At 42.1% G+C, this 72,089-nt stretch overlaps 1 long non-coding RNA gene across 3 annotated transcripts; it reads left to right on the plus strand.

Annotated features, from left to right (window-relative positions):
* The first annotated feature begins 19,115 nt into the window (after nt 1-19,115).
* LOC129049190 (uncharacterized) lies at nt 19,116-37,624 on the plus strand. Of its 3 annotated transcripts, XR_008512046.2 has the most exons (6): nt 19,116-19,261; nt 19,968-20,073; nt 21,068-21,259; nt 24,815-24,936; nt 27,916-27,986; nt 35,903-37,624. It is a non-coding gene; the product is annotated as an uncharacterized LOC129049190 (long non-coding RNA). The 3 variants fall into 3 exon arrangements; XR_008512045.2 differs by lacking the exons at nt 24,815-24,936; nt 27,916-27,986; nt 35,903-37,624 and having other exon boundaries at nt 19,116-19,266; nt 21,068-22,095; XR_008512044.1 differs by lacking the exons at nt 24,815-24,936; nt 27,916-27,986; nt 35,903-37,624 and having other exon boundaries at nt 19,136-19,261; nt 21,068-22,095.
* Nucleotides 37,625-72,089: the final 34,465 nt, after the last annotated feature.

The following is a 72,089-nucleotide window of genomic DNA, read 5'->3' on the forward strand; positions in this document are numbered from 1 at the left end:
GAGTCTTCAGAGTGAAAAGCAAACCAGGGAATTGGGGGGACATGACTGGGTCATGAGAGAATCATAGTCATCACTATTTGGGAGTGGATGAGGAGTCAATCACCAATATGAGACTACATGTCCAGCTGTTGCAGTTCAACGAGAAACATCTCTAACAAGTCATTTTAGCACCAGTAGGCTCCTGCTCATGAGAAAAGCAACCACTATCCAGGAGGTTGCATACAGTGAGGAGGTCTGGGATTGGAAGCCAGGGGGTGAGAGAGGAAGAGTAAAAGCATCTGTGGTGGAGACTGATAGCTGTTCACTGAAATCCATTTCCTCTTCTTCCTGGGCACAGGAAGTTCATTCAGCATTGCCATGTCAATGAAATATGAATAGAAATAGTATGGGCACCTTTCAGAATCAGCCTATAAAATCCTCCTATGTGTGATCCTCCAAGTGTCTTCATCCTCTGCCAGCAAGATGCACATAGCAGTGAGGTCTTATGTTTTGGTGAAGCCACATTTGAACCTGGGTCCTTGAATGACTTCATGGAAGAGAGCCTATTTGCCTAGCTGGACACCTGCCAGGACTGTTAGATGAGCAAGAAATTAATTTCTACTCAATGATAGACACTGTGACTGCCACCCAGATTCCATTTCAATCAATGACTTATTGCCACAGCTAAGGTAGTGCTGTCAGCAAAGAGTCCCTTCAGGGGCTGTCTCCCTGACGAATAAGAGAAAGGTTTTATTTAAGGTTATGCCCTTTTGAGAAAAGCCGACATCTGGGAATCAACCAATGTGAGGCTCCATGTCCAACATTGTGGTTCAATGTAAAGCATCTCTAACACGGCATTTTAGCACCAGGGCTTCTGTGGTCTTGACCAAGGTTTAAAGCATCTGGCCTGATTTACAGATCAACTTCTCTTTTGCCCAGTGCTGCTTCTGTTTCCTGTTTTCTACAGGTTTTTAATGAAAGAACACTCTTTAATCAACATCTGGCACACTAAACCTTCAGAGTCGGCTTCCTGGACCCCCTGTCTCCCCCCGCCATGCCCCGTAAATACACTATGTTGTTGGATGTGTTTCATCTATATGCTGTGTTAGTTCAAATAAGCCATGGCATATTTGATCTACATATAGATGAAACATTTCTTCTGCTGACATGGCTATGCTAGGTTGGCCAGCACACATGTTCCTTGCTATGTAGAAAAGTCTAGGCCATCTGCAATAGGAGAGAATTATGTCAAGACACAAGCAGTAGAGACAGAGGCAGATGGGAGAGAGAAAATCCCAGCTGGAGTGAGTCTCTTCCCAGTTTTTGTAGCAATGATTCCTAAAACTTTTCCTTCAGCAACTCTAGTATCTTCCCCAGTGACAGAAGCCATTGACTCCCTTTTCCTTCCTACTTTTCTTTTCTTAAGATGGCTTAAACTGGGTTTCTGTCATTTGCAACCAAAAATCCCAATACAAGAGGTTTTGTGCTATATAAGTGAATGAGTACCCTACCCTTTCATTGGTACTGTCTCAAAAGAAAATTAGAGACAGATTTACATAAACTTTTAATGAAGCCATCATTTATTGAGAACTTTCTACATGCCAGTTCCATTCTACATACTTTGTTTTTTTTTTTTAGACAAAGTCTCACTCTTGTTGCCCAGGCTGGAGTACAATGGTGTGATCTCGGCTCACTGCAACCTCCGGTTCCCGGGTTCAAGCAATTCTCCTGCCTCAGCCTCCCGAGTAGCTAGGATTACAGGCAGCTGCCACCATGCCCGGATAATTTTTGTATTTTGAGTAGAGACGAAGTTTCACCATGTTGGCCAGACTAGTCTCAAACTCCTGACCTCAGGCAATCTGCCCGCCTCGGCCTCCCAAAGTGCTGGGATTACAGGCATGAGCCACTGTGCCCCGCCTATTCTACATACTTCTAATATATTAACTCAGTCCTCACAACAGCCCCACGAGATGGGTACCATTACTATTATTCCCACTTTCAGACAGGAAAACTGAGACACAGAGAGATTATGAAATACACCTGAGGTTACCCAGTTTATGAGTGATAGATGCCCCCAGCGCCTGTGCTCTTACCCAGTGATGCTCTCTTGCCTGTGTTCACACAGCCTGAGATGGGGACATGAGAGGCTTCTGTCTCACATGGGTTGTATTCATGAATGACTAGGGTTCTTTCCCTTCTTTTTTTTTGAGATGGAGTCTCACTCTGTCACCCAGGCTGGAGTGCAGTGGCACGATCTCGGCTCACTGCAACCTCCGCCTCCCAGGTTGAAGCGATTCTCCTGCCTCAGCCTCCCAAGTAGCTGGGATTACAGGCACGTGCCACGACGCCTGGCTAATTTTTGTATTTTTAGTGGAGACAGGGTTTCGCCATTTTGACCAGGCTTGTCTTGACCTCCTGGCCTCAGGTGATCCACCCGCCTCTGTCTCCCAAAGTGCTGGGATTACAGGCATGACCCACTGCACCTGGCAGGTCCTTCCCCTTCTCTTTGTGCATCCATTATAGCTGGGAAGGTGTGCAGACCTGAAGTTATTTAAATAATAAAGGCACGGGGTGCTGCAAGAGAGACGTTGAAGGGTTAATGTTGGACATATAAACACCAGACCAGTTGGGAAGAGCCCAAGAGACAGAGCAATCAGCTCTGAATGGTACACAGGAGGCTGACCAAAGAACAGTGCTTTCTAAGCCAGGACATGGGCCTAGAACCTGCCAGAAAGAATATGGTTTTCTCAAGAACCAGGAGAATGGGGTCAAGAAAGGTCAAGCTGGTGGGGAAACTGAGAGAGGCTCTGAGTCAAGAAAACCTTGGAGGGTAAAGTGTCAGGTCTCTAACTTCACAGTCCCTATTATCATGTAACTGAACTCTTCACACCCCGAGACTTCCCACACTGGAGTGAAGAATCGGTTTCTTAAACTTCAAGGGCTAGGCGAGTGTGATCTTTCCTTACTGAGCCAAGGAATAACAGAAGAGTATGGGGCAGAGCTACATTCCCAGAGAAAAGTCAAGAGGAGTCCAGTCCTGACCCTGTGTCCACCATCACCCATGGAAGACAATGGTGAAGGCTTCTGCTGCTGAGTGTGGGGGACTCTGGCATTTTGTCACCACTCGTAAACGGAGTTTGCCTCCAAATATGTTAGCCTGCTTTAGAATAAACAGTGATAACGATCCATTTATTTGCAGAGAAGGACTTCCCTCCACTTACCCTGGGTTAAGCTAAAGTAGAATGAAATATTGGTAAAGGTGGGCAGGCACACATTTCATCCATCATTGCTTTTTTTCCGGGATGTTTTTGACTACATCTTATGTGCATGTAATGTCTCTGATGATAAATATTTCAAGATTAGAAGATTCTCCTTATTTACCACTGCCTACAGTCACTTTTTACAGTTTCACACCAATTTAAATATGAATATCAACTATGGTAGGTGATGACATACATTAGCTCACTTAATGTTTGAAACTACCTCAAGAAAAGGGCATTATTATATTTCGATTGTGGTAAAATATGCATAACATAAAATGTACCATTTTAACCGTTTGGAATTTACAGTTCAGTGGCATTCAGTACATCTACTTGTTGTACAACCATCACCACCATCCATCTCTAAAACCCTTCCATCATCCCCCAACCATCACCACCATCCATCTCTAAAACCCTTCCATCATCCCCCACTGAAACCTCACACCCATTAAACAATAAATCCCCATTCCCTCTTTCCTCCCAGCCCCTGGTAACCATGATTTTGCTTTCTTTCTTTATGAATTTGGCTACTCTAAAGTCAAATTCTACCTCAGATAAGGGCAGTCATAATATTTGTCCTTTTGTGTCTGGCCTATTTCACTTAGCATGTTTTTGAGGTTTGCCTATATTGTAGCTTATGTCAGAATTTTTTTCCCTTTTTAAGGTTGAATATATTCCATTGTGTGTGTGTGTGTGTACATATATGTACATATGTATTTTGTTTATCCATTTATTCGTCAATAAATATTTGGGTTATCCTTTTGGATATTGTGAATAATGCTGTTATAACATGGATGTCCAAATTTCTGTTGAAGTCCTTCCTTTCAATTCTTTTGGGTGTATGCCTGGAGACGGAATTACTGGATTATATGCTAATTCTATTTTTAAATTTTTTAGGAACCTCCCTAATGTCTTCCACAGTGGCGGCACCATTTTTCACTCCCACCAGTAATGCAAAAAAGTTCTAATTTCTCCATATCCTTGGAAGCCATTATATTTTATCCCCAACATTACAGACAAGGAAACTGAGGCTCACAGAAATGATGACTTCTCACAGTTACACAGCTACTGAGTATTAGATCCCCTATGGGAAGCCAGGATTCCTGACTCCCTGTCCATCGCACTTCCCCAGTCCTACAGCTGCCTCAGCCACAGAACAGCAAAAGTAGAAGCCCACTGAAACCCAAAACCAGCAGAATTATATCCAGGAAAGAATTTGTATCTGGGAGTTACCACCCCAGTTATTCTTATAATGGTGATAGCTCGAAACATACTGTTGCTAGGAACTCTTGAAGCAGAAATGTATGTGGTTCAATGACAAGATTGATCCTGTTGATTTAGCAAACATTTCATTCCTTCAGTCATCCGGAATTCATTAATTCATTCAACAAGCATTTATTGAGTGCCTATTAGGTGCCAAGCATATTTTTAAGAGCTGTGAATAAGACTGCCAAGCTTTCTCCTCTCATGGAACTCACATTCTCGAGAAGAAAACAGACAATAAATAGAAAAGCAATAAATTGGATCATTTCAATGTTATAAGCACACTGAAGTTCATGAACAGGGTGATGGGACAGAGTAATAAAGGCAGGGAGGAAGAGTGACTTTAGATACCGTGAGGCCTGTCTGGAAAAGGTGGTATTTAAGCTCCATGTGAAATCTGGTAGAAGAACATGTGGGCATACAGAAGAGCAATGTAAAGGTGTTGAGGTAGAAAGAATTGTAATGTTCTAAGAAAATCAGGGTGTCAGGCTGGTGGGACCATGGAAACAAAGAATGGAGAGTAGAGGGAGATGTAGTCAGAGAGAGGACAGGCACCAGATCAAATGGGTCTTTATACGATAACAGCTAATGTTTATTTAGCACTTACTTTGTGTCAGATGCTATTCCAAGTAATTTTTATGGGTTAGTTATTTAATCATTACACAACCCTATAATTAAATACTATTATTATTCCCACTCTTCAGATGAGGGCACTGAGGCCCAGAGAGGCTACATAACTTTTCCAAGGAGATCTAGTTGGTAAGGGGTAGAACTTAGATTTGAACCCAGGCAATTTGGCTTCAGAGCCTCGGTTCATAACCGCTTTGTCATAGGACCATCTTGTGATTAGATGTTATTGCAAGATCAATAAGATATGATTGAAGGGCTTTAAGCAGAGGTGACAGGACTTGTTTTGTATTGTTGAGATGATCACCCTAGCTGCTGCATGGAGCAAAAAGGGAGGCAGAGAAACCAGCTGGAGGCCATTATGGAATTCCAGCTGAGAGAAAGTCATGGTATGGATGAGGGAGGTAGAGGTGAAAGAGACAGAAATAGACACTGTTAGGATACCTTTTTGAAGCAGAGCTGGAGGGGTTTGCTGACACCTTGGATGTGGAGGTGAGGGGAGGTGAGGAACTCAGGCTCACTGCCAGGTTTTTTACTTGCGCAACGTGTCAAATGGAGAAGGCATCTAGTGAGTTGGGGGAAGAACAGGATGTAGAGGGGATATGAGTTGGGTATTTGAATGTCTAGCATCCATTTCCCTAATAGCACCCCCATTTCTTGTTAGGGAACACCACCTCCTGTTTTTTTTTTTCTGAGGCGGAGTTTCGCTCTGTCCCCCAGGCTGGAGTACAATGGTGCAATCTCGGTTCACTGCAACCTGTGCCTCTGGGGTTCAAGCGATTCTCCTGCCTTAGCCTCCTGAGTAGCTGGGATTACAGGCACCCGCCGCCATATCTGGCTAATTTTTTGTATTTTTAGTAGAGACAGGCTTTCACCATGTTGGCCAGGCTGGTCTTGAACTCCTGACCTCAGGTGATCCACCCACCTTGGCCTCCCAAAGTGCTGGGATTACAGGCGTGAGCCATTGTGCCTGGCGGGAACACCTTTCTTATGAGTTATAGTCAAGCCGAGAGGCCATACATGATTGAGATAGTCCAGTCAGGTAATCTTTTCCTGGAATGTGAATCTGAAGAAGGACAAAATTCAGTCCCTCCAGGCTCAGCCTCCTAACAAGCTTTTTCCTTTGCAAGGCAGTTGCTGTGCTTCCTAGTTCCAAGTCCAGGACTCCAGCCTGCCATCAATTCTGTGAGTCCCAAAGCCTTCCAGCACATTCTGCCTGCCTAAGTTAGCCAGTTGCAGCTCTTCTTGCTTGTAAGAAAGAAAGTACAGGTTGGGGATAAGATAGGGTAGGGGTGTGATGCTCATAATCAAGAGATACATTTTGGACATGGTAAGTGTATTAGTCTGTTTTCACGCTGCTGATAAAGACATATCCGAGGCTGGGAGGAAAAAGAGTATAATTGGACTTACAGTTCCACATGGCTGGGGAGGCCTCAGAATCATGGTGGGAGGTGAAATGCACTTCTTACGTGGTGGTGGCAAGAGAAAATGGGGAAGATATAAAAGCGGAAACCCCTGATCAAACCATCAGATCTCGTAAGACTTATTCACTACCATGAGAACAGTATGAGGGAAACCACCCCCATGATTCAATTATCTCCCACTGGGTCCCTCCCACAACATGTGGGAATTATGGGAGTACAATTCAAGATGAGATTTGGGTGGGGACAACAGAGCCAAACCATATCAGTGAGATTAAGATGCCCATAAGACGAGTCAAGGAAGCTGTTTGATATATGAACCTATAGTTCAGGGGTGAGGTCTGGACCAGAAAGAAATCAATTTTGAAATCTTCAGCACGTAGATAGTATAGTTCTATGTGGGAAAATATCCCATATCTTTTGCTAAAAGGATCCTGATTTTCTTTCGGGGAAATATCCCTCCTTCTTGGCTAAGAATCATGACAGGCTGTTAATCAAAGCTCCAGATTCTCCTCTAGCCAAGAAGTAAGGAGAAGTCTCAGGCCTGAACAGTCAGCACAAGCCATTTACCCAGTCATAGTGATTATTCAGGGCTATGCAGATAACCCAGATCATTTCAATAAGAATTAACCAAAGGACTTTTAGTGGAACAATAAGGAAGGAAAAGTTGTTCTTTACAGAAGAATTGCTAAACTGGTACAGTGCAAGCTTGGAGCTACCAGGGCCTTTTTTTTTTTTTTTTTTTAAACCACCTTGGGACTGTAGCCTAATAAGAATGAGACCAACACAACACAACAGAAAAAAAGACCCAAGTAACAGAGGGAGAGAGGCCACGTGCTGATGCAGCATTGAGGCCCATGAGGCTGTCAGTCCTGGTGCTAACATCACAATTACGTGAATCAATGAATTCCCATTTTTGCTTCAGAGTTGAGTTAGTTTCTGTTACTTGTAACAAAGTGGGTTCTGACAAGTACAAATGACATTTAAATGAGTAAGATCACGCACAGGAGGAAAATGTAGCTAGGACTGAGCTGCAAAACACTAATAATTAAAGCTCCGGCAGAGGAGGAGGAGCCAGCATTTTGGTTAGATTGTTTCTTGTGTTTGATGACAAATGGGACCAGAAAGGTAATGCGATTTATTGTATTGCTGAAAGAAAGAGAATCTGTTAGCAGAGTGTTGCAAATTTTGTTTAACTGTCTGATAGGTACAAAAAGGGCCTTATGTTTGCAAATTCCCAATATAAAAAATTTGTTTGTGGCTTAGTGTTGGCACGTTATTCCTGTGTTCAAAAGTCAGTACCTCATTACCGAAGAGCACCATTGCTGCTGACTCATACCATCCAAGACAACTATGGCTACCTGCCTTTTCTTGGCACCCAGCATTCTGAGATGCTGGAATTCAGTGATTTTGGCGAAGACAAGTCAGACATGTGCGGACTGTTGGTAAATATGTACCAGCCCTTTGTGGCTTGACTGCCCAAAGTCAGGGAAGAGCTTGGACTCGATCTCTGCTGGCCTCTGAATTCATTTTGGATGAGGTAGGTTGGTGTGTGCTAACCAAGGTCCCCATTCCTAACAATAGCCAGACTGGCATCATTGGCTTCAAAATGGGTTGTTCTGGCTCCCATGTCAAAAGGGGCTCTGCAGAAAACTAATATTTTGAGCAAATTGTACAGAGTTGTGCACAGTGGAATGATGAGTTTTACCCAATAGGGAGTGCTGAGACAGCCAGATGGTGGCTCTGAAGTGAGCGCCAGGAAGCTGGTCTCGGGGATGGGAGCAGAGTCATCATGGATATGGATGAATGGCAGGGACTGCAGAAACAATCAAGTAAGAGTCTGCAATTAGAGGAAAGAGTTTGCTCTTTTAGCCAGACACAAGAAGACAAAGGGAAACTCTTCTTTTTGCCACACAGGAAAGAAAAAGTGGATTTCAAGTTGTTTTATTCTGGGTCAGTAGGCTCTGAGAAGCAGTCAGAGCCATCCAGCCAGCCCATGCTTTGAATAACTATTATCATTGACTCTGTGAACACAAGGCTTATTGATAAACAGCCCAATGATGCTCTTAAGCACTCAGGCACTGGAGTCAGACTGCCTGGGTTTCTATCCTAGGCTCACCACTTCCTTCCTTAATGTTCCGGTGCCTCAGTTTCCTCACCTATGAAATGAGGATGACCATGAACGTGGGAAGCATTACGTTAATGAAATAAGCCAAACACAAAAGGGCCAATACCGCATGATTCCACTTATATGAGGTGCCTAGAATACGCAAATTCCCACAGACAGAAAGTGGAATAGTGGTTACCAGGGGCTGGGGGAAAGAGGGGGAGAATGGAGTTATTGTTTAATGAGTATAGAGTTTCTGTTTGGGATGTGGAGAAAGTTCTGGCAGTGGATACTGGTGACGGCTACACGACATTGTGAATGCATTTAATGGCACTGAACTGTAGACTTCAAAATGGATAAAATGGTAAATTTTGTGTTGTATGTATTTTACCACAATTTTCGAATTAAGTTTGTTGCTACAAACATAAAGTTGAGCTAAGAAGTCATAGACAAAAGAATTAGTGCTGTGCGACTTCAGTACATAAAGTACAAAAAATGGCAAAAATCCTCATTGGTGTTGGATATTAGGATAGTGTTGTAACTGCCTGAGGGGTTCTTCCTGTGACTGCACAAAGAAAAACCATGGCATTATATTAAAGAAAGAGTTTTATAGACACAAGGCCGGCCATGCCACGTGGGGACCAATTTAGTACTGAAATAATTCTCTTCCAAAGCTCCTAGGTTAAGGATTTTTCAAAGGCAGTTTGGGGGAAGTGATGGCAGTGATTAGGCCTGCTGCTGATTGGTTGGGGCAGAGATGAAATCACAGGGGGTCAAAGCTGTCCTCCTGTGCACTGAATTGCTTCTGGGTGGGGCCACAGGAGTGGGGTTGAGGGTCCAGGTGGAGCCATCAGGTCAACGTGAAGCCATGGGTGTCAGACATGCAAAAAAACCTGAAAAGATGTCTCAAAAAGCCAACCTACAACAGAGATGTTATCTGCAGGAATCACTGGGGAAGCTGCATCTCCTGTAACCTCTGGAATAATGACTAACAATCTTCATGTCTATACCTTAGCAAGAGACTCAGGCTCTTCTCCTTCCCCTAGCCTGGAGGCCTCCCCTTACCTTTAGAAAAGCAATTGAGTTTGAGGGAAGGCCTATTATCATTTAAACTTACCCAAATGTCCCTCAAATTCAGCTCAGCCCCAAAGCCCAGGAATAATTAAGGGAAACGCAAGATGGGGGTGGGGCGAGGGTAGCCCAGCTCACTGTTAAAATTTTTCTTACTGATATAATTTTTGCAAAGGCGGTTTCAGTGTTGGTGTTGGATATCAACACCACTGAGGGTGGTGGAGACTGGAAAGGGAGTCTTAGGTGGCTGGTCATGTTTTCTTTCCTGATCTGCAGGCTGATTGCCTGAGTGTGTTGCCTTTGTGAAAATTATTGAACTGTCATTTATGTGTGCACTTTATGTATATTAAACTTCAATGAAAAGCACCCCCCACCTCTACAAAAGACAGTATTATTCTCCTCAGAGGGCTATTTCAGTATTCAATGAATTAATGCAGATAACAAACTTAGAACAGTATCTGGCATATAGGGGCCTCCTAAGTCATTTCCAGCAGTGTTAAAAAAACAAAGAAAAGCTTTCCTCCAGAAAGCTTTGTGGACTCACCCCTGCGGTTGAGATGCCAATCATTCCCTTCTTATCCACACTTCCTGTGCTTTGAGATACTTTGTATTTGCTCCTCCAAATTCTCCTCCCTGCCACCACCACTCTAGACCCCAGCCCCAGCTCGGCTGTGTCCCTTTGTTAGAGTAGGTAGTTAGGCAGACATAAGCAGGGAAGGAGAGGGGCCTCTTAGCCCAGAAACGTCAGGCAACCATCAGGTGATGGTCGGGCTGTTGTTAAACTGTCTCTCTAAAATAATAATTGGTGTCAGCTGGCACCACGGAAAGCTAGTCTAACAATAGACAGAAAACACCTGAAGCTGGTGATGAGCAGCTTCCAGATAAGATCTCACGAGCTGGATGAGCAGGCTCAAGCATGTGCATTCATTAAGATGCAAAATGGTGGAGTTTAACTGGTATATGACCTTCCTCTAGGAATGCTCAACTTGTAAGGGAAAAATGCCTCAAGTGAACATGCGGACAACTTCAGTAAACACACTGTGCATGCGATCCTTCCCAAGCGCTGGCAGGCCACTGTGCGTGAGGATAGCCCACCCCAAGAGAAGAATCAAGAGAGGAGAAACAGAAACCCAGGAACCATGCCAATGGGTAAAACCCCAAGTCAAGGATCAAATAGGGCACTTGGATCTCTCAAGTTGCCTGCTCGGCCCTCTTCCAAGTGTACTTTGCTTCCTTTCTTTCCTTCCTGCTCTAAAACTTTTTAATAAACTTTTAATTCTGCTCTAAAACTTGTCTCTCACTGCCTTATGCCCTTTGGGTGAATTCTTTCCTTCGAGGAGGCAAGGATCACGTTTACTGCAGGCCTGTCGGATTCACTGCTGGTAACACCTTCATTAAAGGTTGCAGGTCCTGTCCAGCAGGCCCCTCCACTTGGCTCTCTCCCCAGGTTCTGGTAACTGCCTCTTTTGGCCCAGGGGTAATAATGGTCCCCTGCAGTTAATCCCCAAGGATACTGTACTACTATCCCTTGTGGTTTCTTGTGGTTTTCTTATGCCCAGATCTTTATAAATCACTTCTCATTAAAATCTTCTCCAGTTTTCCCAATTTCAGTGTATTATTAACTTCTGGGACCTGACTGATATCTACTCCCTTAGAAAAGCTATGGAAAGCAGGCCGGGTGCGGTGGCTCACGCCTGTAATCCCAGCACTTTGGGAGGCCGAGGCGGGAGGATCACGAGGTCAGGAGATCGAGACCATCCTGCCTAACACGGTGAAACCCCGTCTCTACTAAAAATATTTAAAAAATTAGCCGGACGTAGTGGCGGACGCCTATAGTCCCAGCTTCTCGGGAGGCTGAGGCAGGAGAATGGCGTGAACCCGGGAGGCGGAGCTTGCAGTGAGCCGAGATCACGCCACTGCACTCCTGGGCGACAGAGCGAGACTCCGTCTCAAAAAGAAAAAAAGAAAAGAAAAGCTATGGAAAGCAGCCATGTAGGCTACAGGACCTCGGTCAATCAGATCACTGCTGACTAGGGCGGACACAAGCAGCTGACCACGCTGAACCAATCAGAATCATAGAAACAGAGTGATTGACCCAGAACTATAAGATCATGCACAGGTAGAGCCAAGGTTGGGGCCATGGCAGCCCAAAGGCACCAGCAAGTGGAAGCTACTGTAGGGCAGTTGAAAAAATTGGTGTGTGGGGAAAAAGGAACACATGCAAAGTATCATTTATTCATGTTTTAAATGCATTAATATATTCAAAAATGTGTTCTAACAATATGTAATCAAATGTAAAATCATCTAATGTGGTTTTCCCAATTATTAAACTGCATTTTTTTTTTTTTTTTGATGTGGGCATGGAGGGGATGGAGTTTCACTCTTGTCACCCAGGCTGGAGTGCAGTGGTGCAATCTTGGCTCACTGCAACCTCTGCCTCTCAGGTTCAAGCGATTCTCCTGCCTCAACCTCCAGAGTAGCTGGGATTACAGGTGCACACAACCACACCTGGCTAATTTTTGTATTTTTAATAGAAATGGGGTTTCATCATCTTGGCCAGCCTGGTCTCGAACTCATGCCCTCTGGTGATCCACCCGCCTACGCCTCCCAAAGTGCTGGGATTACAGGCATGAGCCACACTCTATCTTTTTTTAAGAGGCAAGATCTCACTTTGTTGCCCAGGCTGGGGCGCCATCATAGCTCACTGCAGCCTCGAACTCCTGGACTCAAGCCATTCTCCCGCCATAGCCTTCCCAGTTGTTAGGACTACAGGTGCACATCACCATGTCCAGCTAATTTTTTAATTTTTCTTAGAGATGGGAGTCTCACTATGTTGCCCAGGCTGGTCTAGAACTCCTGGCCTCAAGTGATTCTCCTCCCTTGGCATCCACAAATTACTAGGAGTACAGGCATGAACCACCATGCCTGGCCTTGAACTGTATCTTTAAAGCCCCTGAAATATTGTTCTTACCAAAGTAATATAAATGAGATTATGTCCTAAAATGAACTGTATGAAATGCAAGAAAGCTACTCATTATGAAATCCTGTTAATATATGTGTGTGGAGGTGGATAAGGTAAAGAATGATTGATGCTACTTAATAAATTGTGGTTATCCATTAGTACATTTTGAAATCAATTTAAATTACTAATGAAACACAACAAAGTAGAAAATATCAGCATTCATCATGCTTCTAAGAGTAAATATTGATTTGTGAAACTTATTTCAGTGATACATGTACTGGGTCAAGTGTAAAATGTATTTCCACTGGGTCAAAAAAGTTTTTAAAATTCTAGTTAACTGTGGTTAGAATATGCAGTTCAGAAATTACTGTGATATACTACAGTGTGGGAGTAACACAGGAAGAAAACACAGTAGAGTTATTATAAATAAAATCTTGCTAACATCTATGGGAATCATATATTCTGAGCCTTAATATGTTCTTCCATAGATGGTTTTAAGTTGGAGGTGGTCATCGAGCTACCATTTCATCATCATCCTTCTCACTTTTCTCTTTTTACAAACTGGAGAACAGTACTGTCATCATTTAGGTATCTCCCCAGTGCTTGGAACACCATATGCACTAGATAAATGTTGGATACATTTCTAGAAAATGGTCTTTTCACAAAGCCATTGTGTTTACATAGAATCAATGATATGAATAAGATATTTAAAATTTCCATATATGCACTGCTGTAATCAAACATCATATGATCACTGTAATATCCCATAAACAGTGGTTTTATATAAAAAAATTTTGACGCTGGGTGCAGTGGTTCACGCCTGTAATCCCAGCACTTTGGGAGGCTGAGGTGGGTGGATCACGAGGTCAGGAGATCGAGACCATCCTGGCTAACATAGTGAAACCCCATCTCTGCTAAAAATACAACAACAAAAGAAAAATTAGCTGGGCGTGGTGGCAGGCGACTGTGGTCCCAGCTACTCGGGAGGCTGAGGCAGGAGAATAGCAGGAACCCGGGAGGCAGAGCTTGCAGTGAGTGGAGATTGAGCCACTGCACTCCAGCCTGGGCAACAGAGTGAGACTCCATCTCAAAAAAAAAAAAGAAAAAAATTTTGAAAGACTACATTTTTAAAAAATGAGCTATTATTGTTATTCTTTATATTATTTTTCATTGGCATTTTTATTTAGATGTAATAATGTTGATGCTAATACCAGGCCAGCAACAAACTTTACTAGCTGTAGTGAGTTGAATTGTGGCTCCCAAAAGATATGTCCACCTGAAACCTCAGAATGTGATCTTATTTGAATACAAGTCTTTGTAGATGTAATTAAGATAAGGGTCTAAAGATGAGATCATCCTGGATTGAGTTGGGACTTTAATCCAGTGAGAAATGTCCTTCCAAGAAAGAGAAAAGAAGACACAGAGACAAAAAGAGAAAGCCATGTGAAGACCAGGGCAGAGGCTGGAGTTATAAAGTCCCAAACCACAGAATGCCAAGGGTTGCTGGGAGCCACCAGAATCCAGGAGAGAGGCATGGGATGGATTCTCCCTCAGAACCTTCAGAGAGAACGTGGCCCTGGCAAGACCTTGATTTTGAATTTGTGGCCTTCAGAACTTAGAGAGAGTAAATTTCTGTTGTGTTAAGCCATCAACTTTGAGGTAATTTGTTAGCAGCTCTAGGAAATTAATATACCAGCTAAATAATATACTGATAGTTTAAAGGTCACACCAATTATAGATTTGGTTTTCCTGGCCCTTGCCTGACCTACGTCTTTCACTTAGAGAATGTTGGTAAGAGTTTATTCTGAAGCAGTAGTATTGGATTCCCACAGACAATTAAACATACGAGGTCACATGGCAGCTGCTTTACACAGGACTGTCAACTGGGCCATTGCTATGGTTAGAATGTTTGTGTTCCCTACAAAGTTCACGTTGGGATTCAATCCCCAGTGCAGTTGTATTAAGAGGCAGGACTTTTAGGAGGTAATTAGGTTATGAAGGCTCTGCCCTCATGAATGGAATTAATGCTCTTATACAAGGGCTTGAGAGCCTGTGCAATATAGGGGGACCCCATCTCTACAAAAAATTAAAAAATTAGCTAGGCATGGTGGTGCACACCTACAGTCCCAGCTACTCTGGAGGCTGAATTAGGAGGATCACTTGTGCCTAGGAGGTTGAGGCTGCAGTGAGCTGTGATCATGCCACTGCACTCCAGCCTAAGTGACAATACCCTGTTTGAAAATGAAATAAAATAAATAAAAGGGCTTAACAGAGTTCATTTGGCCCTTTTTGCCCTTCCACCATGTGAGGACACCACAAGACGTCCCCCATGAGGAATAGGCCTTCACCAGACTCAGCTGCTGGTTTATTGCTCTTGGACTTCCCAGCCTCTAGAACGGTAAGAAAGAAAGTCTGTTCTTAATATATTATTCAGTCTAAGATGTTTTGTTATAGCAGCAAGAACAGACTAAGACAACTATTGCTTGGATTTTCTTTTACTCCTCAAAAGCCAAATATGTCCATGGTTGAAACCAAAGAAACTGGATTTTCATTCCAACTGAAAGATCACAGTAGCAGAGCGATCAGGAACATGGGATGGGGTCAGATAGTTCTGGATTGGAATCCTGGCTCCAACCCTTAACTAAGGGAGTGAACCTGGACAAATAACTGAAACTCTGGGCCTCTCTTTGCTCATTTGTAAAACAAGAATTGTTAAACTCCCTCAAATGCTGTCAGACAATTTAATAAGGAAAACACCATCTTGACAAAGTCTTAGTGGTACCTCAGAAAAGAGAAGTCAGGGGTGGATATTTATACAGTTTTGAGATCTTGGTTCAAGTAACCTCAAGAGTCTTTAAAGAAGGGAACTGAAGGTCGGGTGTGGTGGCTCATGCCTGTAATCCCAGCACTTTGGGAGGCCAAGGCAGGCAGATCAACTGAGGTCGGAAGTTCAAGACCAGCCTGACCAACATAGAGAAACCCCATCACTACTAAAAATACAAAATTAGCTGGGTGTGGTGGTGCATGCCTGTAATCCCAGCACTTTGGGAGGCCAAGGCAGGCGGATCAACTGAGGTCGGAAGTTCGAGACCAACCTGACCAACATAGAGAAACCACATCACTACTAAAAATACAAAATTAGCTGGGTGTGGTGGTGCATGCCTGTAATCCCAGCTACTCGGGAGGCTGAGGCAGAATTGCTTGAACCTGGGAGGCAGAGGTTTCAGTGAGCTGAGATCGTGCCATTGTACTCCAGCCTGAGCAACAAGAGCGAAACTCTATCTCAAAAAAAAAAGGAAACTGACTGGAATTGGGCTAAGATCATGATGTAACCTTAGCCCAAGGTGAACTAAGGGAGGATCTTAAAGCAAGTGTTGATGAGTAAACTATGGCTTGATGAGAGTGAGCAATTTGCCCAAGGGAGCAGATTGTTATCTCAGATAAGCTGATCAGCAGGAATTTCCTAAGGCAAACAGAGAAGTTATTTGTTGGCTTACAGTCTTATCTATTCTATGAAAAGTTTTCAGAACAAGTAACTTAAGTTATATTGACACAGGTGGTCTTAAGTCCAAATAGCAATGTCATGGTGATGGCAGTTGTCACAGTTCTCAAGAGAATGATATCTACTTTCTGTGGCTGTTGTCAGGAGTAAATGACATCATGGTTCTATAGTATCTGCCACACAGCAGGGACTAAATAAGATATTATTATTATCCATTTTAATTTATTTTGAAAGACCAAACAGATGTAATAGGAAATTTTTGTATCTCTCAAATTTTTATTGCTTTTCATAAATAATACGCAAAGTAAATGGCTTGCAGCTTTCCTGGAGTTTAGGAACTACTAAGTTACTAAGGTTATAGTAGAATTTGCATTTATTGAAAGAAAAACAAGGGGGACAAAAGGAAAAAAAACATTGAGGGCTCTTTTTCTTTGCCATGATGCTAGTTGTCTGCATATTTGCATTCCCCAAGGACTTGGGAGTAATTAGCTCTGCATAAGCTGCACATCTTCAGGAAGAAAACAGCTTTTATAAATGCAGAGAGGTTTCATGAAATGGTGTGTCATATGGAAATGCAATAATTTCTGGAGACTAGGCGTCTTTATTCATTCCCTCTGCATATTCTCAGTTGAATCAGTAAAATTTTCTTATAAGAGAACGCTGCATCTCTTCAGTCTCTGAACATACAAAGCCCAGAGGAACTTCTTGAGTGTTTGTACATTTGAGTGTTTGACCTCAGAATCTCTAGACAGCGGTTGAGTCTTATCCTCAGGAACAGAAAGCAACATGATCAGATGTCTGTTTGACTCCAAGGGCAGTGCTCATTCAATGCCCCCACCCCCAACTTTCTCCACTGAACCCCGCAGCAGCATTCTAAAGACTGCAGGAGGGACTGCCCTGGTTTTGCCCCCTTCACTCCAGGGAATCTGAACCTGCTTTACTCAACTTTCCCATCTCTAAAAGAGAGACAAAAAGTGCATGCACTCTTAATGTTTTGATGTGTCATTAAAATAAATAAAATAATCCAAACTATGTAGAAGAAAATTATTTTATTGACAAATAATAATTATACATATTTATGGGGTACAATGTAACATTTTGATACACCAAGGGATGATAAAATCAAGATAATTAACATATCCAGCACCTCACCTACTTACCTTTTTTTTTCCTAGTGAGAATATTTAAAATCTACTCTTAGCAATTTTGAAATATACAGTAAGTTATTATTAACTATGGTCACCATACTGTGCACTAAAATTTATTCCTCCTGTCTAACTCAAACTTTGTACCCTTTGACCAACATCTCCCCTTTCCCCGTCCCCACCCTGTACCCCCATCCTTGAGTAATCATCATTCTATTCTCTACTTCTGTAAGTTCCACTTTTTTAGATTCCACAGGTAAGTGAAATCATGGAGTATTTGTCTTTCTGTGCTTGGTTTATTTCACTAAACGTAATGTCCTCCAGGTTTACCTAGGATGTTGCAAATGACAGAATTTCTTTCTTTTTAAAGGGTGTCTAGTGTTGTGTAGCCAATTCTTCATAATCCCAAGATATCATTACTATGTGATAATAAAGGCAAGTGTATAAAGTAAAAGAAACTGTAGTAGGTCAAACTAATAAGAAAAATGCTGATCTGAATGTCTATGAAATGCATAGATTGTGTTTTTAAAAATGCAACAGCATATCATTTCCAGACCTCCTACGGTCTTGGGAACTAAGCAGTATAAAACTTGGCTAGTGACTAGATAAAATGATGATGTATAACAGACATTAGTTACTTATATGCTTAATTAATCTGAACATTTACCCTACACTGTTATTGGCGTTATTAATTTGTTCAATTTGTTAAAAGTTTCCTAAGAAAATGTGGCTTTATTTCAGTACCTGTTTTGAATCCCAAATGTTTTTTATATTCTGACTTGATAACTGAGTGACTAAGAGATTTCAAGGCCTTGCTACTTGGGTTTGTATCCAGGCCTACCATTTTCTGACTGTGTTTTCTTAGATTACTTCACCTCTCTGTAACTTAGTTTCCTCAATGATAAAATAAAAATAATAATCATGGTCACCTCATAGGGTAGTTAGGAGGATTGAATGTGTTCATTCTTATAAAGTGATTAAAGAACCAAATGCATAGTATGTTAGTTCTTGTTTTTTTTTCTTGAAGCTAACTGTAGGAATTTTACCATGTATCACTTACAGTGGCATTGCCCTATGGGAATAATACTATGTGGGAGGATTCTACTGTGGTTTTTGATATAGTTTGGATGCTGTCCCCCTCCAAATCTCATGTGGGAATGTAATCTCCAACGTTGAAGGTGGGGCCTGGTGGGAGGCCCCACCAGACTGGATCATGGGGAGTTTTTCCCCCTTGATACTGTCCTCGCCACAGTGAGTGAGTTCTTGTGAGATCTCATTGTTTAAAAGTGTGTGGCACTCCCCCAACTCTTGCTCCTGCTTCCGCCATGTGAAATGCCTCACTCCCCCTTTGCCTTCCGCCATGATTGGAAGATTCCTGAGGCCTCCCCAGAAGCAGAAGCTGCTATGCTTCCTGTACAACCTGCAGAGCCATGAGCCAATTAAACCTCTTTTCTTTATAAATTACCCAGTCTTAGGTATTTTTTTATAGCAGTGAATGGATTAACACATTTTATTTCAAATTTATATCCTGTATAGCCTTGCATTATGAAAAGAGCACAGAACAGGAAGTTAGGACATCCTGCTTTCAGGTCTAGAACAGCCATCAACTATATGATCTTGGGTGAGTCACTTCACCTCTTTGAACCTGTTTCCTCAAGAAAAATAAGCAGAGTAGGCTGCCTGTGTGATCTCAAGACAACACACTGTGCTGGAATGAGTCTTACAGCAAAAGTTCAAAGTTCAAATTCTAATTCTAGAACTCGTTGAGCGTAAAATTCACAGCAAGTCATAGAACCTCTTGGAACCCCAGTTTCCACATCTGGAAGAAGGGGTAGAACAGTATCAAAAATGCTTCACTCCCAGGAATGTGGTGAACATAAAATTAAATAATGAAAAAAGGTCAACTATAAAGCACTAAATAAATGTAAGGTAAAACTATTAATAAAATCTCATTTAGTTTAATATTTCTGCTAAATCTTTTTATTTTCCTATAATCTTTTCCAAGTATTTGTTCTTCTGCAGGTAGAATTCTGTGGGTTGAAACCAGACTATAAAAATCTGTGTTTTTTTTTTTTTCTGGCACTCAGACTATCTGCTATGAAGAATGTTTTCCCTTAGTTAAGGTAACAGCTATAAATGTTCAGTTTGCCCCTGAGTCATTATCTGAGTCATGATTCTGTATGAGTCAAGAAATCTAAGAAATATAGAAATTATCTATTTGTCCCCTTTCTTTTCTTTGTATAAATATCTCTTTAGATATAACCAATAAATAACTTGCCTCTATCTTGGGTTTCTTAATATTTTAAAGAGACTGTTGTAGAGGAATAGGGTAATGGGAGATTATCTTCATCAAGAAAGAGCCTGTGCATATAACCTGTACACACACACACACACACACACACACACACAATCAACAAAACCCTATGCTCCAGCCAGAAAAACACCTTCTTGCCACTAGGCCCCTATTAGTGCTGGTCCCTCCACCTGGAATTCCTGTTCCTCTGATTTCTAACTGTTCAATTATACCTAGAATTCAGGGTTTTGTTATAATCTCAAACTTTCAGTGAGATGGATTGAGTGGTTCTTTGCCCAGTGAATAATCTTTAAGGCCAATATTCCTTTTTTTGCAGATGGTGAATCTGACAGAGGAAGAATTAAATGACTTGTTCAAGGTCACCTTTGAGGAATTTGCAGGAAGTTTAACTTATGTATATTTTTTCCCCTGTAGTACCCCAGGTATATCTTTTCAAATCATCCTAGTCTGAACCAATTTATACCCCCCTTACCCATCAGGTTCTCCTGTAACACGTATATAATACCACATGTTGCCTTGCACTACAGTTGCTTGTGAATAGATACCTCCCTTCCCAGAGAGTAGGTCCCACAGAAGAGTAACTATCTTATTCTCCAAATCCTTTAGAGCTTTTAGCACTGAGTACATACCCAGGTATCACAAATTTTGTATTTGTTGAATTGAAGTGGAACATCTCAAGGATATTTTTCTATTGCCTTTCTATGAATGAGCTCAGTTTTGTATGAGTCCACTTTGATTCTCACCTAAATAAGATCATGTAGAAACACCAAAAGCACCAGTGTAGATGCAAGAGATGGTGAAGACCTGAGGCCTTCACTGCTGCCTTCTGCCAGCCCTGCAGTTCTCAAAGAACAAGGGTCATTGGGCAATCCTTCCAGACAGCTTCTGGGAGTGACCCGTCCTTGACACATTGAGTTAGCTGTGCTCTGAAGGCCCAAAGCAATTCGAAGCATGATTTTAATGACTGTCATTGCTTCTGCCATTACTACCACCCAATAAAAACCATCATCAGCTTGATGTGATTATCCCTGGGTTGTGCAGTGCCTCTGGACTCCAGCAAGCAACAGAGCATATGGTCTTTGCCAATAGCATTATTCATCAATGGAGGATAAAATTCACAGTAGCACCCAGCTTGTCACAGTGGGGAATGGCTTTGGGCAAGTCACAGCTTCAGCTCAGCTTAGCTCTTTCAAAGATGTGGGCTCTTATTCACAATGCCCTTCATAAAAGTGAAAATGAAACACATGCTGAATGGGATTTTTAGAACAATACAAACCCTATAATTAGGAAGCAATAGCTAAAATTATATTATCCCTAAGAGCAAAGCATAGTAACAAGATAATGCAATTACTAATCCAGCTTTTTCAGAGGTAGAAGCAAACCATGCAATTACATCCTTAGTCTATATTTTTTCAGGGGCCTAATGAAAGGAAAACAAATGAAGTGGATCCCCATCTTCCACCCTTGCCGCCGCTAAGCGATCAGAGGACAAGTTTCCCACCCCGCTCTCTCCAATTTCACTTGAAAAATAAAACAGGCCTCCAGCTGTGAAATGGATTATGCTCTACAACTATGCACCTGGAATAGAAGCCATCATTCTTCATGAAGGTTGCTGAGAATTTTGTATCGCAGCCTGGCAGCTTCCTATTCCCTCGTTAGGCACATATCCCGCTTAACAAAAGATTCGCCATGCACGACTTGTATGTGGCTCTCAGTGTGCACAGTATGTACTGACTGTGACCTGTCTCCAAATGAACACAGTACCAGTCTAACGTACCACCTTACCTGTGGCTGTCTCCCATACACACCCAATCCACTACAGGCAAATGATCTACCCACAATCTCCCAAACACAGTCTTCACTGTCTGGTCACTGCTCCTTTACATGTGGCATTCACTCTGCTTGCAGAGGCATTTTAGAGTGGATATCTAAAGAAGGAGATTTCTCCCAAGCATGCACATAGGAGGGCACTGGTCTGATGCTCTGATTGACAGTTCACGACTGCAAAGAGGACAGATGAGAAGGCAGCTCAGCTCTTTGATGCTAAGGAAAAAACACAGAACCTCACTTATCTATATGTAATTACAAACTTTAGTATCCATCAGTACCAAGCCAAAATAGTTCCTGTTTGGACATACATTATTAGAAATTAACAACAAAATTTAGTAAATGGTTGGCCAGTTCTGAACGCAGAATACCCACCTCTGAGTGAGCATTTTGATCAATCTAACTCACACATTGTTGGTTCAACAAAGTTACTAGATGAGAAGACCCAAAACGGTGTGTAAATGGGACACAAATTTATAAACAGTTAATTTATAACCATATATGGCAAATTAACCTGTATGTCACTAATATGCCACCAATCATAAGACATGCCATCATTTAATCTGTCAGGAAGAAGTGAAAAAACTCAATTAAACCGTGACATCATGCTTCTTTATTAGAAATGTTCATTTTTTGTTATGCTAAATTTACATAAATACATATTTATTTAAACAACACGGGGCCACAATATGAACATCTATGCCCAAGTTTCTGCATGCCCAGCAATGACTGCCACCCTGACAATGGTGACTGACATCATCAAGTGTAACATGCATCCTGATTTAAGTTGTTCAACTGTGACACAACGGGCACCTTAGCACTGATGAAATACGGTACCCACCTGTGGCACATGAGCTTCTCATGATCCAGCAGCCTCTCCTCACCTGACACTGGCTCTAGTCCCCAGTAATGACTCTGATCCTGTTTGTCCTAGGAGTAATCTAGCCACCTGATTTCTGGCTCTAGTCCCCAGTAATGACTCTGATCCTGTTTGTCCTAGGAGTCTTCTCTTCCTTTGTTTCCCACTTCCCTCACTGGGCTACTCAGTAACCAGTTAGCTGTTAAGGCTCAAGCCTTTTTTTATTTCAATTTTTATTTTTTCCAAAACTCCTCAACAATTGCAATTGCCGCTTTGTTTCTACTATTATTGCCCTTGACTTATTTATTTATTTATTTATGTTTCTTTTGTTTTTAAACAAGAAGGCTGGGTACAGTGGCTCGTGCGGGTAATCCCAGCACTTTGGGAGGCCGAGGCAGGTGGCTCACTGGAAGTCCTGAGTTCGAGACCAGCCTGGCCAACATGGCAAAACCCTGTCTCTACTAAAAATACAAAAATTACCTAGAGGTGGTGGCACACGCCTGTAATCCCAGCTACTTGTGTGGCTGAGGCAGGAGAATTGCTTGAATCTGGGCAGCAGAGGTTGCAGTGAACCAAGATCGTGCCACTGTACTCCAGCCTGGGCAACAGAGCGAGACCCTGTCCAAAAAAAAAAAAAAAAAAAAAAAAAAAAATCTTAAGGCAGGGCACAGTGGCTCACGCCTGTAATCCCAGTACTTTGGGAGGCTGAGGTGGGCGGATCACCTGAGGTCAGCATTTGGATACCAGCCTGGCCAACATGATGAAACCTCTTCTCTGCTAAAAATACAAAAATCAGCCGTGCATGGTGGCATATGCCTGTAATCCCAGCTACTTGGGAGGCTGAGGCAGGAGAATTGCTTCAACCTGGGAGACGGAAGTTGCAGTGAGCCGAGACTGCGCCACTGCACTCCAGCCTGAGCGACACAGTGAGACTCCATCTAAAAAAAAAAAAAAAAAATCAAGAGAATCTTCCATCATCAATTGAAAAACAGTAACTGCCCTTATTCTCACCCAGGAGGAGAGAATGAAAAAATGTTACTATTTTAATATCTTTATAATTTTAGCACCATGTACGTAACATGAAATTTACCATTTAATCATTTTTATTACAACAAAATATTTTTTTAATTTTTCTGCTATTGTTGTCATATACTTTACTTCTGTGCATGTTATAAACACCATGATACATTGCTATAATTTTTCCCCAAGAGGCTTTCAGAGGTCTGCAGTGAGTTAGGGTCGAAAAAACAGTGATCCAGTGTGCTAGTTCAAAGACTGCCTCTCCTTGGCTTCCAGGAAGCCTTCTAAACCTACCTTTTCTATTAGCCTACCTTTTTGTTTTCTTTCCAATCTTTTAAAATTCTATTACAGATGTACAGCAAGATCAAAGGGAACACCTTGTCCCTGGAGCTTTAGCTACTGGCTGGAAGAGAAGCATAGAAATGTCTTTAACTCTTTCCAGTTGATATCACTAAGGTTATCCAATCATCCCGTGACCACTCGGCCAGAGGGCATGAGATCACCCCACCACATCCTTTACATGCACACACACACACACACACCCCCACACCCACACACCTTTCAGGCTTACTGTTGGCCTTTTTATTTACTTTGTTTCACCTCGGAAGAGACTGTTAATGCTCATGCTAACCTGATTTCACCTGTATAAAAATGTCCAGGGACATGTGGGCATTCTGTGATTTGTCCTGGTTCCAAATATCCCCGAGGGTGGTCCTGACCCACATAAAAACAAGTCTGCTTCAGAGCCAGCTTCAAAGCCCACCTCTCTGACCCCCAAACCCCAGGTGATCGCACTCTCCTCTGGTCAGTGATGGTTCTTAGAGTCTGTACTTCCTATTTGATATTTATATGCAATGGTGTGCTGGTAAATGTTTATGTTTAGCACCTGGCTCTGGGGGTGGAGAGGTGGGAGTCTGGGTTCGGCGGGTTTATAGATTCAATTTCTGTGGTGTAAACAATCCCACCATGGCTATTTCAAGCTACCAGTATGATGTCACTGACCACAGCCAGGAAGAGACGCAGAGTGGCATATTGTTATGTAATATTTCTACCACACAGATATAATACACATACATAACTTCAAGATCAGAGATAATACTGAAAGGTAGTAAAACAACTAGAAAGTGATGGGTTTTGACTATTTATTATCTTTGTTATTAGTGTACTTTATTTAATTGTAACTTTATATAATTTAATTTCTAATAACGGCTGTGTTTAATAACCAGCTCACAAAACTGGAAAACTTAGCAATTGGCTTTTGCAAGCCAGTAGGAGCAGCTCCAGCCCACAGAAGTAATAAAGTATATGCTATCTTGTATTATTATTTTAAATCTTTTATGTCCCCAACTAAATTATATACTTCAGATTATGAAGTTATTTGCCTTAAATACTTCTTTTTATTTACCATACTGCTAAACACAAATAGGTAATTAACTTCTTTTTTTTTTTTTTTTGAGATGGAGTCTCACTCTGTTGCCCAGGCTGGAGTGCAGTGGCACCATCTCGGCTCACTGCAACCTCCGCCTCCCAGGTTCAAGAGATCCTCCTGCCTCAGCCCCACTAGTAGCTGGGATTACAGGTACGTGCCACCATGCCCGGCTAATTTTTGTATTTTTAATAGAGATGGGGTTTCACCATGTTGGCCAGGCTGGTCTCAAACTCCTGACCTCAAGTGATCCGCCTGCCTCGGCCTCCCAAAGTGTTGGGATTATAGGCGTGAGCCACTGAGCCCGGCTGGTAATTAACTTCTAACATTGATAACGTTTACTCATTGTAAATGTTTTTGAGAGGCCACTAAAATTCACCAATAACAAAATTTAGACTGGGCCCCAAATCTGACCCTTCGTGAATCATATCTTTAACCTAGAAAGTTTATGCCCTAAAAAAATTTATCAAAAAAGATATATTGGCTGAGTGAGGTGGCTCACCACTCTAATCCCAGCACTTTGGGAGGCCGAGGCTGGTGGATTGCTTGAGCCTAGGAGTTTGTGACCAGCCTAGGCAACATGGCAAAACCCTGTCTCTACTAAAAATAAATGAAAAAAAAAAAAAGATATATTACTGACAGTGTAATTGAATCATTTCTGCTACCAACTATAAGATCACCTACCATTAAGAGCAGCGGTGACCAGTTTTGCTATCAATGCTGTTAGGAACATTGATTAACTTTCAACCCCAACAAGCAAGCAAGCCAACTCCTATGATGGCTGAAGTGAGAGCTCTAAAAACGAGAGTATTCTTGGAGGGGGGAGCCCCGTGGTGGGTAAACAAACTGAGAAACTTAACTAACCAAACTTGCAAGAATAATCAGTCTCTTCACAATTTCCAGTTACAAAGAATTGGCATGTAACCCAAAATGTCAACTTATTATCAAGGAGATACTATCATTATCCCCACTGATGGAATAGCTTCCCAGTAACAATGATATTGGTATTCCTTAACCAGGATTCTTCCTTCCCAGAAACAAGGAATCAGATTAGCAATGAGAAGGATATTTGTTGTGTATCAACATGGAGAATTTAAAGGTCTTGAAAGATATATCCTCTAGATATGAAAAATCCAAACGAACTATCTCTCTTCCACAGTGGAGTGTATCTATTTGGTGCAAAAGTAATTGCAGTTTTTGCCATTAAAAGCAATGGCAAAAACAGCACTTACTTTTGCACCAACCTAATATCTAATCCCCAGACTATTAATATCTACAAAAGTGTGTCTGTCATCTATGAAAATTACTGGTAAAGTCTGTGAAAATTTTCACTGAAGGTCAGCAAAGGCACTATTATCTCATACCAGAGAAGTTACAAGTGAATACTAGTACTAGTAACTAGTATTCACTAATACTAGTTACTAGTACTAGTATTCACTAATACTAGTTAGCTTTGTACACTACAGTTCCACGGCAGAGACAGCTTATTGAAAATATGCCCCAGTTCAGGGTTGGCAAATACATAGCACATGTGCTGTCCCCATCCCTTCCCATACTCTTGGCTGACATCACTAAGTGATCACTACACTCTTCCTTCATTGAGTCTTACAGTTCTTCCCAACACAGCTCTATATGCAGCACTACCAGTCCTGGCCCTGAGCTCCAGATGAAGAATTAGGAAGCAAGGCACGTGCAGGTTTCTCACAGGGAGGTTAAGGACTACATGGAACTAAGTGCATTATTTCAAGTTCATTTTGATAGCGTGCTCTTAGAGGGTTAATGTTGTTGCCTGTTGCTTCTTACTGTAAACCCCTGGGTCCTGACTACCAAGGGGATATCAAGGGCTCTTACTGGCTTTGGTTTTTCTCCCCTCCAGTGTTACAATATGGAGATGCCTACGTCTTACTTACACAGAACGAATTATTCACCATCATTTCGTCAGTGAATGTACGTTTTAGAAGTCAGTTACATATTTAAGCTTCCCTTGGCTCTTCGCCACTTCCACTAGAGGGCGCCACTGAAAAGGAAAGGCGGTAAAACTAAAGGGAAGCCATTTGTCTCCTCAGTGCCTTTCTGTTGCCTCTGCTCAGCCTTACCATCCAGAAGAGGAAATCCTCAACCAGTCTGTACAGCCTCTGGTGTACCACGGACGTAGCACTCTCCACACAAACAGAAACATCTCTTGCTATACTTGCCCTTCTCCTCTGATCCCAAACACCCTTCATTCATCTCAATCACTTTCTCATGGACTTGTTTTCCTTCTTTCATTAGACCCAGAGCTCCATGAGGGCAAAGCTGGTCTTTGTCTTCCCATACCATTATAGTGCCCAGCACAGAGTAGGTCTTCCATACACAGTTGTGTGTTACAGACCTCATGTGCTGAAAAATCACAGACCTCTTATTCGGGGTGACAGAAATGGAAACCACACCACCTTATTAAGTTATAGCAAATTTTCCACAACTTCATAAGCATATGCTTGGACCCTGCTTTCTAATTCTTCAAACCAGGAAATAACTCCCACATGGGCACTAGTGTTCTGCTCTTCTACACAGTGGAATTAAGCTTCTTAACTCCGCATCTATAAGGTTTGATACAAAAGGAAACTCTGTTGTCATTTAACCTGACCTTGTAGCAGTTTTCCTTGAAGGTCTCACAGGAGAGCTTTGGGGACAATCCTCTCATCAAAATGATTTCTAGCTGCTACCCTTCTCCCACCTTGAAATTCTTAAAGTTTTTTTCCCCCCTTGTTGACTTTAATTATGTTCTTCCAACAGCCTTGTAAAATTGAGCAAGTTCCCGACAGCATTTTGAAAGACCCTGTGAGCTCCCTGGTCAGCATTTTCAATCTCTAATTATAAATCTGCCTGATGGCTTTCACTTAATACTTCTAAGGTGGGGCTGAGGGTAATTGATGGTTTTGAAATAACTCTTCAATAGCAGCCGTCAATGTGTCAAGGCTTAATTTTATGATCTCAGAGAAGTTGCTGCAAGTGGTGAGGAACTTATGTTATCATCCATCCTAGGAAAACAGATTTTATTAGAGTGTAGTGAAATATTTATAAGAACATTAGAGCTTGTGGGACTCAAGAACTGACTTCACCTCAAACTTTCATTTGCATACTTGCTTCCAGGGAAATCTATTATGGGACGGCCTGGATATGTCACTTTAAAAGTCCTGCCTTCAATGAACAAATGAGAAAAGGTGAGTAGTTTTCTCTAGGAAGAACATTTTTCTCACCCACTGTCTTCCCGGAAGGATAAAAATATGCTCAAAATATAGCATAGAAATAAAGGGACTATTTTGAAACAGAGACAAAAACATTTTAACTCAAGAAAGAAATGTCAGTGATGATGGAGGATTTCCTTAACAAAAAGAAGAGGCTTCACTTTTTGTTCACAAAGAAACTCGGTCTCTCAGTCTTTAGTTGTGACTTTGTTTTATCGAACTATTATTTTAATTGTGGCTTTTCTGTGTTCGTGTTGCCTTCCCTTAACATTTCCATGTTACTTTGTTGGTACTCATTGTCCTTCTGACAAGCCATGTCAGTCTCTTCCACACTGCCTCATCAAATGTATACTACAGTATCTTCATTAGCCCATTACAGATGCTATGTTTATTCATTCATTCAACAAACATGTCTTATGGGTCTACCATTGGCCAGATGTTATGAATACGAACACAGAAAGCAGTTCACATTCTCAAGGAACTTGCAGTTCAGTGAGAACTCGACTGTTTAGAAACCACCTGGCAATGTTACAAACTATATTACATTTTCAAGCTATATTCAAGTTATCAGAGACTGTCATCACTCCTCCAAGCTAGAGATTCTGATTAGCTGACACATTTCCAACACTGATCTAGTGGACAAGATGTAACTATGATTCCTTGACCTGAATTTAGAAGCCTTTAGTACAACAACAGTGCTGGGAGAGAAAGCTGAGGGAAGACTGGTAGAAGTCTGGAACTTCAGCAAAGAACAGATATAAATTCATAGAAAGACATATGCTTCCTCTAGTTCAGCGGTTCTAGGGTAAGACTTTGTGCAACTGGGAATTAGAATTTTCTGGCAGCAAAGCTGTATCAGCCCTTTAGAGGTTTACCTGGAATAATTCACATTCCCTTCCTTAACATTCTACCTGGCCAAACTATCCAGGCCTAGCATAAACCTCAGAGCCCACAGTGAGAATCATAGTCACCTAGTTGCTCTGACCTACTGCAATAAGAAACCAATGTTTTGTTTTGTTTTTATGAAGTAAATGATCTTTAATGCCAAAAAGCACACTCGCTTTGGGTAGCTCAAGAGGTGTCAATTCAGACAGAAGCCTACCTCCAAAGTACACAGCAGAGAAAAGCATTCCCAAAAATGCATTTTGGATTTTACCTCTCCCTCAAGCCCATGCTTAAAGTCAGCATCTGTGTAATGCTAATGATTAGTAAATCAAAAGGCATTTATTTAATGGAGCCGCTTCAGTATGCTGCAGTAAGTTGCCTTCTGCCATATGGCTTTGGGTATGAAGTGATTAAACTATAATATCTGGAGCCTCTGTTGCTGGCTATTTAATGGTGTTATGCATCATGAGCTCCGAGATGGGTGCAAATCTGTTTTCAGTTTGCATTCCCAGCAAAAAAGGACTCCTGGCCCAGAGGGATTTAAATCCTCCTCCACTAATCACTAGGGCATACAGAATCACACTGATCCTGCATATAGTTAGCTAGAGACAACCCAATCCTAACTCAGGAAAGAGACAGGGACCTTCATTAGGCAGCCATTCCCGGGGTTTAAAAACAAAGAAAATGATAATCTGTAATGGCTAAGGAAGCAAGAAGAAGGGAAGGAAGGCCCAGCACAGAGCCCTTGAGATGTGGACAATTTGGGGCACAGTAAAAAGGCTGCAACCTGGACCTTCTCAAACACTAGTCCATTGGCTGATGATAATCGCTACCTGGCATTGATAGCATCTTCTCTGCCAGGCACTCTGCTAAGCACTTTAACACATGCTACCTAGGGTGGGTGTGGTGGCTCATGCCTGTAATCCCTGCACTTTGGGAGGCTGAGGCAGGAGGATCACTTGAGCCCAGGAATTTGAGACAAGCCTGGGTAACATAGTGAGAAGCCATCTCCACAAAAAATAAAAAACAAAAATTAGCAGGGCATCATGGTGCATACCTGTAGTCCCAGCTACTTAAGAGGCTGAAGTGGGAGGATTGCTTGAGACTAGGAGGTTGAGTCTGCAGTGAGCTGAGATCGCACCACTGCACTCTGGCCTGGATGACAGAGCAAGACCTTATCTCAAAAACAAAACAATACAAAACAAAAACATATCTCACCTCTCTTAATATTCACAACATCCTCTATCTAGTAGGTACTACTATTGTTCCCATTTTACTGATGACAAAACAGAGGCTCAGAGGACTTAAGCAAGTTGACCGAGGTCACAGCTGGTTAGTGGTGGAGCTGAAGTTCAAATTCAAGTCAGCTAGACTGCAGGACCAAAATTCTTTAACTACAGTCCTAGTTGAGCATTACCACTAGTTCCTTAGGTAAGAAACACTGATGGTGAATATTACCATCAGAGGATTTTTAGTTTCCTGCTTCTAAATACTATCAGTAAACTATATATGATCCTCATCGCAATGGGTAGACTTAGTCTTTTTTTTTTTTTTTTTTGAGACAGAGTCTCGCTGTGTTGCCAGGCTGGAGTGCAGTAGTGCGATCTTGGGTCACTGCAACCTCTGCCTCCCAGGTTCAAGCGATTCCCCTGCCTCAGCCTCCCAAGTAGCTGGAACTACAGGTGGCATGCCACCATGCCTGGCTAATTTTTTTTTTTTTTTTTGTATTTTAGTAGAGACAGGGTTTCACCATGTTGGCCAGGATGGTCTTGATCTCCTGACCTTGTGAGCCACCACCTTGGCCTCCCAAAGTGCTGGGATTACAGGCGTGAGCCACCGTGCCCGGCTGACTTGGTCATTTTCAACAAATCCTTTTGTTGGCTTCTTAAAATCCAAAGTTAAGAAACCATTTCAAGTGCTGTTACATACAGGCACCTGATCCAGCAAACCACGCCTATTATTTAAATGATCCCAGAACTTAGAAAGGGCAAAAATAGATAGTTATTTCCTGTTCAGAATTCTGCCTCGATATGGCTCATGCCATTTTATGTGCTATCCATTATAGTATTATAAGTGTTATTAGGAATATAACCCAGTTCCTGTCCCCAAGAATCTTGCCTTTCTACTGGAGAGACTGGAAACAAAGAGGTCAGTAATACTTCAAAGTATAAGCAATTTAATTCCTCAGTGGAATTAAAGTACCATAGACATGCAGAGAATCAAAACAGTTCAAAAGAAAGCCTTGGCTACTTTGCTATGTGCAAGAGCAACTACCAAAGTAAAATCAGAAAAGAAACTCTTGTTCATCTATTCAACTCAGCATGAATAAATCACTTAAAATCATAATTGCTCTGGAACTTTGGGTGGCTATGGGCAAAAAGTCCTACAGAGAATTTAATAAAACGGTAGGCTTTGTATCAATCAATTCCTTTGGAAATTTTTAGCATAACTCAGGAGTTAGAAACTTCCTTCTTACAAAAGACAGAGGCACTGTCTCACCCTCAGCCAACAGCCTCCTTCCTGATGGGTCCTGCTTCATTAACTTTTAACTGGTGCTTTTACTATTCAGTTTGTACTTTTAAACTTTTAAAGCTTTTATCAGATGTCCTTTGAAACCAAAGCATACCATTAAAACACACACATTTCCAACGTGACCAGATTTTTTTAAAAAGACCTATTCACAAAGACCTTGAGAGGACAAAGAATGTATTTAATGATAGCAACTAGCATGGCGCCAGTAATGAATGGTTCTGTTCTGCCAATAATACCCAAAACTAAGGCAATGATTTTTTTGTAAGCCTTGTTTTGCTTTAGAAATTTACAGTAATATACTTTCCCTTATATTATCTTATTTCGTCCTTCTGTCAACCATAGCGCCAAGCGGAGTTGGTTTTATTATCCCCATTTTAAAATAAGGAAACTATGGTTCAGAGCATTTAAATAACAGAGCCAGGCTTACACATGCAGTAAGCAACAGAGTCAGCGCCAGAATTCCAGCTCTCTGGTTTCCAGCCCATTGCCATTTCAAGTCAGCTATTTATATCAAACAATATAACTTCTATTCTTATGTGATCTCTGCAAGGAAAGGTTGCAAGTCCTATTTGTCTTTGGATCCCTGGCACCTGACTTGGGACAAGTTAGAGTTTATGGTGGACCAGAAATAAAAACACTTTGTTCTAGTGTCTGTGCTTTTCACAGTCACTGTTACCAGTTATCAGGGTCAGGCTAACACTAAGAAGGCCGAAGTTTCAGGTTTTAAATATGCATGGGACAGTGAGTTTTCTGGTATTCCATAGCCACACAATCTTGCTAACCTATCCCAAAAGGGACCTGGCAGGTTAATGGATAGATTGGTCCGATGTACTCCCCTAATCCATCGTCCATGCTTGAAATCAGGAACTGTCACTCTCACAACTAACTTCTCAGGAAACGTCCTTGCCTGTAGTCTCTCCCAGGAGGATTCTGAGCCAGGGCCTTGTAGAGTGGTAGCCACACTCTATTCCCAGTGATTCTCCCTGTACCCCCAGCCTGGTATAGCTAATTAGAGCAGAGCTGGTGCTTGGTTCAAAGGCTATCAATGAGCATCCAAAAATCTTTGAGATGTCCTGGCAGAATGATACATCCCAATGGAAACAGTGACTTACTGGGCCCATGAAATGTTCCTTATCATAAATTCAAAGTGAAGGTGTATGGTAGAAAGGAATTCACTAGGGTGATGAAATGATCTGTACAACAAACCCCCATGACACAAGTTTACCTGTGTAACAAACCTGCACTTATACCCCTGAACTTAAAAGTTAAAAAAAAATTAGGGAAATAAAAAAGAATATAGAAAAAAAAAAAAAGGAATTTGAGGAGAAGTAATAGAGAAAGAAATTTAAAAATTAGAAAACTTCAAAAAAACAGAGTGAATATAATAGAAAAGAGTAACTTAGGAGTGAGAAGAGAGAGAGAATCAGAGATGAAGACACACTGATGGTAGAGCCCCAGGGGAGGAAACTCAGGGAAGCTTCCCCCCTGGGTTCCAGCCAGGGTTACAGAGCTGACGGCTGTCTGCTGGAACCGAGGTTGGGTTTTCTTCCCTTCAAGACCAGTTGCTCTTTAATGTTTTTGGATCCCAATCACTTTCATCATCTGATGAAAGATATGGGTCCTTGTCTCAGAAAAATGTGTATATGAACATTCAGACCAATGATTGCACTTAATTTCAAGAGATTTCTAGATCCCCTAAACCTTACTTCAGATTCACTAGGGACCCCATGGGCCACAGGGCAAGGAATCTTGTTTAAACTATTAGTTCATCTCAGACAGCTATGGTATCATATCCATCTCTGAAGCTCAGCATTTAGTATGGGGCCTGAAACATAGCAGGCATTGCATACATCTTGGTAGAATGATTGAGTGAATGAATGAATGAATGAATAAGTAGATGAATAAAATAAATACAACTTGAAGTTTATGTCCTACTCAGCACATTGGGAGCATCCTCTTCTTCTTATGAAATACTGTATTAATGTAAGCTGAGTAGTATGTCAGGAAGGAATGCCTTTACCCAGATGGTGTTTAATATATCCATCAACATAATTGATGGGCACACTGTCACCTTCTGCATCCAGAGCTAGAAGGCCATTGCACCACCAGTTACATGCAAATGAGAACTTGGAATGACACAGCCTAGAAGAGCAGCTCTACTTTCCTAGTAGATATAGAAATGAAAAGCAACTATGTTTTCTACCTGAAATGTATGTGTAATGATTATTTTGAACTGTAAGCTACTTTTTCCTACTATATAACTTGAAGGCAAGGTTATGTGACATAGCTTTGTACCTGCCCCCCTTGCTCACTGCCAATCTAAGTGTGTTACAGATAGAGAGATTTTAATTAAACTCATCTTGCGGACCATAACGTGGGTAGAGAAGACCTGCTTTTTGGTTTGTCGGGTGGTGGGGGAAAATAAAAGAGAATTATGGCAGAATATAATGATATCAAACTTTAAGTATTGAAGTCATTGTTTCAAACTGATTACATCTAAAAGTAAGAGTCAGTTCTGTGAACTATATTTTTTTATTTCTTAATTCTTGATCATAAAACTCCCATATAGTGTCCAGGCATAGTGGCTTAAACCTGTAATCTCAGCACTTTGGGAGGCTGAGGCAGGAGGATTGCTTTAGGCCAGGAGTTTGTGACCAACCTGGGTAACATAGCAAGACCTTATCTTTACTAAAAAAAAAAAAAAAAAAAAAATTAGTCAGGAGCGGTGGCATGTGCCTGTAGTCCTAGCTACTTGGGAGGCTGAGGCTGGAGGATTTCTTGAGCCTGGGAGATCAAGGGTGCAGTAAGCTGTGATCATGCCACTGCACTCCAGCCTGGGCAACAGAGTGAGACCCTGTCTCAAAAACAAAAAATAAAACCAAAAAACCTCCTATACAAAAAGCTGTGCTTCAACCTAAATCTTCAATAATTAGAATTGCAAGGTATGGCACACAATTGCAGTTTTCATGTAGACAGTCTTCCCCTCTTTGTGGATCCCATGCCCTGGTAGCGCAAGAAGAATGAGGGCCCAATTTACTCACAGTGCAAAACTTATGGGGTTCCATTTGTCTCAGTACTTCCTTATGGGTACCAGTGGCATAAAATATTGTATGGTGCTTCCATCCAAGGAGCATGAACATTCTCTTATTAACATATTTAAAGCCCAGTAACAGAAAATCTATACTTGGCATGTGACATAGCTAACCCTAAAAACCTAATTTTTGCTAGCTCTTGAGTCACTTAGCTTACTTAAGCATAACATTTATTTTATTTTATCTAATTTTTTTTCTTTTTTGATACAGGGTCTTGCTCTGTCACCCAGGCTGGAGTGTAGTGGCGCAATCTAGGCTCACCACAGCCTCGACCTCCCAGGCTCAAGCTATCCTCCTGCCTCAGCCCCTGAGGAGCTAGGACCACAGGTGTGCGCCACCACACCCAGCTTATTTTTGTTTTGTTTTGTTTTGTTTTTTTGTAGAGATGAGGTTTCACCATGTTGCCCAAGCTGGTCTCTAACTTCTGGGCTCAGGCGGTCTGCCCTCCTTGGCCTCCCAAAGTGCTGAGATTACAGGTATGAGCCACCAAGCCCAGTCACATTTATTATTATTATTTTTTAATGTGATTTAGCATATTGCTGCTGTATTCAGCATGTGCATGGGGTGAAGGACAGTGAAAAAATAATTTTCTAGCTGGGCGCAGTGGCTCATGCCTGTAATCCCAGCACTTTGGTAGGCCGAGGCAGGCAGATCACCTGAGGTCAGGAGTTCGAGACTAGCCTGGCCAACATGGCAAAACCCATCTCTACTAAAAATACAAAAATTAGCTGAGCATGGTGGCACATGCCTGTAATCCCAGCTACTCAGGAGGCTGAGGGAGGAGAATAGCTTGAACCCGGGAGGCAGAGGCTGCGGTAAGCCAAAATCTTGCCACTGTACTCCAGCCCAGGCAACAGAGCAAGCTCCATCTCAAAAAAAAAAAAAAAGAAAAAAGAAAAAAGAATTTTCTGAATACCTTTATAAGGCAAGGACTTTCCAAAGATTATCTTATTGTATTAGTCTGTTCTCATGCTGCTAATAAAGACATACCCGAGACTGAGTAATTTATAAAGGAAAGAGGGTTACTTGACTGAGTTCCACGTGGCTGGGGAGGCCTCAGGACAGTTACAATGATAGTGGAAGGGGAAGCAAGCACATCCTTCTTCACATGGCAGCAGCAAGGAAAAGGGCCAAGCAAAAGGAAAGGGAGAAAAGCCCCTTAAAAAACCATAGGATCTTGTGAGAGCTCACTCACTATCATGAGAACAGCATGAGGGTAAATCCCCCATGATTCAATTACCTCCCACCGGGTCCCTCCCACAATATGTGAGGATTATGGGAACTACAATTCAAGATGAGATTTTGGTGGGGACATAGCCAAACCATATCACTCATCCTAAGGATTTTCTTTTTTCTTTTTTTTTTTTTTGACCCATTTTACAGACCAAGAAATTGAGCTACAGTGAGGTCACACAGCCGAGATCACACAGTGAAGAGTTGGGATTTGAGCCTGGAATACTCTGACCTCAGAGTCTGGATGCTAGTCTCTTGCTGCCTCCCCTGTGTTATGAGGTCATGTCTAAATCACCTCCATTATTGAAAATGCTTGTGAAAGACCTATTCTGCTGGATAGAGCAATCACCTGAGTCAAGTAGATCCAAATGTTGCCATTAGGTCCTACCCAACCCCATCAAAGATCAGAACCTGGAGGTGTGGTAACTCCCTCCAGTCCAAAAAAAAACCCAGTAGGTCCGAGTAAGGAGCTGCTCTGAGCCATCAGTGGGAGGGTTAAGTTAAAGAATAGAAAGATATAACCTGACCCAAAACTTAGCTCTCATTTTCAGCAGGCAAGAGCTCCTTGCAGGGTGACCTTGACTCAGACCCACAATTTCATTTTTTTTTTTTGTTTTCTTTTTGGAATGGCAATAACAATGTCTGCCCAGCATCCATCACTTTAAGTTGGTGTTTACAATAGAACTGACACAGCCCTTTAAGCAGGCTCTTGCATGCAGAGTTAACTCTCCCCTTGCACACAGAGCAGATCGTCAGGCTCCCTCCAGCCCCAGGACCTTTCTCTAACCATAAAAAGGCAATTGTACCTCTAAACCCCAAATTCTTACCTATCCCTGCTGCACCCAGCTGTGCAAGGTGAGTCCTAGGAGGTCACATCCCACACAATTCCACGTTTTCTCATCAGTATCCTTTGCTAGTTCCAGATATTGCAACATCACTGCTGTTCAAGATTAGAACTTAAGAACTTGAAAAGGTCAAGAAAGATTGGGGCCTTGTCTCCACATCAAGTAAACAGTCCGTGGCGTTGGCCTCTGACAAGTGACAACAGACTCACGGGGCAGCAGTTGAGGAGCTGTGCTTACGTGATACTTACCACCCTGAGAAGCATGGATGTATGGGGATGCCCATACCCTGGTAACCCAACCCCATGGACTCAGACCAGTGGTGAACACTAGAGAATCTTCATCATTTGTTCAGCTGTCACCACTTCCACAGGTGCAAGAAATGGCCGATGGTTCCAGAGGATGACCCCAGCCTCTCAAATAGAAAAGGGAGTGTGTTAGATGTCATCCAGCCAGTCGTATAGAAAGGTGGCCTTTAAGAAACTGTGGTTAATGTTGGAAGGAAACATAAGGCAGCTTTTAAAGCTATTTTCATAGTCTTCAAAGAGAAATAAGTGACCAGCGCCGAGGGCTGCAGACAGCAAGACAGGCAGCCTGACAGAGCTCTGTATTCACTTTATTCTAATCTGTTGGGGGCAGGGGAATTAATGAGTCCACACTCTATGAATCCATGGGTCCACAGACTCATTACATCATACATTGTCTGATTAATCCTCCCGCTAATTGATCCTGCTCTGGCATGAGATAGCTGTGTGACCTTGAACCAATCATTAAACTTTAGACCTGTCCTCTTCTAATGCCAGGGTAAGAATTATCAACATGTATGTTGAAATCCCCAAGGATTATACCAAGGAATGGAACAGAGAGGAAGACAGTGAGACATGTTGAGGGGGTAGAGGACTTGGATAGAGAAGAGTGAGGCAGAGAAGCAGCGTAAATAAGTGGGAGAATATCTAGGGAGAAAGGGAAAGACAAATTCAATAAGCAGTTTCAAAGCATGAGCCTCAAAATAAATGTCTTTCTTCCTTGCAATATTACTGTTTTGTACCGGCTTAAGAAGCTAGACTATCTCCTGTCTGCAGAAAACAGACAGGATAACAGGAAACAGTTTTGGATTCCACAGTGATTATAGCTACTTAAGTTTGACTTACCAAATACTGTCTCAAACAGATGGTATGTAACATTTGATTAAGGGCTTATCCTGCGAGCCCGACAGGGAATGTTTCTTTCCCTCTTAATATAGAAAAAATGTAGAGAAGAAGGGAAATAAACTGACGATCTTGCCCATATTCCATGTATACCAACATTTATGCCTTTTCTAAAATGAATGTGTGCTTATTCTGCAACTCGAGACCGAACTGCATAATGGTGACACCACGGAATTTCAGTGAAAAAGTATATTGAAGATCATCCTATATAAGCCCCTTATTTTATAAATAAGGAAACAGAGACACAGAAAGATAAGATTGTTTGCCCATGGTCACACTGTGGCACATCTGGGACCAGGTCTCCTGATTCCAGGTCTGGTATTCACACCAGTCTTTATATGTGCATAATGTTCAATATAGGGAAAACATACAAATCTGTCAGCACCATTATTACTAAATTAGTGCCAATCTGTGATGAGCAATTATCAGAACTCGAAGCTGATGGGTAATGCCATTCTAGTCCAGTTAATGAGCCAAAAGCTTGGTTCTTCAAAACACTTAACATTAATCAGCATTTGGCTTCAGTTTGTGACAAGTGTTTTCAAAACATTACAGACAATTACAATATTCCTAGCTTTGCCTAGTGTAAATACATGATGAAAGAAAGTCAGAATTTCATAAATGACAGTCTCCAGAATGGAAATAATGAGTCCCTTAGAGAAGGTACAATGTGTTCATCTTTCTTGCTAGCCAAAAGTAATTTGGGAACTAACGAGGTCACTGAGAAATTACAAAGTGTGAACTTCTGCTGGGTGAGGATGAAAAGGCCTCTTTTCACAATAGCAAAGCAGAGCTAGCACGTGAGATCAGCCCCATAATGAGTAATGAAGGAGTGACCCTAGGCTTCATGCCTCATCAGCCACCCCCCACACACCCCTTCCCCCTTGGTTACTGGCAATGCCTCAAAGCGGGGGCTCCCAAGCATGGAGTACTGAAATGCTCATCTAGGGCAGAAGAAGAAGCATTCCAAGAGGACTTGGGAACTCATTACACAGTAGCCTGATGCTGGGAAAGTAGTAGAAGAAAGAAAACCAGAAAAAAAAATGGTGGTTGGTACGAAGATGATGTCCTCAGCTCCAAGTTTCACGTTTCCCAGGACGGTTCTTGCAGAATTTTGTCCTCTAGGATTTCTGGAGAAGTTATCTATGATTGATTGATTGATTGACTTTCTGCAAGCCAAGAACCCAACTGTGGTTAATATTAGGTTTTCTGAAAGACAATTGCTTGATTAACTGGGCTTAGGACAGTGTTACTCATTAGCTAGTTTTATATTAATAAAAATATGTTAATCAATTAACCAGTCATTGTCAATCACCTGGTTAATAACTAATATTTATTGAGAAGTCACTGTGTGACAGGAACAATGTGAAATGTTTTCCTTCATTATCTCATTCAGTCCTCACCATGAGTCTTTGAGATGATAGTAATCATAATTACATTCAGGAATTTATTTGACATATACATTGAGTACCTGCTTATCAATAGACAGTTCTAGGCATTGGAGATACAGCAGTGAACAGGCAAAATTTCTCTTGTCTCTTGGATAGATTATATCAGTTAACTATTGCTGCCTAACAAACCTGCCCAAAACCTACTGGCACGAAACAATTAACACTAATTATTGTTCATAAGTATATGGGTTTTCCAAGTGGTTTTTCTGATCTTGATGGGACTCACTCATGTATCTGTTGCCACCTGGCAGATTAGCTGGTCTAAGAGGGTCTCTACTAGGAAAACTCATCTCTACTCCACAAGGTCTCTCATCTTTCAGTGGCTCTCCTAAGCTTATTCTTATAGGAAAGGCAGGGGTCCCAACAGAGGGGCTGGAAATATACAAAGCCTCTTGAGGCCTAGATTGGGAACTCATACAGTATCACTTCTGCCACACTCTGTTAGCCAAAGAATGTCATGAGACTAGCCCAGGTTCAAGGGTGGGGAAATGGAGTTGACCTCACAATGGACAGAGTTGCAAAGTCACATTGAAAACACAGGGTATGAGAGGTCATTGATGCAGACCATCTACTACATATATAATGATGACTAAAATGACACTAAGGAATTCATGGAAATATTTCATTTAAGTCTCACAATAATCCCTGGAGGCAAATTCTATTACCAATCTCTGCTCCCCAGATGAGGAAATTGAGGCCTAGGGAGGTTATAAAACTTGTCTAAGGTTTATGAATATTTGGTGATGGCCTCAGGGTTGAAACTCAAGATTCCAGTGTCTGAGCACTGACCCACTATGTGATTCTCTCCAGCCTGCGCACTTCGAGAGAGAAAGTACAGGACATGATCACTGCCCATAAGGCACTTACAGTCCTACTGGGGATAGATAAGTCCCTGAGGAATCAGTAACAATACGTGTCTCTAACCCAAACTTGATAATTGCCCAACAAGCAGTAAGAATTAAGGGGGCCAGGCAAGAGACAGAAGCTTCCATTAAGAGATTCTCCAATGAACTGGGCTTTGAAGGGTCTAGACAGTGAATAGCAAAAGGGGAGAGTTTTCTGATAATGGCATCCTCTCACCTTCATGTAAGGGCTTATAGTATAAACTTCCTTTTCTTTAGAATGGCATTCAGTGCTGCAAGCACTAGAAAACCTGATTAACAGTGACTTCTCATATAGGGATTTTTGTTTGTCATGCACAACGAGTGTGGGAAAAAGAAGTTCAGGACTTCACAATAGCCAGATGATGTCATCAAGGAACCAGGTTCATTCTGTCTTTCTCCTCTGCCATTCTACAAACATACCCCGATTCCTGGGGGTTTCATAATGCCAGGATGGCAGCTGTATTCATGAGTATTCTTGTGCATTCTCAAATAGGAAGAAGGAGGAGGTGAGCACGCTAGCACATCCTGTCCACTGAACTACTTTCCCATGATTTCCACCCATTGTACCCTCCTTACTCTCTTTGGCTAGAACTCAGTCATGCGTAGCTGCAGGAAAAGCTGGAGAAGCTAATGTTTCAGTTTTCTGACACTCTGTAATATGGGCAAACAAGAAAAAAAGAAGGCTGTGAATGACTTTTACATAATCAATCCACAGTGTCGATCCCAACCCGCCTAGCACCATCTCCCAGCGCTTTCCCTGGCCACTCCCATGCACCAGCAAACAGAAGTCCTCTGCATTAGTCCATTTTCACACTGCTGATAAAAACATACCTGAAACTGGTTAATTTATAAAGAAAAAGAGGTTTAATGGACTCACAGTTCCACATGGCTGGGGAGGCCTCACAATCATGGCAGAAGGCAAATGGCACATCTTACATGGTGGCAGGCAAGAGAGTGTGTGCAGGGGAACTCTCCTTTATAAAACCATCAGATCTCGTGAAACTTATTCACTATCATGAGAACAGCATGGTAAGGACCCACCCCCATGATTAAGTCACCTCCCACTGGGTCCCTCCTGTGACACGTGGAATTGTGGGAGCTACAATTCAAAATAAGATTTGGGTGGGGACACAGCCAAACCATATCATCCTCATTCCAAGTGCACTTCAATCAATTGTTCTCTTGGCTCCCTTTTTAATTTTCGTGATGTCCTTTTGCCTTCATGGACTGTTGAAATTCTTCCATGACTGTTTCCTGATCTCCCGTAGCTGGCATGACCCCTATCTTGTGTTAGGCCCCTTAGTCCTTCTGCTGCTGCCCCTGCTGTAGCACAGAGCATATTCTGATTTCATAGTTCCTCTACTAGAATGCAAACTCTTCAAGTCAGGGGTCATGTCCTGTCCAGTTTTCTACCCACCTTTAGAACCACATGCAGATCCAGGATCATGCAGACATGAAGGAAATTGAGTGAGCTTCATGATTTAGCATGAGGAGGATGAGGAAAAGCAAGGTGGCACAAACAATTGGGGGACTGAAGGAGCTGTTGAGGAGGAAAGAAAAAGTCTCCTCTTCCCATTTAGGCCCTCTTCCAACTGGGCCTAAGAATTAAACTGATATATGACAGATTGACAGGAGAAAAGCATACAAGTTTTATTACAATTTTTACACATAAACAGGGACCTTCACAAGAGAATGAAGGCCTGAAAAAATGACCAAACAGAAAGATTCTTGCTCTGTTTGCCCAGCCTGGAGTGCAGTGGTGTGAACACAGCTCACTGCAGCCTCAATCTTGTGGTCTCAAGCAAACCTCCCATCTCAGCTTCCCAAGGTGCTGGGATAACAGCTGTGAGCCACCGCGCCTAGTGCTTTTGTGCCTTTTAGACAAAGAAACTATTAATTTGTGAAGAAATAACAAGACAAAAGGGTGTTGGCCAGGGACAGCAAATTGTGAGGAAGTGACTAAGATATATAGTAGAGAGAACCAGAGGAAAATAAGGGTTATTTTGGTAACTTTGTTTGTCCAGATCCATTTCAGCATTGATTCCCAGTCCCTGGTGATAAGAATGTTCCTCTCTCTCTCTCTGTCTCTTTCTCTCTTCTCTTCTCCACACGATGATTCTGTAAGGAATGTTCTTCTCTTGCCGGTACAGGGTAGACACCTTTCTCATGGGAAGTTTTATGGCCTGTTTAGGTTAAAAAAAAATGTGGAGGGGAAGAGTGGTCAGAAAGCCTTTCCTGCATCTGCTGTTTCTCAAGTGCCTTCAGCTCAAAGTCATCAATCTGCCAAAGTGGCCTATTTTGGGGTGGCATGTCCTGAGCTCCTTTAGAACAGATGACAGGCACAATGCTGGTGCCATCGTCAGCACCAGGACACTGCTGAGTTCTGTTTCAGACTTGTTGAGTGTGAGGTGATCATGGAATTCTCAAATAGAAATTTAAAACAGGCATCTACTTTCAGAAGAAAGGTCAGGATTTCTTTTCCTTTTTTTTTTTTTGTTTGAGATGGAGTCTCGCTCTGTCACCCAGGCTGGAGTACAGTGGTGCAATCACAGCTCACTGCAAGCTCTGCCTCGCGGGTTCACTCCATTCTCCTGCCTCAGCCCCCCGAGTAGCTAGGACTATAGGCACCCACCACCATGCCAGACTAATTTTTTTTTTTTTTTTTTTTTTTTTTTTTGTATTTTTAGTAGAGACAGGGTTTCACTGTGTTAGCCAGGATGGTCTCGATCTCCTGATCTCATGATCCGCCCCCCTCGGCCTCCCAGACTGCTGGGATTACAGGCGTGAGCCACTGCACCTGGCTGGTCAGGATTTCAATTGTAAGTTTGATACAAAGTGGAAAAGGCTGAAGATTTCATCCACAGTCTGAAAAGACCATACGAAAGAGGAAGGGGTGAGCTCCAAAGAACAAGCATATGTCAAAAGCAGTGCTGGGCAAAGACTCAGATCTAATATCACTGAGGCTTCTGCCAGGCAGAGAGCAGTGGCCGTCTGCTCACTGCAGTGGCCAGTGTGTCTTTGTGAAGAGCAATGGAGGCCAGGATTGAGGTGAGTATTGTCAGTACCAACTCTAAATTTCAGATTAGCTGTGGATGGAGGCAGTAAATAAGCAAATGCATTTGTCCAATTTCCTTACATTGCAAGTTGCAAAACCCAATTGAAGTTGGGTTGAGACCAGCTTAAGTAAAGCAGACTGTATTGGCTCATGAAAAAGCAGGATAGCTTTGGCTTCAGCCATGGCTGGATTCAAGGTCCAAGTAATGTCCTCAGGACTCTGTCTCTTTCCATCCATCTCTCATCTCTCTTCATTTTTGATTCTCTCTTAATGTTGGATTCATTGTCTCTCACTATGGATGGCTTTCCCCAGGTATCCAGGAAAAGTGACAGAAAGCAACTCTGGTCTATATCATCTTTACAAGCTTGTGATCCAATACTGAAAAAAGAGCCTTTCTCTCTCTCTCTCTCTCTCTCTGCATTTAAACATCAAATCTCAAGGAAGAATCTAATTGGCTTTTCTAGGATTTTCTGCCTCTTCCCATGCCAAAGGAATAGATTTATCTGATTGACTGAACTTAGATCACATGCTAACTTCGCTGGGATATGGGGGATTCCCCATAAAAAAATAGTTCCATTAGCAGAAGAAGAGGAGAAGCCATGCTAGACAGAAAAAACAAAACAAAACAAAAAAAAACAGAAGTCTTCTCATAAAAGGACTGTTGCAAACAGACTTTAATCATTTGGGTCCTGCTTCCTTGTCAGTGGATCCAGACGCATGGAGCTTATTGATAAGCACCTGTGGAGACGTGTTTGACTCGCTCCCCTGCTGCATGCTTGCCTGTTTAGCTGGAAGGCATTCTCTATCTTTCAGACGTATCCCCAGCAGAGGAACTGAATGGAGCCTTAGGCCAGTCAGTCTCAAGGCTGGTTATTTTTAGTAACTGGATTCTGCCCTAGTTGCCTTATAATTACATCTGTTTTAGATTATATTTGGCTCCCCCCTCCATGCCTTCCTGGGCTACATATTGGATTCCAACTCTATGCTATTTCTTCCAGGCCTAGAATATTATTTTCTTCTCTCCTGATATAATCCCCTTACCAAGTTCCTATGGCTGGGTCTCCACTCTTTGTTTGAATGGCAGCTATCTGTGCTAGAGTTATCTGCAACTGGATCCTGAGCTCTACCCACTTGCCAAGACTTCTTCCTATTTCTACTGGTTGGACCACCCCTGCACCATCTCTGAAGGCTGGTTCAGTCTCTGAGTCCCACTCCACCCCGCACTGGCCAATCCCCAATTATGACAGCTGCTAACGTTCTTATAAAAACTTCCTTAGTCTCTAAATATACAGGGTAATCAGTCCACATGGAACAGCATTCATGGAAGCACCCAAACTGTGTTTACTGCATTATAAACATTTGATCTTCTCTGCAGAATCACGAAGAAGTGGGAAGAATGCCCAGTTCCCCTACTTCTTTATCACACTTTTCCACCTGGGCCTTTAAAGAGTTTGTACTGTTGGCCGGGTGCAGTGGCTCACTCCTGTAATCCCAGCACTTTGGGAGGCCGAGGCAGGCGGATTACGAGATCAGGAGATCAAGACCACCCTGGCTAATATGGTGAAACCTCGTCTCTACTAAAAATACAAAAAATTAGCGGGGTGTGGTCGTGGGTGCCCATAGTCCAAGCTGCTCAGGATGCTAAGGCAGGAGAATGGCGTGAACCCAGGAGGCGGAGCTTGCAGTGAGCCGAGATCGCACCAATAAACTCCAGCCTGGGTGACAGACTGAAACTCCATCTCAAAAAAAAAAAAAAAAAAAAAAAAAAGAGTTTGTACTGCTGAATGGCAGTGTGTTAGAACCTTCATAAAACAGATCCTACTCTTTCTGCCTGAGCCTTTTCTTCCATAGAGTTCAGACTTTGTCATGGGATAGCTGCCATCTGGCCCTTCCATTTCTCCCATAGCTCTTTCTAGGCTTTTGTATATAAAACTCAGTTTTCCCTTCCTTCAGGAAAAGAGCAAAGAACTCATGCATATGGATACACACAAATAGATTTTCTCAAGTCTGCCCCATTAATTTGCCAAACATGCCTGATGCCTAAAGAGAAACACCAGCAGAAGAATAGGTTCAGGTTGAAATCTCTGCAATAAGAAGAGGTGTGTTACTAGAAAACTGTTTCCCAATCTGGGTCTATATTACTAAAGCATTCTTGCTATGTGTACTGGATACCTCTCATGTACCACTTCACATCCTCTCAGCCCCACCTCCAAGTGCAGCCACTGCTGTAGTACTGAGCTCCATGTAGTCTTTGTCCAGCTTCACATGAGTGTAATCTCATCTTATCTGGGTCCCCACCACATACCTCTTGCTTCCTGTACCAGGTCGTCTCTCATGCCAAGGTGCAGTATATCTAGGGGAACCTGCTTGGCACCCAAACATTGTAACCCAGAAGTAAGAGGGTGGCTAAGGCTGTTGGGACCATCTTGGGCCAATAGATGACAGGAGTTAATGGCTAGGTAGTTCCTCTTTTTGTCTTCCAGGCATGCTTTTTTTTTTTTTTTTTTTTTTTTTTGAGACGGAGTCTCGCTCTGTCACCCAGGCTGGAGTACAGTGGCGCAATCTCGGCTCACTGCAACCTCCACCTCCTGGGTTCAAGCAATTCTCCTGCCTCAGCCTCCTGAATAGCTGGGATTACAGGCACCCACCACCATGCCCAGCTAATTTTTGCATTTTTAGTAGAGACAGAGTTTCACCATGTTAGTCAGGCTGGTCTTGAACTCCTGACCTCGTGATCCACCCGCCTCGGCCTCCCAAAGTGCTGGGATTACAGGTGTGAGCTACCACGCCCAGCCCAGGCATGCATTTTTGAGACACAATTCATAAGGCTGCTCAGAAGGTTCCAGTGAGATAGAAGAGGAGTTGTCTGTAGCCGTGGCCAAACCAGTAACTCATCCTCTTCTGGGCTTTTCCTCCTTCCCTGTCTCACATCCCTTGCTCCCCACTCCTCTTCTCTGGAATCACTGATTTTTTTTTTTTTTTGAGATGGAGTCTCGCTCCGTTGCCTAGGCTGGAGTGCAGTGGTGTGATCTCAACTCACTGCAACCTTCACCTCCTGGATTCAAGCAGTCTCCTGCCTCAGCCTCCTGAGTAGCTGGAATTACAGGCACCCACCACCATGTCCAGCAAATGTTTTGTGTTTTTAGTAGAGACAAGGTTTCACCATGTTGATCAGGCTGGTCCCAAACTCCTGACCTCCAGTGATCTGCCTGCCTTGGCCTCCCAAAGCACTGGGATTACAGGCGTGGGCCACCACGCCCAGCCTCTGGGATCACTTTTCAAATAAAATATCTCAGGCTCTACTTTCAGGGCCACCCAAGACAAGAGAGTATATCATGGCTTCTTTGTAATTGTCTAACAGAAAGAATAACATTTTGGTACCAAAGAGACCTCATGTCGAATTCTAACAGTATGACTGAAAACAAATTATTTAGCCATCTTAAAACCCAATTTCCTTATCTTTATTACACAGATAACATGAGCGGCCCCCATGATGTTTGTCTAAATACTAAATCAGGTAGTCTCTCTGAGAAGCATAATAGGTATCTGACACAGAGTAGCACTCAGTCAGTATTCATTCTCTTCTCCTTATTCTCACCCATTGTTCTGATAGAAATAAGAACTTTTTAAAAAAGAGTTATAAGGTAGAAATGAAAACAGACATAATAAATGGACGGTTGTATGTTCAAAGAAAACATACTTCAAATATCCATACTTACTAGCATATAGATGGATGCATATGTAAAAATTCATTAAGCTAAACACTTAAAATTTGTGTGCTTTATGTAAGTTATGCTGCAATTGCCTATTTATTTTTTTCAAGAGATGAGTTCTTGCTCTGTTACCCAGGCAGGAGTGCAGTGGCACCATCATAGCTCACTGCAGCCTCACACTTCTGGGCTCAAGTAATCCTCCTGCTTCAGCCTCCTGAGTTGCTGGGACTACAGGAATGCACCACGTGGTTATTTTTTGTAGAGATAGGGTCTCAAACTCCTGGGCTTAAGCAACCCTCCTGTGTCAGTCTCCCAAAATGTTGGTATCACAGACGTGAGCCACTGCACCAGGCTTGTAATTCTTTTTAAGTTAAAAATTTTATGGATGTGCCAAATACTCCCTAAAATGAAAGGATACATTATTGTTCTAAAATGCATTTAACATAGATCCACAATGGGATGAACAAATGGGTTCTTATTTCTATCAGAGTAGGAACTCTTTAATAAGTTTTAAATGAAAATGCCCTTATTGAATATATATATTCAAAACAAAGTGTTTACGTATACTACACCATCCTTGTTTTTCTTTTCTTTCGTTTTTAGTTGAGACAGAGTCTGTCACCTTGGTTGGAGTTCATTGGTGCAATGATAGCTCACTGCAACCTCAAATTCCTGGACTCAAGTGATCCTCCCATCTCAGCCTCCTGCATAGGTGGGACTACATGTACCCACCACCACACCCAGCTAAATAAAAAAAATTTTTTTTTTGTAGATACAGAGTCTCACCCTATCAACCAGGCTGGAGTGCAGTGTTGCAATTATAACTCACTGCAGCCTCAAACACCTGAGCTCAAGCCATGAGCTCCTCCGCAGCCTCCCAAGTAGCTGGAAATACAGATACCATGCCCAGCTAATTTTTATCTTTTGTAGAGATAGGAGTCACACTATGTTGACTATATTGGTTTTAAACTCCAGCTCAAGCTATCCTTCCATCTCAGCCTCCCAAAGTGCTAGGATTATAGGTGTGAGACACTATGCCCTGAAACTTTTATGAAACTAAAAGTTTCATAGTATGAATGACAGATTCTTTAAGAATCTGATAAAAAGGGAACATCACATTTTTAATCTCTTGCATACTTTTAAAAATATGTCAACAGAGAAAATAAAAGACTGGATATTTACATTAGAAAAACTAATCGTGGCCAGGAGTGAGGCAGAGGCGTCATCAGAGCCAACTCAGGAGGTGGGACATTGACACAGAGGGAGGACTTTGGCTTGATCTCTATGGAAATGGGAAGGAAAGCCTTGGTCTTATTAGTGGCAGATAACCAACCGAGATAATCAACCAACAGTGGGGTAAGAAATTCCACAGTGAAGTAAAACAAAAAAGTGCATGCCATAGAAGTCACCACACAGCCAGAGTTGGGGGTGCTGCTTGACCACCTCAGAGTAGGTAGGACCCTTGTCAAATAAATGCTAGGATGCTATCCTCTCAGGTCTTGACTTTTACTGTACTAGCTTCTGTTCTTATCCTCTTTCCCTCCTAACATCAGACTGGGGAAAGAGGAATCATGGAAGATGGGATCCCATAGTGCAAGAGCAGAAGGTGTCACCAGCTCCCCTCAGTTCTCTCTGCCCACCTCATCTAGGGGAGTGGCAATTTCTTGAGTGCCACCACCAGTGCCTTGCACAGATAGGGAGGCACTCACAGTCTTTGTTGGATTTGTGGAATGGATCCTGTGACCTACAGACAGTGATGGGGTGCAATGGGTGCTATCCTGTATGGAAGTAGAGTGGTAGATGGCCCAGTCCTTGTCTGGAGGCATTCACGATGCAGTTGAGAAGACACAAAATGCACTCCAGCAGGGGCCCACAGTGGACAAGGCTTCATGCCAAGTGAGGGAACCCAGAAAAGTATGTGAATGATGACCAGTGTGAGGGTGGCCCAGAAATGGAAAAGGAAGGAAATATCATGGGAATGATTTGCTTACATTATAAGTATCTAAGGGCAAACTTGTACAATGATTCTAAGAAAATGACAATTACTGCTCGAAAGAAAAGCACCCCTGTATGTATGCCTTCTTGTAATACATCTCAAAATGCCAAGAAAACTACACATAAGCCTAGAGACAAGTCAGTAGATACTAGAGAGACAGAGCCATAATAAAACAGGTTGTGAGGGTAGCAGCTATGGCAGGAGCTGAGGGGGTAAAGGAAGCCCATCCAGAGAGCCAAATCTTCCAGGTTACTGAAGTGTAGAGCCAGGAAACCCCCCGGGGCCCTCCAAAGACCCACAGCATGCCGCCAGCCTTTGGGTGCCTGCTACATGGGAGCACCCACAAGCCAACAGAGTAAGACTGTGGCACAGCATGGATATCGTGAAAGGACTGCAGATGTGAGCAGGCAGCTGAGAGACACTGATCCGTTCCTCTTCCCCTCCTGCCTACTCGACACAATGAAAGAGCCTAAGAAAGGGTGGAGTGGAAGAGAGAAGCTGTGAACCAGAATGAGATTTAAACTATGCAGACCTACTTTTTTAAAACAGCAAATTTCTACAATCTGCCCTAGATGTTGTTGGACAGAAAAAGGGATTAGACATAGCACCGTTGAAAGTGCTGATTAGGGGCCAGGCACGGCAGCTCATGTCTGTAATCCCAGCACTTTGGGAGGCCAAGGAGGGTGAATCTCTTGAGGTCGGGAGTTTGAGATCAGCCTGACCAACATGGCGAAACCCCATCTCTACTAAAAATACAAAATTTAGCCAGGCGTGGTACTGGGCGCCTGTAGTCTCAACTACTTGGGAGGCTGAGGCAGGAGAATCGCTTGAACCCGGGAGGTGGAGGTTGCAGTGAACCAAGATCACACCACTGCACTCCAGCCTGAGCGACAGAGCCAGACTCCATCTCACACACACACACAAAAAAAGTGCTGATTTTAGGGACCAAGAAGTGAACCCATTCCATGTTTATGCCCCCAGTATGTTGCAATTTCCCAATTAACTGCTTCCTGAGAGGTCAGTGATGTAAGAGAGGCATATATACATGCAGTATCCGTTCATACAAACAAGGAATTGATTTGAAAAGATTCAAATAGTTTCAGGGTAGGATAAAAACAGCGACATTCACGGGGGGATTCTTATTGTGCCCTGCATTGAACCAAGTTCATTATCTTAATCTATTTCACCCTCCCAACAAGAATTGCATTATCCCCATTTCTCAAATGAAGAAACCAAGACTTTAAGAGACTTTGAGAGCTAAGGAGTCTGAAGTCCTACTGTTTGTAAGTGTCTAGTAAGTGGCTGTCTGCCCTCAACCACCTCTTATTGCTTGTCCTAAGCCAGGATTCATTAAATCAGTCTAGTTTTACTTTCTATTACCTGATTTTATAAATGTTTAAACTTAGTCCCAGAGAAATTAAAGGACTTGACTAAAGTCTTTAGTATTTAATAGCAGAGAAGAGATTTCTAACATAAAAAGATCTTCCAAGTTTTACTACAGGGCTTGTAATAAAACTGTTACAAAGAAAAAGGATTATTGCAAACTTGCCTATCAACATGTGATATGCACTTTTGTTTTGAGCCGCGATTGTCCTTACCTTAAGAGAAACATAGTACAAAAAAGGTGACTGGCTCTGGCCGTCCTCTTATCGAGAGTGAGCAATGGAGGGGCTTTGTACAATTCTTGCATTCTCAGCACCTAGCATAGTGCCTGGCAAACAGTCATTACTCAATAAATGTTTGCTGAATGAATATTATATATAACTCAATATTCCCTTGACACAAAAAAATATTTCTTTTTCCCCTTCATATTGTGAAGAGAACACTAATGAACAGATTGACTTTGTTTTTTCTGCCAACTCACACCATTCCAAGTTTTATTTGAGTTTGTAATACAGATGCATACAAGTGGACTCATCCATCATCTCCTCTGAGCTAACCACCATGACATCATTACCAATCCCCAGATACCAAGGCCAGATCTTCTAGGTCAGTCTCTCTACATATGTGTATTGCTTTTTCCTTTGCATTACTTATTTCTTTTTTGTAATATAGCTGTTATTCCAGGAGCTGACTCCCGGACCCTCTTTGCCCCCAGTGACTTTCAAGGTGCAAGATTCTGTTGCCTCTCTTTTGCTGATAGATGTTGCTGAAAGGCCTCTGTGGAAACTTACAAAATCAAATGAGTTTTCTTCTCCTCCCCTTCTGTTAAATTCTAACTCATCATCCCTCACCCATACCTCAAGCCCAGCTCTCTCCCACAGGCAGTTTCTGCCAGCCAGGCCAGGCCTGAGCTTGTTCTCTGCATGTCTGAAGCAGGGAGTCCTAAAAGGAAATATTGCTCTCATTCCAAAGTTGCTTCATCTTCATGGCCAAAGAAAAAAAAGAAAAAAGCAGAGGAAGGTAAATGCAGCAACTCTGAGAAATTCTTAGTTGATTATTTACTGTTGCTTAACCTTCGAAAGATTCCACTGCAGAAAGGGAGGGCAGGTATTCATACAGTTCCTAGCCCAGGTAACTTCTCTTCCCCAGACATGCTAGTCGAGTCAGCTTGAGCTCATTTGCAAGGAGGCCAATTTTGTGACCACTTTCGTTTCCCAGAATGCCTCACAGCGGACACTCAAAACAGTCGACCTGCTAACAAGGCTAAAGGAGTTAGGTTTTACATCATTCCTAAATTATTGATGGTGCTTTGCAAATTAGCTTTTCCTGTGCACGTGACTGTCCTTAGCTAATCTTTACAACATATAAGACAGTTGTCAAAACTGTTTTGAAATATGATTCTGGGGTTTCAGAGTACCGTTTCATGGGACTTGAGTTTTCAGCACAAATCTCTGTGCAGAGATAGGAACTATTCTGCTTAATAAGTATTATTATTATTAATTATCTAAAGCAATTACTCAAAATACCTAAATGCAATTTGTAAAGTAGTCAGGTAATAACACCACGTAGAAGCTCATGTTAAGGGCTACCATTTCAATGAATGTAGGGAACACTATCCACTTTTCTCAGAGTCCTTAGAAAAATATAGTAAGTGAAAATAAAGGCCGGGCATGGTGGTTCATGCCTGCAATCCAGGCACTTTGGGAGGCTGAGGCGGGTGGCCTCATTTGAGGTCAGGATTTTGAGACCAGCCTGGCCAACATGGTGAAACCCCATCTCTATTAAAAATATAAAAATTAGGGCCGGGTGCAGTGGCTCATGCCTGTAATCCCAGCACTTTGGGAGGCCGAGGCAGGCAGATCACTTGAGGTCAGGAATTCGAGACCAGCTGGGCTAACATGGTGAAACCCTGTCTCCACTAAAAATACAAAAAAATTAGCCAGGCATGGTGGTACATGCCTGTAATCCCAGCTACTTGGGAGGCTGAGGCAGGAGAATTGCTTGAACCCGGGAGGTGGAGGTTGCAGTGAGCCAAGATCACACCACTGCACTCCAGCCTGGGTGACAGAGCAAGACTCCATCTCAGAAAAAAAAAAAAAAAAATAGTAGAATGGTTTATTATACACAAGAGGCAAAGGCAAAACGACACATGATATACAGACTGAACAAAAATATCAAAAATAACAATGCACTCTTTTCTTTTTTCATCCAACAAGAAGCCATAACTTTATTTATGATAGAAGCAGTACAAATTTCAAACCAAGCTGCAGTCACTCATTTGAGACACCAATAAAAGTTGCTTTCAGATGGTTACATTGTTAATTCCATAATAGCATTTACAAGATTATTACTTTGTTCTTCAAGGCTCCAACTGCCTTTGCTCTGGACACATTCCCTTGTGACATGACCAATTCTATGTCCTTAACTTCTATACCTGTTTCATCAACCTCATTCTCTTCACTCTCCTTTGTACAGTTGGAGTCTGTGTGTTTTCTTGAACGTTTAAGACAGCTTCACCTTGAACTTTGAATTTCCCAGCAGCTGCTACTTGTGCTTGCTGAGATAAATCTTCGATCTTCGCTTTCCCCAAAACGATATAGGTGTCCGAAGCAGGGCTCTTGTAGACATCTGGTTTTGTGATGACCAAGAGGATATTCTTAGATTTCTGGATAGTGAATCTAGTAACCCCTATAACCTGTCAAAGACCCAGTTTGGACACAGCCTTCTGTGCCTTCTTTCCACTCCAACTCTGTTTTGCTTTACTGACTGGTTCTTCACCAATTTCAGCTGCTACCACCACAATGCACCCTTTATTATGTCTATGCCAGTTAGGAAGAGCAATTGGATGCAAATCACAGAGATATATCAAGCAGCTAAAGAAAATCAATGGTTACTATCACACATAAGAAAGTCTGAAGGTATGCAGTCCTCTGTCTTTTGTCTCTGCCATCCTTAACCTCATGACCCAAGAAGGAGGCTGGAGCCCTAGGCATCGCATCCATATCCCAGAAAAGAAAATGGGAAAAAGGACAAAAGGGGTAGGCCAGACAAGGTGGTTCATGCCTGTAATCCCAGCACTTTGGGAGGCCAAAGTGGGTGGATCATTTGGCACAACAATGGCAAAACCCTGTCTCCACTAAAAATACAAAAATTAGCCAGATGTGGTGGTGCACACCTGTAATCCCTGCTACTCAGGAGGCCGAGGCAGGAGAATCACTTGAACCCAGGAGGCGGAGCTTGCAGTGAGCCAAGATGGTGCCAGTGCACTCCAGTCTGGGTGACACAATGAGACTCTATCTCAACAACAACGACAACAACAATAAAATGTTCATTACTGACTGAAATTCTAATTTAACTAAGTGTTCCTTATTTGATCAGGCAACCCTGACCACCCAACATCTCCTGGGATTTCATTAGTCACCCCTACTGTGAAGGAAGCTGGAAAAATGCAGCCTTTTAGCCAGGCACTTTCCCACGCTGCCATTATTCTACCAAGGAAGACATGGAGAGTGAATACTGGGTAAGGAGCCAACAGTCTTTGCAGGAGTGAGGGTGGTTCTGGGAAAAAGTGACAGAGCTGCATCCATGCCCCATGCCCTCTGTGAAGAATTTCTTGACTGCATCAGCCTCTTGTGGTCACTGTGACCTCTGAAAGCCTATGGCCCTTTTTGTCTTAGTTCTATTAATAGATACAAAGTAAAGATTACTGATTTTTAATTAACATGTAAGAACTGATGTATTCAGGTGGCTACTGTCTTCTTCAAAGGGTTAAACACACAATATTGCCACTCTTAAAAACACCTTTAGAACTTAGAGCTGGTAGAAGCAGAAGTCTCCCTTTGCAAGGCATATGGGAAGCTGCAGGCTGTAGGCAGGGCCAGGGATGCGTTGGAAATTGGCTGACTCTGAGTGCTTCAGCAAATTGCATTCTATGTCAAACTCATGCCATTCCTCGTAGAAAGACCAGTTTCAAATGTCCTCACTCATATGGGGAAGCCAAAAATTAAAACAACTGAACTCATGGAGATAGAGAGTAGAATGATGGTTACCAGAGGCTGGGAAGGGTAGCAGGGAGCAAGGGGAAAAATGGGAATGGTTAATGGGTGCAAAAATATAGTTAAATAAGATCTAGTATTTGATAGCACAACAGGGCAACAACAGTCAACAATAATTTACTGTATATTTTAAAATTGCTAGACTGGATATGTCTAGCAATCCCAGCACTTTGGAAGGCCGAGGTAGGAGGACCACTTGAGCCCAGGAGTTCGAGACCAGTTTGGGCACCATAGGGAGACCTCTTCTGTTGGAAAAACTCGAAAATTAGCCAGGCATGGTGGTGCGTCAGCCTCTTGTGGTCACTGTGGCCTCTGAAAGCCTATGACCCTTTTTGTCTTAGTTCTACTAATAGAACTACATGGGAGGCTGAGGCCAGAGGATCACTTGAGCCCAGGAAGTCAAGGCTGCGGTGAGCAGTGATCTTGCCACTGCCCTCCAGCCTGGGCAACAGAGCAAGACCCTGCCTCTCAAAAACAAACAAAAATGAAACTAAAAGAGTAGAACTGGAATGTCCCTAACAAAAAGACATAATAAGTGCTTGAGGTGATGGACACCCCAATTAGCATGATGTGATCATTACACACCACATACCTGTATCAGAACATCACATGTACCCCTGCCATGAATACATACATGTATTATGTACCCATAATAATCAAAAATTAAAAATAAAAACTTACACTATTTCTCCCCAGAACCTTCTCCTACCTTTGTAGGAATATAAGATTATCTTCCAGGATGTCAACAGCTCTGGCCAGTGGGGACCGGACTGATGAGAAGCAGCTAGTTTAGGAAACCGACCTTGGAAAGCTCACGGCCTCTCTTAACTCGGTCATCTGTGGCCTCATCAATGTCACTAAAGCATGGTTTGTACTCTGTGGTATGTCCTAGAATAAAGGTAAGGAACAATGGAGGAAAACAGGCCTGAATTAAAATGTTCTCCATGTCTCTCTCGAAAAATTCCAACTTGGAAGTCCCTTTTGCCTGATAGTGACTGCTTACAGTTCCTACCCAATGTAAACTACACTTCCATGTTTTTTCCCCCTGGCTTCTAACTGGCTGAACTTGGGATGTTTTATAAGTGTCCATCTGTACTTCCTATGACACCCAATCACATCCAACCTATCCTCAGGTCCCTTCCCCAAATTAACACTGTGGTCCACTGACTTCCAAAAGTAGGGTCAAAATTATTTTTCTAAGATTAAGCCTTAATAACATCACTTATATGTTTCATCTTTTCCTGGATGGCTACTGGGCAAAAATATCTTCATGCAGGTGCTGATAACAGTAAACACATCATATATCTTCAGCCTGGGGTTTAAACACATTCATTTCTGGGTTTGTCATGTGTTCTCTCGCTATTTATACTGCTTTGGGTCAGCTACTTGATACTTCATAAAATTTGCCTCCAAGCTGTCCTGCAGGGAAAATGACCTATCTGGGGGGAATGCTGTTCCAACTCTATAACCTCTGATGATTGCCCAATAGTCCTCCAAAAAGGTTGCAGGGCAGGAGCAAGTGAAGGTCCATGCCACTTCCTGGCATTTAATGGCAACAAGTGCTTTAGTGTAAGTATAATTATATCCTCTGCTTTCAGGAGGCCTTTCCAGCCAACCTCTCAGACACAGGAGCAACTGTAGATGGCATGAGCAATGTGGAAATTCGGCCTCTCCTCAAGGTCAGAACAAGCCGTTCGCCAGCGTTGATTTTACCAACCTTTCGGTTATTTTGGAAAGCCGAAAGAGAACGCAACAGAGGCAAGAATGGATCTATGGGATGGAAATAATGAGCCATTTATAACCCAAAATGAGACTGCCAGGAAAAACAAACACACAAAAAAGTACATTTTATCAGAGGCTTGGGCTGCCCAAGGCTATTGGGGTACAAAGTACTGCGTGTTCAGCTCCCTGGGCCAAGAGCTACAGTAAGTCAGGCCCCCCTGCAAAGCTCCTCTCCTGTCAGCCCCATCACAGCCTTAGCCACCTGGTGGAGAAGAGCTTTAGTGTTTTTAAAGTGTGTGCTGGGTGGATGTTTCACATTTTTGGTAAAGATGTGGGGTCATGTTGCAACACTTAAGTGCTTCTGCGTAAAACTTGCGCAATTCTGACAGGCACTGGGTTCCTAGCATCAGTGGCATCCTCCGCTCGCTCACATACGGCTTATGTAATGTGTGATCAGGCCCTCCAGGTTTCTCCTTGTAGCCTTTGAAAAAAATTTCAGGCTCTGAACTTGGCCCTGGTTTCCGGCAGTTCTTTGCTCCGAAGGTGTGTGGAATGGCTGAGCTGTCAGCACCTGCTGGTGAGATACAGAAAAGTGCCACGGGTTGATCTTTCTCTGGCACCAGCACAAAGGAGGCTGGCGATGGTCCCCAGATGGCCTTGGCCCGCCCTGAGGCACCCTATAGGGAAGGAGAGTGAGGGCGGTTCATCTAAGGAAGAGTAGGTCGGAGGATTGAACGGGGGCTGCTACCAATAGGTAACAAACATGAAAAGGATTTCCCCAAAGCAAAACTTTCTAGCCAGAGCAGCAGCACAGTGAATGGTTTACTCACAGCTCCTTTGTCTGCTGATTGGAGATTTGGCACTGTGCTTGCCTCTTGGGCTTACCTGAGCAAAGTTATACAGTAGGTCAAGTGTTTGATGCCTTCTCACCTCCAGTCACTGTGCTGGCGCCCGCCTCCGTGCCTGGCTTCTGTTTCCACCCAGACTTCCATCCATTCAACAAAACTTTCGAGCACCTGCTCTATGCCAGGTGCTGTGCCAAGTGCTGGGCACCAGGCAGGGCTTTCTCAACACCTGGTGGCCCCCTGTGGTGTGCTGGAACAGTCCTAACACGGTCCTCCTCTCCAGTGTCACTCTCAGCCCCACCATTTCCCAAAATTATCCCTCCCTGCATTCACTTCCTATGACTTTTTTCCTTTCTTCAACCTTAGAGGGGTGGGACTATTCATAGTTTTTATCATAGAAATGCAACAAATTTTATTTTTATAAAAGAATTTTTCTTGGTAGTCACAGATTTCTCTCTGTGGAATCTGAGTTTCTGCAGATTAAAAAGTGATGATGTGAGCTGGGCACTGCAGGTGGTGCCTGTAATCCCAGCTACTTGGGAGGCTGAAGCAGGAGGATCACTTGAGCCCAGGAGTTCGAGACCAGCCTGGGTAACAGAGAGACCCCCATCTCTAAAACATTAATTAATTAACGCTAATTAATTAATTTAAAAATGGTGGCATGAAGAAACAATGTCTTCCATGGAATGAACAAGGCATTAATTGAAAAATGTGAAGCAGGAAGGAACAGGGGAGCAATACACTGTCTGAGCAGAATCTAAATTTCACCAGGTAGACAAGTTGCCCCTTTCACCTCTCCATTTATTATTGGTGAGCTGTATGTGTAATGGTTAAGGAGGCAAATTCTGGAGCTGGACTACCGGGGGGTTCAAATCCCAGGTCTGCAGGTTATAATCTAAGAAAACTATTGTTATTTGTTCCTTAATTTCTTCATGCAAAAAGAAGGATGGTAGAAATACCTAAGCACATCTCACAGAGTGGCTTAGGGATTAACATAAATTAATATGTATGACATTTTTAGAACACCAGGATGCACAGTAAGCACTCTATAAATATTAACTTTGATTTTTCATGAAGGCAACTCTATGCTTTCTACTTTGCAGTCAGATTCTCATGGCAGTTACTGCATTCGAAAGACAGAATTTGTTATTTGGCCTGCAGTTTCCACATCTGCAAGTAGGAAGAAATGATTGAATAAAGATGTGGGGGCGGAGGCTGCGTTCTGGTCTGTGATCTCCACTTGCTTCGTGACCTTGGACAACTCACTTACTCTCTCTGCATCCTAGAGACTGGACTTGATCTGAATTTCCCAAACTCAGGTCATTCAAATAACACTTAGAGAATCTTTGCCATATTCCAGTCCACTTTCCTATCCTCAGCTACTAACTTGATGTTTTCCTTTAGATAATCCTTAAATCAGTTCACTTGCATATGTAGCCTCACAGGAAGCAGTAATATCCATGTATGCAAGAGTCTGCTATGCTACAGATTTTTCTTTTTCCTTTATTTATTTATTTATTCTGATAGCATCTTGCTATGTTGTCCAGGCTGGCCTTGAATCCCTGACTGGGCTCAAGAAGTTCTCCCGGGTAGTTGGGACTACAGGTGTGTACCACCACAGAGGGCGTGACACGCTGTTGATTTTTCTAATGCATGTTAAAATAATGCCTAATGAAAGTTTTAAATGTTTGTATAATACCCAAATCATCTTGCATCCTATCAATGAGATGAGGACATTTCTGGAAACTCTGGATCAAATGTTCCCTCTGGATCCAGGCAACTCTAAAATCTATAATGTTATACCATTTTCAGGTGGCTATTTAACTTAGGGTATGTTTCTTTATACCATTTGCCTCCTTGAGAGCTCAGACTGTGGCTTACACCTCTTTGGGCACGTAGCAAATAGAAGAGTGCTTGATGAATCTGCATTTAATGTTAAATTAAAAGCACACCATACATACATACAAATAGATCCATCGCCTACTCACCCCCAGACCCCATCCACTGCCAAAATGCTCATTTCTTTCTCTCCACCTCAGTGTCACTGTGTTCCTCAAGTGGCTGTTTGTAAATGAACTGAAGCATGTGGCGTTCTAGGCCTTGTGTGGGCACTCAGGAAATGTTACCTTCCCTGACCCCTTTCCCTCTTCCTGTGCCTCTTTGTTCATGAGTTGCCATTTGTCCGTGTGAAAAGTGGGCCGACTTCCCAAGGAGTTTATAGCCCAAGCTCTTGGGTCAGAATAATTGTTGTCTTCAATTTCAGCCCTAAAAGAGGTTCCATTGCCAGGTCCAGAAACTTCTAATCTAAGAAAAAAAAAGAAAGTATACTTCTAAAAGCTATTATTAAAGAGATCTTGAAAAACTGTCTGGTGATTTCCTAAAATTCATCAGCAAAAATTGAATACACACCCACAGTATCATGACACCATTGTGGGTTCATGGTCTGAGCAATTTCACAACCAACCAGCATTTACTAAGCATCTGCTTGAGCCCTCTCTGAGTCCATAACCTTGGGAGACACAAATCTGAATAAGGCTATCTATTAGACCATGAGACTAAGACTAGAAGAGACTAAAAGACCTAATACCTTGAAAGCAAAGAATATGTCTTCATCTTTGCCTCCCCAAGGGCTTAGCAAAGCATCATGCATGTGGTAGTTATGCATTAATGTTTGATCCATAAATGAACAAATGGATGAATGACACTGCTCCAGCACTGAAGGAGCTTACAGTCTGTTTGAGAAGAAAGAAGCCATAGATAAACGATGGGTTAATTAATAATAAACTCCACATTAAAAGAGATAACACTGGCTAATAAAAACGTTAAATAAAAGGGGTGCTGTCTTTTACTTTCCCCCAAAACACCAAATGTTGATTCAGCTGCAGGTCTCAAAAAAGAATGTCTGTTGGCCACTCTTCTGTACTTTCACTTTCTGCACGAGTCCAACTTTAGAAGGAAGTTGCTAGGTTGTTGTCATGTGACTGATTTTTAAATTTATTTAATTTATTTATTTATTTATTTTTGGGACGGAGTCTTGCTCTGTCACCCAGGATGGAGTGCAATGGCACAATCTTGGCTCACTGCAACCTACGCCTCCTGAGTTCAAGCAACTCTCCTGCCTCAGCCTCCCCGGTAGCTGGGATTACAAGCACGTGCCACCATGCCCAGCTAATTTTTGTAGTTTTAGTAGAGACAGGGTTTCACCATGTTGACCAGGCTGGTCTCGAACTCCTGACCTCGTGATCCACCTGCCTGGGCCTCCCAAAGTGCTGGGATTACAAGCGTGAGCCACCGCACCCAGTCCATGTCAGTGATTTCTAAAGGCCACCAACCTTGCTGGCTCCTGGGAATGAGCAGGGTATTATTTAATGTAAATAAATCAGTGAGTGTTTATCCTTCCATGCATTCTTCTGTCATCCACAGGCAAAGAGAGAAGTGGCACTTGTGACTTTTTTAGAGCTATGAAGTTGGAATATACAAGAGAAGCTGAAAGCTTTCAATTAATGATTTCTTAGGCTTTAAGTCAGGGTGACCCTTCAACATAAAAGGGCTTTAGCCACCACTTGCTGGGGAGAGGTGCTGGGCTTTCTACACAATTCTCTGGGACTCCAAATTGTCAGCATAAAAATAGCAGCCCAAATCAATGTTCTCTATTATTCATTAGTTACCAAAATACTTTTCCCAAATATACGCATAGCTGAAAGATGCCTTCTTTCGAAACGTTTTAAACCACTTTTAGCCCATGAATCTTAGTCCATCTTTAAAGGGCACCCATTTTTTTTCAAACCATATATTTCAGTCGATTTCATTGGGCACTGATGCCATCACCAGCAAAACCCTAATTAATTGGGAAGAATGACATTTCCATTAAAATTCTTTTTGAAAAATGATTTATGCACCTGGCTGATAAAAATTTCAAACAGGGCAAAACAATAAGGAGTGGAAAGTAAACTTCTATCGACCTCTGGAACCCAGTCTCCCAATCTTTTTCATAGAAACATCCAGTGTTAAATTTCTTGGGTATCCTTCTAGAAATACTCTGTGTATATATAAGTGCACACACACAAAAGAGATCTTTAAAAAGTTTATGGAAAATGCACATTATGAAAAAACTATGCATGGATTTTCATTTTTCTTGCACCGAAATAAACTCATACTAACCTGTTATAACATGTCTGAACAGAATCTAGTTGAGGCAGTAAGAAGGATAAGATTTCAGTTTGAAAAGCGCCTCTGTCAGAGCAACACGAATTCTGCTAAAATTGAAGCAAGAACAAACTTCAAATCTAAGGTGAAGCTTGCATGGAAGAATAATGAAATCATTGAAACTGTACAAAAAGTGTATGGGGACACTGCCCCAAAGAAATCGACAGTTTACACATGGCTAATTCCTTTTAAGAAGACATGAGACAATGTTTAAGATGAAGCCCACAGCAGCAGACCATTCGCATACATTTTCGAGGAAAAAGTTAGTACTGTTGGCTCATGTGTATAATCCCAACACTTTGGGAGGCCAAGGTGCGAGGATCACTTGAGCCCAGGAGTTTGAAACCAACCTAGGCAACATAGTGAGACCCCCATCTCTACAAAAAATTTAAAAATTAGCCGAGTGTGGTGGCACAGGCCCGTAGTCCCAGTTACTTGGGGAGGCTGAGGTGGGAGGATCACCTGAGCCTCAGAGGTCAGCCTGCAGAGAACCACTATTGTGCTACTGCACTCCAACCTGGGCAACAGAACAAGACCCTGTCTCAAAAAAATAATAATAATAATATTGTTTGTGCCCCAATTAAAGAGGACTGACAGGAGCATAAACCTAATTATAAACATAATAAGCATAAGTCTAATTATAGCCAACACCATAGACATCTCAATTCGTTCAGCTTACACAATTCTAAATGACAAATTAAAGTTGAACAAACTTTTCACTGGATAGGTAACAAAACCACTGCACTCAGACCAGCTGCAGACAAGAGCAGAGCTTTCAATGGAATTTTTAAAGAAGTGGGATCAAGATCCTGAAGCATTTCATTGAAGGATTGTAATAGGAGATGAAACACGGCATTACCAGTATGATCCTGAAGACGAAGCCCAATCAGAGCAATGGCTACCAAGAGGTGGAAATAGTTCAGTCAAAGCAAAAGCAGGCTGGTCAAAAGCAAAGGTCATGGTAACAATTTTTGGAGATTCTCAAAGCATTTTGCTGTTGACTTTCTGGAAAGCCAAAGAATGATAACATCTGCTTCTTATGAGGGTGTTCTGAGAAAGCCAAAACTTTAGCAGAAAAACTCCAAGGAAAATTTCACCGGAGAGTCCTTCTTCACCGTGACAATACCCCTGTTCATTCATCTCATCAAACAAGGATGATTTTGTGAGTTTCAGTGGGAAATCCTTAGACATCTAACGTACAATCCTGATTTGACTCCTTCTGACTTTTTGTTTTCTAATCTTAAGAAATCTTTAAAGAATGCCCATTTTTCTTCAGTTAATAAGGTAAAAAAGATTACATTGATACGGTTAAATTCCCAGGACCCTCAGTTCTTTAGGGATGCACTGAATGGCTATCACTGCTTACAAAAGTGTCTTGAACTTGATGGAGCTTATGTTGAGAAATAAAGTTTATATTTTTATTTTTATCTTTTAATTTTTTCCATAAACTTTTTGAAGTCCCCTAATGCAGCAGTCACCAACGTTTTTGTCACCAGGGACCAGTTTCGTGGAACACCATTTTTCCACGGACCAGCATGGGTGGAGGACGGTTTTGGGATGAAACTGTTCCACCTCAGATCATCAGGCATTAATTAGATTCTCATAAGGAGTGCACAACCTGGACCCCTCACATGGGCAGTTCCCAACAGGGTTCACACTCCTATGAGAATCTAATGCCCGCTAATCTGACAGGAGGCAGAGCTCATTCGCTTTACCTATTACCTTCTGCTGTACGGCCTGGTTCTTAATAGGCCATGGACCAGTACCAGCCTGCTGCCTGGGAATTGGGGCCCCCTGCCCTAGTGTGTGTGTGTGTGCATGTGTGTGTGTGTGTGTGTGTGTGTGTGTGTGTATTCCCCTCCCCTTCCTTACATACACTCTTACATTCTTCAGTGAAACTTAACAGATATTGTGAAGTTTGCTGCAAATCTGTACAGCTGCACTATATTTCATAATATGAGTGTCCCATAATTTACCCAGCCTCTTCTGAATAGATATAATGGTGGTTTTCAGTTTTTTACTTCCACAAACATACTTTTGCACATATGTATGAATAGGACTACAGAATCAATTCCTTAAAGTGGAATTACAGAATCAGAGGTTATGTGAGTTTTCATTCTGATAGACATTGCCAAATGGTGACACTTAACTTTTGATGAGAACTGCCAAAAGTTAAGTATTTGTTCATGCCAGAAACAAGAGTGAAGATAGCATTTTATTTTAAATGTTAATACCTCAGGCAAGCAAGTAGCACATTTATTCATGAAACTCATTTGCCCCTGTCTTGCCCACCTAAAACACATACACATTGTTACGAACCCATTCAAAATATACTTGTGAACACTCCCTTACATAACTGCTGTACAATGATTAAAATAAAGAAATTAATATTAAAACAAACAAAAAACAACAAAATATACTTGTTGAGGAACTTGCTAGAAATTTCGTATCACCAAATTGTGTGAGTATTTGTCGCAATGGGGTTAGCTTGCACGCTCTCTACTTTGCCCTGGCTGTGTTTACTACCTTTCATGGCCCTGGTCAGTTAGTAACACTGTCTTGTTTTTCTTTTGTAACCAAAGGTCAGTTTGTGACCCTGGTCCACTCCCCACCTCCACTGCCTTAGTTTCTTCTTGCCTTAGTTTCCTCATAAGAGTAACCAGTCTTAAGGTGTCAGGGCAGGCACATTACTGATGTATCAGTGAAGAGCCCCTGGGCGCAATGGAAATTGAATTTGATTTTCTGTTACCTGTGAGGGTGAGTTAGCAAGCAGACAGCCTTGTACTCTGTTCAGCGGCTTCCCTTGCTGCCTTTCTGTAATGAAAAAAGTAGAGACCCAGAACATTCTCCCATTTCTCTAGTGTTTACCCAACACACACTCTGTGCTACCATCCCCATTTGTGGCTTCTTTCCTATTTGCTCTTGTAACATGAGAAACACTGTGGAGGTTTTATGCTTGTTTTGTAACCAGCTATAACTATTTCCTTTTCTCTGCCTCTGATTATAAACACATTTCCTTCCTGGTAACCATTGAAAATCTATATCTGACCAGGTTGAAACCAAATGAAGTCATTTTGGTTCCATTGGTGACAACCAATTAAATATAATTCTGTTTACATTTAGAATGGGTTGTAAATTTAAGAAAATGACTTAAGCCCTACTTAAAATATTTTTTGGCTCATAAAACCATGAAATCATTTCTGTAATATGAGTAATCAAGAAGCTTCATATTTACATTTACCTTTAAATTGCTCTAAAAGAGCCAGAGACTGGACATAAAAAACAAACAAACAAAAGATTCAGAGTCTGCAAGGAAGCTATTTCACTATCCCCATGCTGTGAGCTGGTTAAGCTCTTTAGCTCAGATAGCCCTATTTTCTCAGGGAGCAATGGAAAAAACAGATCTCCTACTTAAAAATAACAGTAAAAACAAGAAACACACTGCACTATATTGGTAAACCTCAAACTCACATAAGTCAGTCACCTGCCCTGATGGGAGTTTAGAAGTTGGTGCTACTACTCTTAGTACTGCCATAAGAGGTCACCAGAAAACAGGACCCTGAGTTCTAGGAAAAGGGATAAGAATGGACAACAGGTGGGAGCCACCAAACTATTCCAGGCCGGGTGACAGAAACCTTAAAAGAAAAGCTCCAAATACAATTAACTGACCAAACCCCTCCACACAGTGGAGAGGCTTCATAATCAGTAAAGACAACTTCCCACTTCTGAGCACTTACAACAAAGATGCAGATGTATCTTTGGCAGTGGACTTTTTTATTGAGTTCTATCTCCTTTTCTTCACAAGCATGTATTAAGTATGTTTTATGTGTTATACTTTCACTGGGTGTTGTACAAAGACTAAAAAGTCATCAGCTCTGCCCCATAGTGGGTGGTCATTAATTGTTGTTAAATGAATGAATCTGTGAATGTATGCACGTGTGAATGAATGAATAAATAAATCTTATAATGTGGTTATGGGAGAAAACACAGCTTTAATTTTCTGTTACTTGTCGGGGTGGTATGTACAGAACACAGTGGTATGCGTGACCAGTTCTACCCAGGGTAGTGTGGCAAGGCCTCAGACTTGAGGTGACAATTGAATGGGCGTTGGTCAGATGAAAGGAGTTTAATGTAGACAAGTAAAAGACCACAGAATGAGCAAAAGCCTAAAGCAGAGATCAACAAACTACAGCCTGTGGACCAAATCCCATCTGCTGCCTGTTTTTGTAAATAAAGTTTTATTTGAACAGAGCCATGCTCATGCATTTATATTTTTTCCATGGCTGCTTTCACACTACAATAGCAGCACTGAGTAGTTGCAACAGAGACCACGTGACCCAGGAAACCAAAAATATTAACTATCTGGCCCTTTACAAGTAAATGTCTGCCGCCCTCTGGCCTAGAGATATGAAAGAGCTGAATATTCAGGAACCTGTAAGGAAGTCGTAATAGCTGAAACTTGTAGTCCAAAAAGGGGCTCAGTGAGAGAAGAGACAAAATGGTGAACAGAGGCCAACCCTGAAGGTTCTTCTGTGCCATATTAAGAAATTCAGTTTTGCCATCGCATGTTCTCACTCATAGGTGGGAATTGAACAATGAGAACACTTGGACACAGGAAGGGGGACATCACATACCAGGGCCTGTTCTGGGGTGGGGGAAGTGGGGAGGGATAGCATTAGGAGATACACCTAATGTAAATGACGAGTTAATGGGTGCAGCACACCAACATGGCACATATATACATGTGTAACAAACCTGCACGTTGTGCACATGTACCCTAGAACTTAAAGTATAATAATACAAAAAAGAAATTCAGTTTTGCTCCTTTAGGAAATGGGTAACAAGAGCAATTTTGCTTTTAGAAATATCTCTCAGGGATCAGGATAGACAAGAAAGATGCAAGTTTGCAGCAGGAGATCAACTCTCCAAACTTCACATCTCATAAATTCCTTGATTCAACAAACATTGAAAAGCTTAATGCTGTCATTATGCCTCTTGCTGTATCCTTGGGAAACAGAACCTGGCACACAGACATGCTCAATCAATATTTATTGAATAAAGGAATTAAGGAAAGAAAAAAGACAATATTGTAATGGCATCATTATTAAACAGTTTTCTGAATAGGCTGCCTCTGCTATGAGACAAATAGCTGAGATTCTCACAGATTTCCAGTTTCCGTACTAGCAGGCATTGAGATCCAGGCAAAAGGAGGTTAATAGTGAAACACAAGCCAGAGAGAAATTCCTCCCCTTCGTCTCTGGTGTCAACATCATCAAATACCAGTCACTGGCCAAACCTGTGTTTATTCCATGCCCTGTGGCCTAACGAGAGGGGATGGGACAAGAAGCAGCTCTGCTAATAACTGTCATGAAAATAATAATATCACTTGGCTGTATGCGGCAACTTTCGTTGGAAGATCTTGAATCATTTTTTTCCTCTTGCATAACTATTATTTCCATTTTATTTCCACTAAAGGAGAAGCCAAACCACAGAGTGGTTGCGACTTGCCCAAGGTCATGGAGCAAAGCAGAAGAGCAGTTTTTAAAAGCTGAGAAGGATATCAGGGGATGTAAAATCCAGTTGTCTTCCCAGCCTAGAATGGGCTGGGTTCATGACTCAGTAAGACACATGGTGTTACCTAAGCTCAGTGTCTCTGAAAACGAGTCACGCTAAGGGAGACTCAGGGCCTGAGGGGCTGTGTCAGACATACGTTTTCAGTAGTCACTCATTGTCTCTGCCCACCAGATTTTAACGCCTGTCACCGAAGCCCATCACAGGCAGGGCCTCTTGGGAGGTTTAGCCTATGGAACTGGGGAGGTCTGCCTTGGGGGTGTCTGTCTTTTCTGTATGTTTACCCAGCTGTCGGTTCCTATGAAGCCCAGGTCTCCCCATTCCATTATCCATCAGGAGCCTATGGCTGGGGTAGCTGTGGCTTCCACTCAGTCCATGATGATTCTGGTGTTTGCCTGTTGTCCCAGCATAATTACTAATAAATCCTTTTTTTACTCTAAAAAAATGCCTCAGTTTGGACCATAAATTAATTATATGGTCACTCTAACTGACAAATCAAGAAGCATCTGTGCAGAAACCAAAAGCCCTCTTTTCGTCATGATGGTTCTATCTCAGCCACTTTTGTTTCATGGACCTAGAATCTTGAACTTACAATAGGCCCAAACTCCCAGTCAGTTAAGGAATCTCCTCTGAGCTACGTAAATGTTCCTAGTCATAGAGTTAGCTACACAGCCCATAGACCAGTTAATTACTAATTGTGAGTAATCACTTCCTTACCTTGTACCAAAATCTGTCTTCCATATCTTTTATACAATGATCTTAGCACTATTCTCAAGGAGCTGAAAACTTAATTCTCCTTCCTGTCCCATAAGAGAACCCCCTTAAGTCCTCTGTTGTCCAGCCCAAACACCACCAACCATCAGGAACAAATTCTAAACAGAATTTAGGAATGTAGCTTTGGAGTCAGACATAACCTGGATTTGGATCTGGGCTCCATCACTCCCTAGCTAGATAGCCTTTGGTAAATACTTAACTTCTCCAATTTCACTTTCTTTGTCTGTAAATTTTGAACAAACATTAACTACTTAAGCTAGGCATGACTGGTTATGGAACCAATAGCTAGTTCTCCTTTCTTTCTTACTAACAAGGGGCTCACTTACATGCTCTTGGATTACCCAACTTCCTTGCAGCTAGATGTGGTCATGCAACACAGTTCTGGACAAGGAGCTGCAAGTGGAGGTACCAGCTGGAGTTTCTGAGAAAGCCTGTTAGAGGGCACACGTCCAGCTTGCATTCACCTTGTCAGTTTGTCTACTTAGCTTTCCCTTCTTTCAAATACTTCCTTCCTAAAAATTAGTTGTGAAGCACAAAATAGAACAGCTATGCTGCATACATGAGGAAGCAAGCCTCCAGCAAAAGAGACTGGGTTCTTGATGGCACCATGGGGTCTGCATACTCACCCTGAAGTGCTTACAGCTGGACTTCCTATTACATGAGAAAAATAAATCCCTCCATTGGTTAAACCACTGAAACTGGGTTTCTGCTACTTGCAGTCAAACCAATCCTAAATGATGCATACTTCAGAAGGTTGTTTTGAACATAAAATGAACTTACTACAGTGCCCAGCACAAAACATATAGTGAATGGTTTGCTATTATCACTATCATAATTGTTATCATTGCTACTCATTGCCATAGACCTTAGAGAGAGGGGCAAGAACATGTAGCTATAGCAATCCTTCCAACCTCTGATAGCACCAGTACAAAAATATCTGTGATCTCTTAAGCACACAAAAAAGTCAGTTGCTGATGTTTTGACAAGTGCATCTCTGTTAGTGGCTAATGAAGCCAGTTCTTCAAAGCACCAGATCCCGAGAGCACAAAGAAATGAAATTCCACCTGGCTGGCAGGTCAGGGAGCAAGTTCTTTCCTGTAGTGAAGGGTACGCCTGGTTTCCTCTCTGGACAGGGAATCCATCCATATTGTATAGTGCATCTCCTGGAAGTGCTGTCCTCTCTGAATGACAAGCAAAGCACAACACTTTAAGGATGTCATTATTTCATGGAAAGAGAGTTTCTGCTCAGAAACCAAAGCCACACCTAAAACCAGCTAAGCATAGGAGCACATGTTCAAATGGAGCACTGGGAAGTGGAATTAGCTTTCTATAACCTCACTGAAGCATCTGCCAAGATCAGACAAGGATGGGACTAGCTATACATTCTTCCCTGGAGTCCACCAAGCCACAGATTTGGGTTCACGGGGGCCTATCATGGTATTCATCCCACCTCCACCTACTCCCTACTCCACTCTGCAGATATAAAGAGTGGTGAAGTGGGGGGGGGGGGGGAAGACAAAACAAAACATCATAAGTTTCAGAGTTCAACAGACCTAGGGTTCAAATTACAGTGGGTCACTTCTAAACTGGGTACCTTTGGACAGACCATTTGCCCTTTCTGAGCTGCAGTTTTTGTATCTGTAAAACAGATAAGAGTTTCACAAGTTTGCAGAGGATTGAAGGAGAAAGTCTGTGTGGCAGTACCTGGTAAAGGGTTATCATGAGTCCTTCTTTCCCTATCAGCAGGATGGTCCTGGCTGACTTTTTGTATTCATCACCCAAGCCCAAGGAGTGGACCCTGCTCAGGTCACTGCCACCAAGGGCAGCTTGTTTGTTGCCTTCTACCCTGTGCATCACCATCCAAGTTTTTGGGCCACACTTGGGGAGCCAAAGCCTTCTCCAAAGCTGAGGTCATAAAGCAGAAAAAGACAAAGCTCTGCTTTCAGAAAGCAGGTTTGGTTGGCAGTGAGCAAAGCCACCTCTCTACAGCCAATCTGCCGTTGGGTACGGGAGTGAGTCCCCAGTAAATCCGGCACAAAGTGGCTGGCCCACTCAGCCCTGCCACCCACCACAGCCACGTGCAACACCTGGACAAAGATCTAAGGCCTAGGAAGCAGCTTCGCCCAGCCTCTCCATCTCCGGGCACAGTCCCCTTGCGGCACAGCCTCAGGCAGGATGGAATATGACAGTCACAAGATTCGCACCTCAAGCCACAAAACATATTCTTCTCCCTACGTCACCTGGCAGGTGTCATCGGTAGTTAGTTTTACAGCTACAGTGGCACACACAGTGTTTTCTTCACCTCTGTGTCACAGGAATGGCCACTGTTACTCTCCTCACTTTTAACCACTGGAGTATCGAGGGACATTTGTCAACACGGTTTGTGGATATTGAGACTGACTGGATATTCATACATACATTTCTCTGTAACTCCATAAACTGGCAACATAAGACCATGCAGAAACCAGAAATTTGGGGTCCATACATAATGGCTCCATACAAAATGCGTTTTGTCACAGAGTATAAGAATAGATAAACTAGTAATAGCAAACAATGTGCATTAACTGTATTGCAGGCTCTGTGCTGAGCATGTCACTTTCTACAATTATTATTATCCCCATTTTACAAAAAAAGAATCCCTTGAGTCTTCTTGATGTATTCTAGATATTAACTCTTTATAGGTTTTAGATATTATAAATCTTTTCTCACTCTGTCACCTTTTTGTTAACTTTGCTTATTGTATCTACCCTTTACAGAATTTTTAATTTTTAAAATATAGTCAACTCTATCAAATTTTCAACTTATGGCCAGGCATGGTGGCTCATGCCTGTAATCCCAACACTTTGGGAAGCCGAAATGCGCAGATCATTTAAGGTTAGGAGTTTGAGACCAGTCTGGCCAACAAGGTGAAACCCTGTCTCTACTAAAAATTCAAAAATTAGCTGGCCATTGTGGCACAAGTCTGTAATCCCAGCTACTGGGGAGGCTGAGGCAAGAGAATGGCTTGAACCCAGAAGGCAAAGGCTGTAGTGAGCTGAGATGGCATCACTGCACTCCAGCCTGGTCAACAGAGTGAGACTCCATCTCAAAAGATAATAATAACAATAATTTCAACTTATGGTTTGTGTATTGAGTACCTTCTTTAACACCTCTAATATCTCATTTTAGCTTTATAATTTTACTTTTGCACTGAATTCCTCTTTGGCATATGCTTGAGATAGTGAACCAATGAGCTGTTTCTCCACCACCAAGTAGTAGGTTTTAGGCAATCCATCCCTTCCCCACTGATTGATGGTGCCATGTTTATCCCAAAGCAGGTTCCTATGCAGACTCAGGTCTGGCTCGCACTCTTTGCTCTTTCCCTAGATGTATTTTACTATGTTCCCGTTCCATAATGATTTTGTCTGGAAGGGTGAGTTCCTTCTCTTTGCTCTTCTTTTTCAAAATGACTTTTATTCCTTCATGAACCTTTATTCCTTCATATGAATTTTAGAGTAAGTATGTTGAAGTCCTCAAAAAAAAACTTGCAATAATTTTGTCTGAAATTACATTGAATTTATAGGTTAATTGTGAGGGAAATTAACATATTTATATTTTGAAGATGTGGTATATATTTCTATTTATTCAGATCTCTTCAAACCAACAACTGAGTTTTAAATTTTTCTTGGTAAGTTCTTTGATAGGTTATTTCCTACATACTTTGGAGTTTGGGAATAGTATCTTATTTTTTAAAAAATATTTTCGACATGGTTTTGATAAAGAATAATAATTCTTAGGCCAGGCAAAGTGGCTCATGCCTGTAATCCCAGCACTTTGGAAGGCTGAGGTGGGAGGATCACTTGAGGCCAGGAGTTTGAGACCAGCCTGGGCAACATAGTAAGGCCCTGTTTCTCCAAAAAAAATTAAAAATTGCCCAGGTATGGTAGTGGGTACCTGTAGTCCCAGCTATCCAGGAGGCTGAAGTGGGAGGATTGCTTTAGCCCAAAAGTTCAAGGTTGCAGTGTGCTGTGATCTCACTTCATTCCAGCCTAGGCAACTCTGTCTCAGAAAAAAAAAAAAAAAAAAAAAAAGGCAAAACTAACAAACAGAAAAACAATAACAATTGTTTGAAAGTGATCAGGTATTCATCATCTCTGCTGAAGTCTCTTATTCTATTTAGTCTATTGATTAAATATGCTGATACAACCTTTTATTTCTTTTTTCTCTCCTTTTCCTTTTTTCTTATCTTCCTGTCTTGCCCAGAAACTGGGTAAGCGTTTTATATATAGAAGAAGCACAAAAATATGCTTACTTCAAAAAATATATAAATGTGCTTACTCAAAAAAATATATATATATGCTAACTCCAAAAGCTAATAACTTATCCAACTTCTACTTGAACTTTAATCCCAAAGAGATGAACACATTGAAATAACATGATTAACCCACAAAGCTGATATAGTGTCCACTGACTTAAATGTTCCTCCTTAGTTATGTGCCAAGCATTGGGTCTCTGTATAACAGTAGCACAGAAACGGCAATATACAAAACAATTAACAGTTAATTGTTGTTAAACAGTAACAATGAAAGCAGGTCTAAATTTTCTTTTAAATCCCATTGTGTGACCCTTTACAACTTTCGAATAACTTCCATA

The sequence above is a fragment of the Pongo abelii genome, chromosome 10, assembly GCF_028885655.2.
Source record: "Pongo abelii isolate AG06213 chromosome 10, NHGRI_mPonAbe1-v2.0_pri, whole genome shotgun sequence".
Taxonomy (NCBI): Eukaryota; Metazoa; Chordata; class Mammalia; order Primates; family Hominidae; genus Pongo; species Pongo abelii.